We start from the raw sequence: 72,089 nt of genomic DNA, 5'->3' as shown, positions 1-72,089 counted from the left end.
TATGTTTTACTGTTATAAAACATCATCCGTAGCCTGTAAGGAAACATATTTACAGTTTAATCTGCTTTCTAGGTCTATGAACATTCGTTACAAATGACATTGATCTTACTTACAGTACTTTATGCATGATTGTCGTTCACATCAGGAAGTTTCGTATACTTGGACATTTCTGATGTATCCCCTCATTTGCCACTGCTGTTTTTTGCCTGCGTTCCTTGATATGAAACAACACACAATTTAGTACTATTACTGTTTTTCTGTCCATTCCTCTTGCTAAACCTGTCTCCGTGTGTTTTTGTGTGAGTGATGTTAGCAATTTTGCCGCTTGGTTCACTTATCCTTTGATCTAAGAATGTTCTCTAACTCTGCGATTCTTCACGTGTGTATCACGTCATAGTATTACGTCATATACGTATTTATTTAGTGTGTATATTAAATGAAGGAACAGAGATGAAGTTGGAGATATGGATGGTGGATAAAACTGTGGATGAAAAAGAGGGGGGGGGGGGGGGCAGACAAAATGAGTGAACTGCAAATGCAAAGTAGAAGAAAGGAGAGGGAGTTGGTACTGAGACAGAGGAAAAGACGGTAGTATAGCAGAAACGGAGGGGGGAGTGGGAGAGACAGGGAGACGCCGTCGGATGCGAAGCAAATTTTTTGATGTAATATTGTCCATGATTTTGCGTAGGTCCTTATATTTACCTAGCCATAAAGTACTTGCTAAATTGTGTAAATGCCCTTGTATGTGTTAGATTTCCTCAAAAGTGAGAGGATTCCTGTTTTACTGACTTTTATTATCTCCATGTCTTTTTTGATTGACTTGGTTTATGACGGTCCTGTTTGATATGGTGTGACGATGTTGTGAGGTTTGTACTGTATTTCCATGCCACGCTGTACTCCATGTCCTACCTGTAACCTCCATGTATCCGTGTATATTTTATCACAGTCCCCGCAACTGTCCTGGCTGATACAAAAATATTTCCATCTGGATTTGTTTTTCGTTTTGAGATGTGTTTCTGTATTGAAAATTTCGTTTTGCAGTCAACGTTTATGCCCTGTGGCCTTCCATTGAACGCCCGACACGTCTTACATAACATCACACAGTAAAACACAGCTCATAATAACAGAGAAATGCGAGATAACTCTCGGTTACGTGAATCGGCGAAGCAAATGTTTCAGTAACGCTGTATAGCTGTCGACGCAGCCGCCAGGCCAGGTTATTATTTCCGAACGACCACCTGCCACGAGTCACACAAATAAAATCACTGTCACCCTCCGAATAATTCTCTATATAGCTGCAGTGGCGAGATATTAGAGTCGCATTATAGATCACTGTACCATTCGATAAACTAATCACAAACTATTTACAATGTGCGACAGACTGCAATTATTATCGCTATCTGCACAGTGCAGCCAGTATAAATTGCTCACGCCTGTCGTTCAGTTACTTATTTACAGTTAGCTCTCGTTTTATTATGCATTCCGCAGCAACCAATAATCGTAAATTAGCATAGCCCATAGAAAACAATGTAAAATTTTTTTCATTCGTGGATACAGCATGAAAGGAAATCCTGTGACCAGACGTGTGTAGGATTTACAGAAATAAACTCATATGAAATTGCAGATGATTCTAATTCTGTTGGTTTACTACAGAATATATATGTCAACGGAATAAAAAAAATGGTTCAAATGACTCTGAGCACTATGGGACTTAACATCTGAGGTCATCAGTCCCCTAGAACTTAGAACTACTTAAACCTAACTAACCTAAGGGCATCACAAACATCCATGCCCATGACAGGATTCGAACCTGCGACCGTAGCGGTCGCGCGGCTCCAGACTGCATCGCCTAGAACCGCTCGGCCACTCCGGCCGGCTCAACGGAATAGTTTCTATTGTACTGCATTAATGAGTTCCTTCGAAATGAGAATCCAGCTAGGAGATTCTGTACATTCACTCAGACTATTCTCAGAAATCTTAGAGGACATTATCAGATCTTTAGTGTGTGTAAATGAAGAAACACTGCGTTTCAATGGAACATATCTGAATCATTTTATTTTGTTTATGACGTTGTGTGTGACTGCTCATGTACAACTAACGAATACAGATGAAAGTTTCACTGCTCGACAGAAGATGTCGATACCGTATCAACAGGTCACTGTGACACAGGGAAGCAACGGTCATTATTTTGTCAGGAATGGTAGGAGGGAAAACGACGCTTATTGGCTCAGAGGGTGAGGTGCCATCCCAGACCCTACAAAAAAAAATTTCGTGTGGTATCCTTGCATGAAGTACCGTACCCGTCACTCATTGCGACGGTGGCGCGGCCCTCTTCTTGTGAATTCGCTCGTTGCGTTATTAACAAGCGGCTACGGCGTGACGTGAAGTGCTCTGTCCCGGAATCGAACTAGCGGTCCGCAGGTTCGGCGTATTTTGGCGGCGTTCGTCAGCCTCTAGGTTCATAGGTGCTCCATTTTGTGAGGCCCCAGTCCCTTCGTCTTCACCAGGCATCTGGTTAAGTACCGCACGAACTTTTCTCTGGTAACATCTGGAATGGCATCTTCCACGTTGACCTTCTGGCGCGGCATCGACATCTTCTTCTGTTGAGCAGCATAGTGGCTAAGTCATTGTAGCGAAGAACGACGTCCGCTGACTTTCCATCAGTCCGTACTTCGAGGCGACGTTTCTTCGTGTCTTCTTTCCGCCCCTCGAAGGACCTCCTCAAAGGACCCCTTCATGCCCGTTTGTGGCGGTATTTATTCGTTCTTCTAGGGCGGTGACTGACTTTCGGTCGTTGATCTATGCTTCTCGCGTTGGTCAGACACGTGATGAATGGTGACACACGTGCCGGTTTTGCATTGGTTTACCTCTGTGTTGCCATGGCTGGTTCATTGCCTTGTTGCCCTCCTCCGCATCACCAGGTACGTCAAGCATATGAGTTCAGTATGTTAACGGTTCCTGGAGCATTGACCAATGACATGTGGACAGCGCTAGTTGATGTACTCCTTGGAAGCATTACCTGTCTGCTCGGTCGTTGATCTGTCGAAGTGGAGACTGCTGCTGCACAAACTCCGCTGGTCATGTTGCTTCTGACGTTGGGCAGAAACGTGACCAATGTCACACACGTGCTGTCTTTCTTTGTTCGACTGCTGCCACTTCCGAATATTGTAGCTTAACGTGTCAAAGTGTCTAAAATGTTAACTTGACCTATAACAAGTCTTTAGGTATTTTTCTGCTTTGAAAAACCATAAATAAGACATAATTATTATATATAATTGTTATACACACAACCACGCGTCCCGCGTGTGTGCTGTGAGAAATGATTCTGCTACCGGATGCTCCTGCAAATTCAACTTCGCAGTGCGTTGCGTCGAATCATGAATCAGAAGGTCTCGTTTTCCCTGTTTTGATTCAATGCCAACCAGTGTTTCACTCCAGGCGGCGCTTAGCTGAAAATCTACGTCCCTATTGATTAGATTGTTCGCTGTACAGATATGTACAGCCCCATTAACAACACAGTGTCCGAAGGATGACTCTGGAGATAAAATTTCCGTCATTTCGTAAAACATGTGATGCTCCGTGTCGAGACAATGCTCCGCTACAGCTGATTTATGAACTTGCCCTAGACGTATATGACGATGGAGTTCGACGAAACTTTTTTGTATGGTCTGAGGTGTGGGGCTGTTCTGTTATTCTGTTATTCTGCGCAACGGATTAATCTGATATGTACCCTTTACCCTGTGGCTCCTGCAAGATGCAATTTCCACCCCCACACTACTACTGAAGTCAGACAGACGCTCCTAACGTTCTAAAGAGAAATGCTTGAAAAACTTTCAGCAATAAATATCTTCTGGAGTCGTCCGCTGTAAGGAAATGACACAAACATTCACAAAATTTCTTACGTAACTAGTGGGATACTTGGGTACTGGAGTTGTGCTAGTTAGTGTAAGAAAAACATGAATCTAACGGAAGTTATTATTTATTTTGCAAAAATTCTGACAAATCACGCCAGACGTGAAGGGGTATATCTTTCGGTCTCTTCCATTATTCCTTCAGCTCAAGGGGTCAGAAATATTGTCTGCCAATCAGCATTGCTCTTCTAAAATGGGAGAATGACGTTTCGTTTAAGGTGACCAATCCGGAAACCTGTAGCATTGGCGTTTGGCGTTTGTTATCTCCCTGTGAAATTCTCTGAAACTGCGTGCTATGTGTAAAGAATGCGTGGGCTGGCCGCTCCCACGCAATGTAGCGGAATTTGCTTTTAAGCCGAACACGGGGTCGTTCCCCCTTTTCACTCAGGCCCACACTGTCCGCTACACGGGCGGTCACCGGCCGACATGGGCTGGGTCGTCCTCTGAAGGGACCGGCCTCCCGCCGGTGTGTGGTCTACCTCTCTCGAACTAAAAGCTCTTGAGAGTGTCGTGTCTGGAATGTATGTGTGCATGCCAGCCTCGAGTATTTCAACCACGGTGCGCACTTGCGACTTATTAGTTATTTGCATGTCGTTTACATTAATTCATTCAACATTGACTTTATCTTATCGAGTTTGGGTTCGAATGAAGTGTCTTGATGTGCGGAATATGATTGTGAGGGCGGAATATGTAAGCAATGAAGGTCAGGAGACCACGACGTCTTACAACGGATTGGCACTTCTAGCCAGTATAAGGGTTTTCCACATTGGCATGTGATCTTATTCTCGCCACTTTTCCTAAGGCCAAGATTGTCTTTGACTGAGCACAATAAATTAGACAATTTTTCTGGGGGCCAGAAAACCCTTGGTGTCGTGTCATTTGACCATTCTTTCCATTCTTGACACATGCTGCCAAAATAGGTTAAGAACACTGTTGCAATGGATGTTCGGCATCTTGATTTAAATTCCTGCTTAGAATTTCCTCAGAACGGAATCCATGGCATATTTGCCTATCGGAACAGCCATTGTGTTCTAATACCGTTCTTAGGCATTTTACCTCGCAAGATAGAATGTCGGCATCTGGACCTAATTGACTCTCTGCTTCAATGAGCGAAAGATACTACCGCAGTGCGCAGGGTGATTACAATTTGCCTGGAAATGTAGCTCCGCGTGAGTTGGTTTGCAATATGTACTATGTCACTGTGTACCATCGGCTTTTCTTCTGACATCCAGGAATGGTAAAATGCCACATTTCTTCCAATTCCATTGTCAACTGCATATTCGGGTGTGGCAAATTCAGACGCCCGGAAAACAAAGGTAACGTCTTTATTCCATGCGGTCGTACTACAAATATATCGCCTACACTCCGCCAGAAGCAGAAGGTTAGAGACTTGAGGATTACAGTGTTTTTTTCTGGAAGTATTCAATAAAATAGTTAGCCTTCATTTGAGACAGAGAAATTCCCATGTTGACACCGTCCACTTGTTGCAAATAATGGTCACTGAATAGGAAAACAGTTGAGGAAAGTATATGTTTGTACAATGCCTCAAAGACTTTCTCAAACTGCCTGCTCACAAGCTGTAACGGATATTGCATTTGTACTTTCGTAAATAAAGATACAATGTCAAAGCTAACCCAATGATCCGACGATTGTAGATTAAGTGTCTTCTGGCGTCCTATGAAGTCTTCTGAATTCCCGATATGGTGGTCACACTTGCCTATGGGCGGTTACAACAGCGTAGTAAGGTCTTTGACGAGAAAATACGTAGGAGCTCCAATGGTGCTCGCTATTATGTAGGCTATTATATATCTTTGGTAGGCCGTACAGGATTGGGGGGACTGCATCCTGTTGGCGTAGGCTCTTAATGACTTTAGAAGGAATAGAACGAGTTTTGAGAAGGTCTAATGATTTTCTCTTCAAGTGGCTTCCGCTTCTTCGTTTGACGCAACGCTGTACTGAGATTTAATTCATCTTTTAACCAGAGGTGAGTCTGCCAGCGCAGTCATAGCCCAGAGCGCCCGGGCGGAAAGCCCTTTATGGCTTCCACTAGCGGACACTAGGAGCGCCGCTTTCCCCCTATTTTGAGCGTCTTCCTCCGCACGCGTAGTGCCTGCTCCTGGCCTGATAAATTTCGATGCCGCTTCATGGTTATAATCAGTTGCGTCTTTCAGCAATATCAGCTACAACTATCAACACCTGAAGATGTCGGTAGTCCCAGCAATGAAGTATTACGAGATTTACATAACACAATCCAGCGGCAGACCCGAAAATTGTATTTGCGTGATTAAGGTGGTTCATGGCTCCCGTCGTACCACTTTTCCCTACATGGCAGTAGCCAAACAAAACGGGATAAGTCATGCCCCATGACCAGCACACAGCGGTTAACTTGTGTCGCGTGGGGAAGGGTCCCCATTAATCGGTGAATACCTTGTCCATCGGACGCTCCATCCTATCCACGGTAAGCTTCGTCACCCAGACGTTTACGAATATATTCATCCAGTGTAGGCCAAGTAAGACGCTGACTGATCGGCGTAATAGACTTATCCACTTCCAGGATCTCTCCATACAACGTATGATGGAAGTACGTAATTACTGAAGTGATGAGCTCCTTTGGTAGGAAACTTTAATTCATCTCTTCATAATGGGTAGAGAAGCGGATTAATCTGTTGTTAATCGAATACCGTGGCACCTCTTATCCTCCTTTAACCCGCCAATTGATTTCACTTAATCGAGGATCAGAATCCTGTGTTTAAGACAATACCGCGAACAGGCATAGCAGTTCCTTAAGGACTATCTTCATACAAGCAACATCCTCCTCATTTTGTAGGAGGTCCACTACTTCAGATTACATTCTGCTAAGGGCATCAGTGGGGTAATGTAGGAGTAGGTTTAATAATGAATAGGAAAATAGGAATGCGGGTAAGCTACTACAAACAGCATAGTGAACGCATTATTGTGGCCAAGATAGATACGAAGCCCACACCTACTACAGTAGTACAAGTTTATATGGTAACTAGCTCTGCAGATGACGAAGAAATGGAAGAAATATATGATGAAATAAAAGAAATTATTCAGAATGAGATTTTCACTCTGCAGCGAAGTGTGCGCTGATATGAAACTTCCTGGCAGATTAAAACTGTGTGCCCGACCGAGACTCGAACTCGGGACCTTTGCCTCTCGCGGGCAAGTGCTCTACCATCTGAGCTACCGAAGCACGACTCACGCCCGGTACTCACAGCTTTACTTGTTGCAGTATCTCGTCCCCTACCTTCCAAACTTTACAGAAGCTCTCCTGCGAACCTTGCAGAACTAGCACTCCTGAAAGAAAGGATATAGCGGATACATGGCTTAGCCACAGCCTGGGGGATGTTTCCAGAATGAGATTTTCACTCTGCAGCGGAGTGTGCGCTGATATGAAACTTCCTGGCAGATTAAAAATGTGTGCCCGACCGAGACTCGAACTCGGGACCTTTGTCTTTCGCGGGCAAGTGCTCTACCATCTGAGCTACCGAAGCACGACTCACGCCTGGTACTCACAGGTTTACTTCTGGCTGTATCTCGTCTCCTACCTCCCAAACTTTACAGAAGCTCTCCTGCGAACCTTGCAGAACTAGCACTCCTGAAAGAAAGGATATGGCGGATACATGGCTTAGCCACAGCCTGGGGGATGTTTCCAGAATGAGATTTTTACTCTGCAGCAGAGTGTGCGCTGATATGAAACTTCCTGTCTCCGCTATATCCTTTCTTTCAGGAGTGCTAGTTCTGCAAGGTTCGCAGGAGAGCTTCTGTAAAGTTTGGAGGGTAGGAGACGAGATACTGGCAGAAGTAAAGCCGTGAGTACCGGGCGTAAGTCGTGCTTCGGTAGCTCAGATGGTAGAGCACTTGCCCGCGAGAGGCAAAGGTCCCGAGTTCGAGTCTCGGTCGGGGACACAGTTTTAATCTGCCAGGAAGTTTCAGAAATTATTCAGATTGCGAAGGGAGACGAAAATTTAATAGTCATGGGTGACTGGAATTCGAATGTAGGAAAAGGGAGAGAAGGAAACACAGTAGGCGAATATGGATTGGGGCTAAGAAATGAAAGAGGAAGCCGCCTGGTAGAATTTTGCACAGAGCACAACATAATCATAGCTAACACTTGGCTTAAGAATCATGATAGAAGGTTGTATACATGGAAGAACCCTGAAGATACTAAAAGGTATCCGATAGATTATATAATGGTAAGAAAGAGATTTAGGAACCAGGTTTTAAATTGTAAGACACTTCCACGGGCAGATGTGGACTCGGACCACAATCTATTGGTTATGACCTGTAGATTAAAACTGAAGAAGCTGCAAAATGGTGGGAATTTAAGGAGATGGGACCTGGATAAACTGAAAGAACCAGAGGTTGTACAGGGTTTCAGGGAGAGTATAAGGGAACAATTGACAGGAATGAGGGAAAGAAATACAGTAGAAGAAGAATGGGTGGCTTTGAGGGATGAAGTAGCGAAGGCAGCAGAGGATCAATTAGGTAAAGAGACGAGGGCTAATTGAAATCCTTGGGTAACAGAAGAAATATTGAATTTAATTTATGAAAGGAGAAAATATAAAAACGCAGTAAATGAAGCAGGCAAAAAGGAATACAAACGTCTCAAAAATGAGATCAACAGGAAGTGCAAAATGTCTAAGCAGGGATGGCTAGAGGACAAATGTAAGAATGTAGAGGCCTATCTCAATAGGGGTAAGATAGATACTGCTTACAGGAAAATTAAAGACACCTTTGGAGATAAGAGAACGACTTGTATGAATATCAAGAGCTCAGATGGAAACCCAGTTCTAAGCAAAGAAGGGAAAGCAGAAAGGTGGAAGGAGTATATAGTGTGTTTATACAAGGGCGATGTACTTGAGGACAATATAATGGAAATGGAAGAGGATGTAGATGAAGTTGAAATGGGAGATATGATACTGCGTGAAGAGTTTGACAGAGCACTGAAAGACCTGAGTCGAAACAAGGCCCCCAGAGTAGACATCATTCCATTGGAACTACTGACGGCCTTGGGAGAGCCAGTCCTGACAAAACTCTACCATCTGGTGAGCAAGATGTATGAAACAGGCGAAATACCCTCAGACTTCAAGAAGAATATAATAATTCCTATCCCAAAGGAAGCAGGTGTTGACAGATGTGAAAATTACCGAACTATCAGTTTAATAAGTCACAGCTGCAAAATACTAACACGAATTCTTTACAAACGAATGGAAAAACTAGTAGAAGCCAACCTCGAGGAAGATCAGTTTGGATTCCGTAGAAACACTGGAACACGTGAGGCAATACTGACCTTACGACTTATCTTACAGGAAAGATTAAGGAAAGGCAAACCTACGTTTCTAGCATTTGTAGACTTAGAGAAAGCTTTTGACAATGTTGACTGGAATACTCTCTTTCAAATTCTGAAGGTGGCAGGGGTAAAATACAGGGAGCGAAAGGCTATTTACAATTTGTACAGAAACCAGATGGCAGTTATAAGAGTCGAGGGACATGAAAGGGAAGCAGTGGTTGGGAAGGGAGTAAGGCAGGGTTGTAGCCTCTCCCCGATGTTGTTCAATCTGTGTATTGAGCAAGCAGTAAAGGAAACAAAAGAAAATTTCGGAGTAGGTATTAAAATTCATGGAGAAGAAATAAAAACTTTGAGGTTCGCCGATGACATTGTAATTCTGTCAGAGACAGCAAAGGACCTGGAAGAGCAGTTGAATGGAATGGACAGTGTCTTGAAAGGAGGATATAAGATGAACATCAACAAAAGCAAAACAAGGATAATGGAATGTAGTGTAATTAAGTTGGGTGATGGTGAGGGAATTAGATTAGGAAATGAGACACTTAAAGTAGTAAAGGAGTTATGCTATTTGGGGAGCAAAATAACTGATGATGGTCGAAGTAGACAGGATATAAAATGTAGACTGGCAATGGCAAGGAAAGCGTTTCTGAAGAAGAGAAATTTGTTAACACCGAGTATAGATTTAAGTGTCAGGAAGTCATTTCTGAAAGTATTTGTATGGAGTGTAGCCATGTATGGAAGTGAAACATGGACGAAGAATAGTTTGGACAAGAAGAGAATAGAAGCTTTCGAAATGTGGTGCTACAGAAGAATGCTGAAAATTAGGTGGGTAGATCACATAACTAATGAGGAAGTATTGAATACGATTGGGGAGAAGTTTGTGGCACAACTTGACCAGAAGAAGGGACTGTTTGGTAGGACATGTTCTGAGGCATCAAGGGATCACCAATTTAGTATTGGAGGGCAGCGTGGAGGGTAAAAATCGTAGAGGGAGACCAAGAGATGAATACACTAAGCAGATTCAGAAGGATGTAGGTTGCAGTAGGTACTGGGAGATGAAGCAGCTTGCACAGGATAGAGTAGCATGGAGAGCTGCATCAAACCAGTCTCAGGACTGAAGACCACAACAAGGGCATCAGTCACGTGGTTGTACGTGCCCTTTATATGATGAACGTTGAAACAGAATGCAAATATCCACATAGCACATCTGGCTAGCCTCCCGGTCTTTTGTGGCCTAGTTAGTACCCACGTTGTCTGTCTCTAAGCATGACGGCGTATGTTCAAGTTAAAACTTGAACTGTTCAGATCTGTAACGTATCACAGTAGTATAGAGGAATTAAAGACGAACCAGTTCTTATGAAAGCCGGCCGGGTGGCCGAGCGGCTCTAGGCGCTTCAGTCTGGAACCGCGCGACCGCTACGGTCGTAGGTTCGAATCCTGGCTCTGGAATGGATGTGTGTGATGTCCTTAGGTTAGTTAGGTTTAAGTAGATCTAAGTTCTAGGGGACTGATGACCTCCGATGTCTAGTGCCATACTGTTCAGAGCCATTTTTAAGTTGTTATGAGACCCAAGTGACCTATCAAGTGGGAAAGCTGCCTCAAAATCTACTTACAAAATCTGTATAATCTACATCGCATGCTCGTCGCGCGAGATTTTCATTATGATCTTGCTCTCCCCACGCAGACTGTTAACCATAGAGAAAAACTAAGTAGGACTATCATTGTATTTAATCCAACGTAGTCTAGTTTACAGCGATACATTTTCTATAAAGGGCCTCGTCCATTCAAGAAAAATGCACAAAATGCAGATCAAAATTATTATATCTCAGAAACCTTTCGGGAAGGGGCATATGTACAAATGAAGTTTTCACCTCTCAAAGCATGTGCTATTCCTTCTGGCTCCCCTCGATAAGAACCTACCTTTTACAGGTTTGAAATTGGCTACATACATCTTTCCAAATATTCCTCAATGCTATAAATGGAACTGCTCAGGATAAATCACTTCATACACAGCTTGGTATTTTGAATTCAAAGTAACGAAAAGCGTCCGTAACTGCTAATTTGATATACATATTACTGTAAACAGTCATAAGAGGGCTATTCGGAATGTAAGGTCCTGTAGGCCGTGAAATTGAAACCACTGTGAAAATCGGATGACGCTTTGCATTGACGTGCTGGGCAGTGTCCCTAGTACGCCCGTCGACCGCATCACGTCGCTATTTTAAGGTGTGAGCTCAATGTGAGCGAGAAAATTTGCTTCGAATGTCTCGCGCCAAGTACGAGGCCCTGGTGAGAAATTTACCCTGAAACTATGCAGCCCACATAACATAACTGTCATGCGTATCCCCTTTCGAAACAATTCTCAGCCGCATTAAGCAGGGGCATTGAAGATACTCCTGAAGCGTTTTCGATGGGAAATATTTGATCATCCACAATACAGCCCGTAATTGCCACCCTCTGAGTTTCTTCTGGCTGTGAAGACAACATTTTGGCACGGACAGCGCGCTGTAGATCAGAGTAGAGAATAGGCGGGAAACACTGGCGGCTGACTTCTATGACAAGAATATTAGAAAGTTGCTATAACGCTGTTACGAATGTCTACGTCGGAGGTGCAACTATGCATATTAGTTTATAGATGGTGTAGCTAACTGCTGCAAATAAAACGTTTTTGATTTTCACAGTGGTTTCCATTTCGTTGCCGATCGGTACGTACTTTCCGAACATCCCTTGTATTTATTGGGCTCCACGCTTCACCATTAGGAGAATTCTATCTCCATGATCAGCTGGATATTTAAAAAGACATAAGAACTTTGAATATATGAATTTTTGTGGGCAGCCTATCGCATCGTCCTTCAGCACGAAACAAAAATCTATTTTAATGCCAAGTCCATACTTATACCTTGATTACTTATGGAAGAGCAGTTGAATGTAAATATCTTTCAGTAGTCACAGGCACATATCCAGTCGTATTTACATCACATACAATTTCTACAAATCCACGGAATACAAGGCAGCACCAAGAAACAGAAAACACCATATATCAATCGTAACAACACAACTGCAAGAAACAAAAGTACAAATGAACATATTCATCTGAATTGTACATTTAGAAACAAAAGGGGAAAACTAGACATTCTTGAAACAACTCAAATACACCAATACCAATGAAAATGATCTCACTTTATTTTAAACGACAAAAGGAGAACATTTACAATAGCAGCCTGAGACCTTAAGCACACATATGCTCATACACATAAATACCATCAGCAGTACCAGCACTTTTCTCCCCCTAATCCGCGCTCACTTTACATGTGGTTTATGAAAGATAAAACACACGACACTTGTGTAATATTCTCTAACACTTATTATTTTACAAGCTGGTTTTTGACTCCAGAATGAGATTTTCACTCTGCAGCCGAGTGTGCGCTGATACGAAACTTCCTGGCAGATTAAAACTGTGTACCAGATCGAGACTCGTACTCGCGGCCTTTGCCTTTCGCGGGCAAGTGCTCCACCGACTGAGCTACCCAAGCACGACTCACGCCCCGCCCTCACAGCTCTACTTCTGCCAGTACATCGTCTCCTTCCCCCCAAACTTAACAGAAGCTCTCCTGCGAACCTTGCAGAACTGGCACTCCTGAAAGAAAGGATATTGCGGAGACATGGCTTACCCACAGCCTGGGGGATATCTCCTGAATGAGATTTTCACTCTGAAGCGGTAGAGCACTTGCCCGCGAAAGCCAAAGGTCCCGAGTTCGAGTCTCGGTCAGGCACACAGTTTTAATCAGACAGGAAGTTTCGGGTTTTTAACTGTTACGTCATCGACGGGTACGAGGATAAGCACGTGTAGTTGTGAGTTCATTGCTGGATCCGTGATTTTACACTAAGTGCATCTACAGAGTAGTTCAGCTGGTTATCAGAATTGATAACTGTTACGTGTATATAATGGATTAGGGTTCCATGGTCAGAATCAGTTTAAATAAAGGTTTTCTGAGTATCGTACTGCATTATAATGTAAAAAATTGGGCCTGAGAAGCCAATGCTTCACCCACTTGCTACAGTAGTCTTCTTCCGGGTCTACTGATGTGCTTTGGCTGTGCAGAATCGCGTATATTTTGTCACTGCTTCTCACTGAGCGTGGCGGTGCGTCTTAAATTTAAGACGTCGGTGTTTGATTGGTCACTTGAGACGAAAGGATGGGGGTCTTGTTTTAATAGGTTGCTGTGGTGGAGAGAGTGGGCATCTACTGTTGTTGCCGCGCGGGATTAGCCGAGCGGTCTGTGGCGCTGCAGTCATGGACTGTGCGGCTGGTCCCAGCGGAGGTTCGAGTCCACCCTCGGGCTTGGGCGTGTGTGTTTGTCCTTAGGATAATTTAGGTTAAGTATTGTGTAAGCTTAGGGACTGATGACGTTAACAGTTAAGACCCATAAGATTTCACAATCTGAACAGTTTTGAATCTACTGTTGTTTACTGCATCTTGCATTGTTTGCTATGACTGGCGCTCATTGGTGAATGACGTTTGGGCTCCCGATTTCCTCCTGCTGGACGCAGGGAGCGGGGAGCCCGTTTCGCTGCGGTAGAGCTCGAATCACGAATTGTTGGTTAGCCCTGTTGGATACTGTGGCTGGCAACTAAGATGTCGCAGCTCTATATCCATTCTCTCTGTTGATGTTAGAACGTTTTGTTATTTCTATGGCTTTTCTGATCCTGTCTTTCGTCAGACCCGCCTGCTTTGCTAGTACGCAGGTTTCGTTAAATTTGATTCCCTTGCAGCAGTCTTTCCGATGCTCGGCCGCTGCAGACTTGATGTGCTGCTCCGAACACATGTAGCGCTCATGTTTTCGCACACACGTTAATATTGTTCTGCCGGCCTCGCACTGACATTACGTTCTGTACATACCAGGAGTGTGTAAAACATTTATCTTGTCCTTCGTGGAGCCTAGCGCATTCTGACTCTTAGGCTTGCTATGGTAGACTGGCTGGATACCAATACGGGGCAGGGGTCTGCCAATATAGTCAGTGACATTTTTCACTTAAGGTAAGCGCTATTCTGCCTTCATTTTGTCTATTTCGCTTCCTTTTTGTTCGTTGCCATGGTTGTTTGGATCGATTCATGGCTGTAACCATTGACCACGAACGTCGTACGCAGGATCTTATGTTCACGTGTTATTTTTTGAGCATTGCTTAGGCGCTGTACACGGATGTCCAAAGAACGGATAACTGGCTTCTTCTGCACAGGATGGTGGTTATATTGGGTGTATAAATGCATTTCCGTATGTGTAGGCCATTGATATACTCTGTGTTCTAGTGTGCCTTCCATTGTGCTTTATACTTCCACTTCCAGGAAACGGATTGCGCCGTTGTTGTCTATCACGAGAGTGAAATGTATCTTGCTGGTTTTCAAAACAGGAAAGTGAATGAAATGAGGTGGCCCTCATCTACGTGCCCTCCGACTCAGAGTTGCAATATTAAAAGTTTTGGCTGGTTCCGTTGTCTAGGGGCTGGGATACATAGTTGCCACTTTACAGGCAAAATACTGCTGAGTCTACAGTATACGATAAGAATACACACATGAATCGAATGGTCGAAGGTTTCTATCACTCGGCAATTGCTAATTGTAATGTAACACAAAAATTTATAAATGAAGGATAGCAATTAAATAAAATCTGCTGGTACTATCTTAACGACTTTAAATGATGAGTACAAGAGTAGAAGAACTTTTGAGAATGCGGTATACTTCGGCTAAACACTTATTGGTGTCGATAGTTCAGCAATTAAATAAAATATAAGCTGAATAACAGGGAAACAATAAATTGATACACCACGTAATTAGTTATGAACAACACAGCTCGCGAGATATTCACTTCTAAATGCGCAATAAGTCTCTACTGTAGAAGCCACGGAAATCTGACAAGTGCACATGTCGGCACTCCAAAGTACTTATATCGGCCGCGATCGTGCGCAAACCGCTCCACCCTCTCCAAGTCTCTGCCACGACCGAGTGTCCGTCGCGCCGTCACGTCCAGTACTCCACGTGTCCTTTGTGCTACTGTCCAGAACCGCCGCACTGCCAGAATTCCCCCGTGTCCTCTCCGGAAACGATACTCCTCCCAAACATCCATAAGTCTCTCTTAGCAGCGAACGCTGTGATTGGATAGAGCGCTCCCTCCATGTCTCCAAGCCAATGTGCACTCACAAACATATTGAAACGTATACCAAATACTGGATTTGCATTTAAATGACTTTAAATTTAAAAAAAATATTCCTACGCCTGGACCATAATCTCTCTCTAACACACATTATTTAATACCTAAATAAATTAAATAAACAAATATCAAAGGAATAGCAACAAAAGGTAGACCAATAGCCTAATTCTGTGCTTTCTAAGACACAGTAAATATTTAAGCAATTTCTTCATGATTAGTATATATGGGATATCAACAAAGACATAGATGAATAAATATATTTATAAGCATGCTGCTACCGTTTCCTCGGGTAACTGTGGACTACTTATGGCCTGATGTGGCCAATTTGACCTCCAATAATTCATGTACAATTTAAGTAACATGCCTGTAATATATACCTATTTAGGTGTACACTAATAGCTTTCTAAAGACATGGCGCTCGATTAAATGGTATGAAACGTTTAGATTTTGGAAATTCGTTGCTGGGTGTTACTTGTATAATTTGTTGTCAAATACTAAACTTTAAGCTAATAAAGATGTTGGAAATCTGATTACACCATCAGAATCGTCGTGCAAATAATGGTAATGTACATGTCTCTTTTTGAGGTATCATGATTCATCTGGCTACTATTAATTTATATATAGACTGTGAAATGTCTGCCATGATGGTTTCACGAAGTCCGCCATCTTTGGCACTCTCGGCATACAAGTCCCTTTCAGCGATACAGTGTCACCATGGAATTCCAGGCCACGTGGCCGCTGGACCCCTCTTTCTTCGACCGAAGCCCGCCACCACGTGGTCGGTCTGCCAAGCGGCCCGCACCAGCGCCGACTCAAAGGAAGGCCTCGGCGCTTGTTGATGACGTCACGTCAGCTAGGCACGGCGAACGCCAGGTCTGTTGCAGGCAGAAACGCCTGGGCGTGCTTATCACTATTAATCTCTTATTTTAGGACAAAATGTTTGGTATTGTTTTGGATTCTTCAGTTTTATTTAGATGAAAGATTTTCTTACTATTCTAAAGCTAGAAATGAAGATCACAGTTCTGTATTACTGAATCCTGTTGAAACAAACGTAGATCAGTTTGAGACGATGCTTTGCCCCATTGCAAGCTTCGGAAATTTTACATTCAAGTAACTATATTTACTTGATCCATTTTGTTATCGAAACTTACCCCAACCTCTTTATAATTAACTCGTTTCTTTTATTTATTTATTTATTTTAGTTTGACATCGGCACTGGAAATGCGAACTAATTTACATGTCTAAATGTCCAACTGTTACCAGTCATTAGATTACAGTCGTTTTCAACGAAAGGAATTCTAAACAGAAACGAAATAGTTTCATACATCGAAAATACTGCTGAGCTTAAACGTTTTTATACGTGCACATTATAAAAAATAAGTATTCCCCTCTTGCAACTGAAAGGAGAATATAAGATTAAAAAAATTTTATTTGGTAAAACAAGTATCTCTCTCTTGCCTCTTATTCTGTCCCCCACCCACTCCTCCAACGTCTACAATCGCAAGTTATTTCAGTGCTCCTCACCCCATAGTCAACCAAGACACCTAAACAAGAGCACCAATATGTTCAGTTTATTGTAAAAGCAACCCAGTACAAATGTAACTTCCTCAGATTTACAAATAAGGTAAAGAAACACTAATTCTGTTGCTGCTGGGCCATGAAGTTGTTTTTGTATGTCAATCCTTAAAACAGGTGGAAATTTAAGTTCAGGAGTACACTATTTGTTAAGAAGTGTAATGAATTGCACAATTAATTGATTCCATAAATCTCTCAGAACACTGTGTGTTGGTCAACTACCGCCAATAGTTTCATATTTCCCTGTGTCAGAGAGGGAGACACCACCATTATGAGTATGCATGCAACAGACCTGGCGTTCGCCATGCCTAGCTGACGTGACGTCACGAACAAGAGCCGAGGCCTTCCTTTGAGTCGGTGTTGCCCGCGCGTGCCGAGAGGTCCGTGCGCCCATCCAACTCCGAACATAGAATATTTTGAGGGCGCCACAATTCGCCCGTTACCTCACAATCTTCCCGCACATTTTATTCAGATATTCTTGAAAACTATGTATTTCCGTTTCAACCTGATGTAATTTACAGAGCGTGTATGACGCATCATCATGGGCGTAAAGGAGCGGAATAAAGTTGACGTTGTTTCAAAGGCTTTCGTTAATATATCTGTTGCTAACGGGGAAATGGGAGACCCTATCCCTAGTCCGTTTATCTGCTCATAGTAGGTTCCTAGGCATTTTAAGTATGTTGAAGACTAACATAGCTCAACGACGTCGCATAGATCTGGCGGGATATGCTCTAGGTGCCACGAAGGATAATAATTTAACTAAGCCCTTGTACTGGCCAAGCAGGCGAGTTTGACAAAACGCAAGATCAGGAACGCCATACAAATAATAGAACACCCTAACAACATTAACAGGGTGGATGGATACTGGATTGCCCAATCCTGGCTGCCAGACCTGTCGGTCCAACAGCACAAACACCAGGTGCCGCAGGCATTACCAGTGAGTAAGTGCTCCAGCAAGGCCTGCGTCCAGCCGGAGGGAAGCAGGAGCCGGCGTCTCATTCACCGATGAGCGCCAGTCATACCGAGCAATGAAAGAAGCAATAGTTAACAGGAGATCCCCTCTCCTTCCACCTTAATTACCAGTTATAGTGAAGTTACCGATCTTTCAGCCTCAAGTGACCAGTCATAACGACCTTTCAGAATTATTACGCAACGTGATGCTCAGTGTGCTGTAACGACAAAATATAAGTGACTCCACACAGCTAGAGCACACCGCATGCGGTTCTACAGTGCATCATAGTCATATTCATCATCACACCACCGTGACAATTTTTTAGTGTGACACCTACCAACACCATTGCACCATGGCATGTGTGGCTGACTATGAGTGAATGTATTTTAACTGTAATGTAAAATCATCAGACGAGTTTTAAAAACGATCAGTATTTTCCATCTACATGTGTTTCACAAATCCTCGTATTTGTCACTTGTGTTTATGTAAAAATCGTCACTGTCGTCCGCCTACGTATTTTCTACAAAATAAATTGCTATTGTCATTGTTTACATGCCTTAACCATTTTTAAATATGTTGTTGTTGTCTTCAGTCCTGAGACTGGTTTGATGCAGCACTCCATGCTACTCTATCCTGTGCAAGCTTCTTCATCTCTCAGTACTTACTGCAACCTACATACTTCTCAATCTGCTTAGTGTATTCATCTCTTGGTCTCCCTCTACGATTTTTACCCTCCACGCGGCCCCCTAATGCTAAATTTGTGATCCCTTGATGCCTCAGAACATGTCCTACCAACCGGTCTCTTCTTCTTGTCAAGTTGTGCCACAAACTCCTCTTCTCCCCAATTCTATTCAGTACCTCCTCATTAGTTATGTGATCTAACCATCTAATCTCCAGCATTCTTCTGTATCACCACATTTCGAAAGCTTCTATTCTCTTCTTGTCCAAACTATTCATCGACCACGTTTCACTTCCATACATGGCTACACTCCGTACAATTACTTTCAGAAACGTCTTTCTGACACTTAAATCTATACTAGATGTTAACAAATTTCTCTTCTTCAGAAACGCTTTCCTTGCCATAGCCTGTCTACATTTTATATCCTCTCTACTTCGACCACCATCAGTTATTTTGCTCCCCAAATAGCAAAACTCCTTTACTACTTTCAGTGTCTCATTTCCTAATCTAATTCCCTCAGCATCTCATGACTTAATTGACTACATTCCATTATCCTAGTTTTGCTTTTGTTGATGTTTATCTTATACCCTCCTTTCAAGACATTGTCCATTCCGTTGAACTGCTCTAACAAGTCCTTTTCTGTGTCTGATAGAATTACAATGTCATCGGCGAACCTCAACGTTTTTATATCTTCTCCATGGACTTTAATACCTACTCCGAATTTTTCTTTTGTTTCCTTTAATGCTTGCTCAATATACAGATTGAATAACATCGGGGACAGGCTACAACCATGTCTCACTCCCTTCCCAACCGCTGCTTCCCTTTCATGTCCCTCGACTCTTATAACTGCCATCTGGTTTCTGTACAAATTGTAAATAGCTTTTTGCTCCCTGTATTTTACCCCTGCCACCTTTAGAATTTGAAATAGTGTATTCCAGTCAACATTGTCAAAAGCTTTCTTTAAGTCTACAAATGCCTTTCCTTAATCTACTTTCTAAGATAAGTCGTAGGGTCAGTATTGCCTCAAATGTTGCAGCTTTTCTGCGGAATCCAAAATGATCTCCTCCGAGGTCGGCTTCTACCAGATTTTCCCTTCGTCTGTAAAGAATTAGCGTTAGTATTTTGCAGCTGTGACTTATTAAACTGATAGTTCAGTAATTTTCACATCTGTTAACACCTGGTTTCTTTGGGATTGGAATTATTATTTTCTTCTGGAAGTCTGAGGGAATTTCGCCTGTCTCATACATCTTGCTCACCAGATGGTAGAGTTTTGTCAGGACTGCTCTCCCAAGGCTGTCAGTAGTCGCAATGGAATGTTGTCTACTACCGGGGCCTTGTTTCGACTCAGGTCTTTCAGTGGTCTGTCAAACTCTTCACGCAGTATCGTAACTTCCATTTCATCTTCATCTACATCCTCTTCCATTTCCATAACATTGTCCTCAAGTACATCGCCCTTGTATAGACCCTCTAAATACTCTTTCCGTCTTTCTGCTTTCCCTTCTTTGATTAGAACTTTTTGCTTTCAAATATAGTTGTTGTAAATTTCAGCTGAAGTGCGGCCTTTGTCCGCTACCAGCACGCCGCCAGTGTGAGGAATTGAAATAACAATTAAAAAAGCTAAAGAACATCAGTAGAACCAGAAGAAGGCCACTGCAGACGTGGCTGACCGTGGCCGATACGTTTTTTTCTCCACTTTATGAGGCGGAGCGATACTCAGAAACCTTTTATGTCAATTGTTACGTTTGTTTTAAGCCTAGAAGGAGAGAAATTAAGTTAGTAAAATGCGAGGTAAGATTGTTATGCTTCGATAAAATATGTGACGCATAAAATAGTTAACTACATAACAAATTACAACGGTTACTCAGAGAGTAAAAATGAGAATAACACATATAAGTTATTTAACTTATTTTTCGTCTCAGAGTAATTGTTTCAATTTGTAATGTAGGTTATTCTTCAACGTGTCGCACTTTTTATGTAAGCCAAACGGTTTCACAACGCTTTTTACTGACATAATTTCTCTACTTTTAGTTCTAAATCAAACATTAACAGCTGTGAATTTTGAAAACCAACTAAGATACTTTGTGGATGCACTTCATTTAAAGCCTTTGATTCTATAAAAAAATGAAAATAAAAAAACCACAACTACACTTGGGCGGTAACAGCTGCAAACATGTATGTAAAAAAATAGCTATTGTAGGTTATAACAGTAGTGTCCTCTGTTGTTTCACCCATAATGTATAAAATAGTTTAATAATAACCAACGAAACAGTAAACTAATATTTGTAGTTTTACTAACTAAGCTTTACTGTCGTCCGACTTATAAAACACAACGCCCCTTCTCACACCAACATCTCACACCTCCCCATGAGATTAAGCTGATATCTATAAATTTATTTCTCTTTTTTTTTCTTTTAGGACCATCATGAAACACATAATGCAAATATAGAGTCTTTCGGGAAGCTTCTTTTGTATTTTTGTTTGCAGCTCAAAAGTGATTCATTTTTTTTCTGGCCCCCTGCCTTCTCTGTCCTATCGCTGTTCTAATTCTGCTCATCGAGCAGGCTCTTAAAGGTGTTCATCAGTGCTCTCTACTTTTGAGCTGTTAGAAATTTCTTCGAGATTTTGTCCGATGCTCCTGCGGTCATTCCTTCCTTCCTTGAACAGTTTATCGTGTACTCAACTGCGACATTCAGCAAATGACGAATATACTTCGTTTTCGTTAATCTGTTTGTATTCATTCTCTAGAAATATCCCGTCTATTCTTTAAACGGCTCTATCCCTATCAGTATCCAAGTACTGCTTTTCACAGTTCATTATGTCCACTGATTATCCCAGAATCCATAATTTTGTCAGGAATCTTGCACTCAAGCTTATCAACCTCTCTCATTCAAGCCTCTGTGGCATTCTAACGCAGTCACTCCCATATCGTCTGTCTCTTTCAATCCTTTCTGTTATTCTGGGGTATTCATTAGCGTATAAACATTCGTTTTTGATCTCTGTGTTTTAATGCTGAGTTTAGCTTTCGTTGAGTTTGTGTTTGTCTTGTATACAAGCGCATCCCACTAAAATTAACGGCAGTCTTCTCTCTCCTTCAGTCATCGGCTACTTACTCATTCCCGGCAACTGTATTTTTTCGTTTTCGGATGACCTTCTCTAACACGATTTTGAAGAGAACTGACAACATTCCACAACCATGTCGGACACCAATTTTAACTAAAAGCTCTCTTACGAAATTTACTTTTGAATACGTCTGCGTCAGAGTTTGCTTGATGCAATCTCCATTCAATAAATAATTAGAAAAATATATAACAATTACAGAACTTCGAAAAAATTTGTGCTAGTTCCTTATTTTTTGGTAGTGTCCTAGAACTACACTCCAGGAAATGGAAAAAAGAACACATTGACACCGGTGTGTCAGACCCACCATACTTTCTCCGGACACTGCGAGAGGGCTGTACAAGCAATGATCACACGCACGGCACAGCGGACACACCAGGAACCGCGGTGTTGGCCGTCGAATGGCACTAGCTGCGCAGCATTTGTGCACCGCCGCCGTCAGTGTCAGCCAGTTTGCCGTGGCATACGGAGCTCCATCGCAGTCTTTAACACTGGTAGCATGTCGCGACAGCGTGGACGTGAACCGTATGTGCAGTTGACGGACTTTGAGCGAGGGCGTATAGTGGGCATGTGGGAGGCCGGGTGGACGTACCGCCGAATTGCTCAACACGTGGGGCGTGAGGTCTCCACAGTACATCGATGTTGTCGCCAGTGGTAGGCGGAAGGTGCACGTGCCCGTCGACCTGGGACCGGACCGCAGCGACTCGTGGATGCACGCCAAGACCGTAGGATCCTACCCAGTGCCATAGGGGACCGCACCGCCACTTCCCAGCAAATTAGGGACACTGTTGCTCCTGGGGTATCGGCGAGGACCATTCGCAACCGTCTCCACGAAGCTGGGCTACGGTCCCGCACACCGTTAGGCCGTCTTCCGCTCACGCCCCAACATCGTGCAGCCCGCCTCCAGTGGTTTCGCGACAGGCGTGAATGGAGGGACGAATGGAGACGTGTCGTCTTCAGCGATGAGAGTCGCTTCTGCCTTGGTGCCAATGATGGTCGTATGCGTGTTTGGCGCCGTGCAGGTGAGCGCCACAATCAGGACTGTATATGACCGAGGCACACAGGGCCAACACCCGGCATCATGGTGTGGGGAGCGATCTCCTACACTGGCCGTACACCACTGGTGATCGTCGAGGGGACACTGAATAGTGCACGGTACATCCAAACCGTCATCGAACCCATCGTTCTACGATTCCTAGACCGGCAAGGGAACTTGCTGTTCCAACAGGACAATGCACGTCCGCATGTATCTCGTGCCACCCAACGTGCTCTAGAAGGTGTAAGTCAACTACCCTGCCAGCAAGATCTCCGGATCTGTCCCCCATTGAGCATGTTTGGGACTGGATGAAGCGTCGTCTCACGCGGTCTGCACGTCCAGCACGAACGCTGGTCCAACTGAGGCGCTAGGTGGAAATGGCATGGCAAGCCATTCCACAGGACTACATCCAGCATCTCTACGATCGTCTCCATGGGAGAATAGCAGCCTGCATTGCTGCAAAAGGTGGATATACACTGTACTAGTGCCGACATTGTGCATGCTCTGTTCCCTGTGTCTATGTGCCTGTGGTTCTGTCAGTGTGATCATGTGATGTATCTGACTCCAGGAATGTGTCAATAAAGTTTCCTTTTCCTGGGACAATGAATTCACGGTGTTCTTATTTCAATTTCCAGGAGTGTATTATCAAACGGGACTTGCACGCTTGCCTGGCGAACAGGACGCTGGGAATCAGTGAAACAAGCTGGTGGGTTCCTTGCAGGTTTTCAGCAATGTGGAGCAGCGGAGTGTCCATAGATACCTGTTAGCTGAAAGGTTGAATCAAATCGAAATTCAGCGTCAGAGGGAAATTCAATATGGTGACAGTTGTCTGAGTCTGACTTTTTTAAGCTGGGTGTAACAAGTGTTAAACATTTTCCGCACCCAGACGCTATGTCTGTCCACTCACGCAGAGCAACATTGCGAGAGTGGTTGAGTTGATACGGCAAATGAGGCAACAACGATGAACATTGGTGTCGGATCAGCCCAAAATATTGTTCATGACATACTGATTTTGAAGAAAGTGTGTGCGAGGTGGATTTGAAAATATTTCACAACAGAAATGAAAGAAAGGTACATGGGTGTGTGTAGGGAGACCTAACGTTTGCATGCTTGTTCCACCCCCGTATAACCCGATCTGGCAACTTGTGATTATTATACTTTTACCCGTGGAAAGGACGTTATAGTCGCACAATGTTTGTGATGATGAGGACTTCCACTCGGCAGTATATAGCTGGTTACATACACACCACCAAGAATTCTTCACCGATGTAAATGAACAGAACTTAACGAGGATTATGTTGATAAATAAAGAGGTGTTGTATTCCGCTCACGTAACAGATTCATTAAAAACAAAATGTTCTGCTTCTTTGTTGAATGGTCCTTGTATTTTCTGCTGTTTTTGGGTCCACTTCAAATTGTATAAAGATGTCATGTGATACTTCCTGGTTGATCGAATCATAGCCTTGTGATACAATCGAGAAAGACCACTCACAGACTGATATAAGAGTTTTCTGGGTATGGTACCGCGTCATAATGTAAAAAACTACTGCCGCTGGAGAGAAAACCAGCGTTTCAGCCACTGTTGCAGCGGCCTTCTTCTGTGTCTAATGGTCAACTTTTATGTCGACTGTCTCTGGCCGCGGAAGCCTACGCAATTACACTCTCACATTGTTAGAGACGTCGTTTTTCAATAATTTTTCAGCGCCCCCTGTCAACGCTGACTTAACCAGCCGCTCATCGCTGGTCGGCGTAGCTCGGTAGCAGATTTCTAGAACATCAGTACTGAGTTAATAGGAAGACGATACTTAGCCTGCGTTCATTCTGCAGGTAGCACTACTGTGTACACTTACTTGCAAATAGTAGACACAGGAAGAAAGTCGGGTTTCTTTTCTTTTTATACATAATGTTTCCTGTTGATTTCAAAGTGTATGTAGAGATCGTTTTGGATTCCTGCCACCGGGTATCGCAACGTGTCTGCTTCTTTATTTGTGTTGGTGCTGACTCCCACAATAGCAGAGACAACAATATCAACTCCATGTTAAAATAATAATAAACATTCCATTGAAAGTGGCTACTTTCACCTTCATCTTTCTTTTAGAGCCTCTTCACGTTTTTCATGCAATATTTTCTTCACAAAAATCAAATGGTTCAAATGGCTCTGAGCATTATGGGACTTAACATCTGAGGTCATCAGCCCCTAGAAATTAAAACTACTTAAACCTAACTAACCTAAGGACGTCACACACATCCATGCCCGAGACAGGATTCGAACCTGCGAACGTAGCGGTCGCGCGGTTCCAGACACAAGGGCCTAGAACCGCTCGGCCACAACGGCCGGCATTTTCTTTAGATCGTTTTGTATAAAGTACTTGTGAGATTACGCTTATGGAAAACGAACCTGTGACCACTGAAAGGGACTGAAATTTACATTACCGTTCACTTATGCAGTCAAACTACACACTTTAGTTTTGTGCGTTCCAGTAATGTTATTTTCTTTTTTTTGCCTCCTGATGCAAGACAGTGCGACAAGTCGTCCATAACAATCAGTACGTAAAAAGCCTTTTTATGCCATTTTAATTGTAACAAGCCTACCTCATGGTAGAGGTATAATCCTACCTCATGGTATATGTATAATCCTCCCAAACTTATGGTGGAAGAACTAGAAACGTGAGTGGTCAGAGTAATTTTTATATTTCAAAACATATCCCTAAGCTATTTAAATTCGAAATAGTGAGATTTTTGGGATTAGTAGTAAAGAAAAACGAAATCTCGTATATACCCTGTTTTAACGTTGTCAATGTTTCTGTCTTAGTAATTGCCAGTTTGGTATTGAGTTGACTGGACAAGCAATTTACGAACTTTTTTCCAGCACTTCAGTTGATAGGTACTATTAAAATTGTTCAGAACGTTAAGTACAATGATACACGTTGTTTTAGGTGCTTAAGTTACTGAAGGGAAGCGTTAACGTACAGTAGCCGAGTTCAAATTTCTTGTGCCCATCTGTTGATGTTAACGACACATACGTACGCCAGAAAACGTCGAATCCGGCATGGTGAGCCGGCGAAGAAACTAAAGTTGTGCACAACGTTAAGATTATTTAAGCCGAGTTGAAAAGTAGACGAATTTAGATTAGGGAAATGTAAAATGTAGTGACTCAAAATTTTCATAGAAAGGGATATTGAAATTGGGAGACATAATAGAATTACAAGAACTAGATGAAACATTGAGAATAACTATTCTAATACAGTATTCCGAGGAGGAATGTTTTTAAAGACTTTTTGCGTTTTGTCGTAGGTTATTTAAGGTGCCAAGTTCCAGCCATACTACTCCTTCGGTGGACATAATGAGTTAAAAATAGTTCTCGAAAATTAATGAAACAGTTCCGGGCGAAAAGTGGAAAGCATCCAGAATGGGACGAGGAAACTAAATGATGAGTTGGCAATAGTTTGCTAAAATTGTTGATACACAGCCGGACAACATGGGAAGCACCCGGAACTGGACGAGAGAACAGAGTGAAACTTCATGGTTTGAGAGGGTATGTGATGCTGTTATAGTGATTATATAAACGTGGCCCTTGTCAGAAACTTAGTATTATGAGCCCATTAATAAATTTCAAATTCTGAAGGTGGCAGGGGTAAAATACTGGGAGCGAAAGGCTATTTACAATTTGTATAGGAACCAGATGGCAGTTATAAGAGTCGAGGGGTATGAAAGGGAAGCAGTGGTTGGGAAGGGAGTGAGACAGGGTTGTAGCCTGTCCCTAAAGTTATTCAATCTGTATATTGAGCATGCAATAAAGGAAACAAAAGGAAAGTTCGGAGTAAGTATTAAAATCCATGGGGAAGAAATAAAAACTTTGACGTTCGCCGATGACATTGTAATTCTGTCAGAGACAGCAAAGGACTTGGAAGAGCAGGTGAATGGAATTGACAGTGTCTTGAAAAGGGGGGGGGGGTATAAGATGAACATCAACAAAAGCCAAACGAGGATAATGGAATGTAGTCGAATTAAGTCGGGTGATGCTGAGGGAATTAGATTAGGAAATGGGACACTTAAAGTAGTAAAGGAGTTTTGCTAGTTGGGGAGCAAAATAACTGATGATGGTCGAAGTAGAGAGGATATAAAATGTAGACAGGCTATGGCAAGGAAAGCGTTTCTGAAGAAGAAAAATTTGTTAACAACGAGTATAGATTTAAGTGTCAGGAAGTCGTTTCTGAAATTATTTGTATGGAGTGTAGCCATGTACGGAAGTGAAACGTGGACGATATATAGTTCAGACAAGAAGAGAATAGAAGCTTTCGAAATGTGGTGCTAGAGAAGAATGCTGAAGATTAGATGGGTAGATCGCATAACTAACGAGCAGGTATTGAACAGAATTGGGGAGAAGAGGAGTTTGTGGCACAACTTGACTAGAAGTTGGGATTGGTTGGTAGGACATTTTGTGAGACATCGACAGAACACCAATTTAGTATTGAAGGGCAGCGTGGAGGGTAAACATCGTAGAGGGAGACCAATAGATGAATACACTAAGCAGATTCAGAAGGATGTAGACTGCAGTAGGTACTGGGAGATTAAGAAGTTTGCACAGGATAGAGTAGCATGGAGAGCTGCATCAAACCAGTCTCAGGACTGAGGACCAGAACAACATAAGTATGATGTTGCAGCCCCTTCGGCCAGGATGAAAGCAGATTCATTTGTGAATGATGCTATTAAGCTGCTGAGCCCTCTCCTGTGGCTAACAAATGATGCGAATGGTCGTTTATATTTGATACTGGCACTGGGATTGGTGTGACGTCTAAGCTAATCCCACGTGTCTTCCATAGGGGACAGTTTTGGGGATATTGCTTTCCATGTCAGTATCTCCACATCACGCAGAAAGTTCGAAGAGATACTGACATGTGTGCGTGAGCATTGTCCGTTTGGAAAATGGCTCCGCGATTCTGTCGCGTAAGAGATAACACATGAAGATTCAAAATGCCTGTGACGTATCGTTGTCCCGTCAGGGTACCCCCAATCATTAACAGCCGTAGTTTGAGGTCACACCCACCTCATCCTCACTCTATGAGCTCAGGAGTAACACCTTTTTTACTCTTCCAGAGATAAGAAGATAGGGCTTCTCCCCAGATAGAAGCTATATGCGACAACGATTGTCATCCAGGCAACTGCAGTACCGCGCTTCATCGTGAACATCCTGCGACGCCATCAGCAGCCTATCCTCGCAAGTCTCGGCACGACTCCAAAGGCTGCCGTTTCTTTGGTGTGGGACGATAACTCCCTAGTCTGACAGCTGCTAGTCGTCAACTGGTTTCGGTGAGAAGACGGGCTGTAGCCGGGAGACCACAATTGTTCTACGATAGCAGGCGCAGATGTGATGAGGGTTGCGTGGTCGACTAGAAACTTCGAAAAGAGAATGCCTGCGGTAACTTTGACATGCAGTCCGACGTGTGGCCGCTGTCACATCCGAATGCCCCAGAAGTATGGATATTGCATGGTTCACCGAGTGGGCCAAATGAAGACCCAAAATGAGGGCCATTTCAGATGTTGGTAATGTTTTTTCACGCGAGTGCGCTGCACCTTTCTTCCCTTCATAGTGATCACTCAACAACTACGGCTGTTCACGCCCATTATCTAACTTACCATACCTGGTAGCAACAATAAACACGAAAAACACAGCCGGCCGCAGTGGCCGAGTGGTTCCAGGCGCCACAGACCGAAACTGCGCGACTGCTATGGTCGCAGGTTCAAATCCTGCCTCGGACATGGATGTGTGTGATGTCCTTAGGTTAGTTAGGTTTAAGTAGTTCTAAGTTGTAGTGGACTGATGACCCCAGAAGTTAAGTCCCATAGTGTTCAGAGCCATTTTTTGAACGAAAAACACTTACGCACTAATGTGGCTATTCTACGTGTCACATAGAATTGCAACTCTAATCATTTACGTCTGCGTCTAGAGCTACGTGATTACTCTGCTATTCTCAATAAAGTGCCTGGCAGAGCGATCAATAAACCACCTTCAAGCTGTCTCTCTACCGGGAAAAACGAGCACTTAAATTTTTTTGTGCGAGCCCTGATTTCTCTTATTTTATCGTTATAATCCTTTCTCCCAATGTAGATGGGTGCCAACATTATGTTTTCGCAATCGGAGGAGAAAACTGGTGAATGTAATTTCATGAGGAGATCCCGTCGCAACGAAAACGCCTTTGTTCTAATGATTGCCACTCCAATTCACATATCTTGTCTGTGACACTATCTCCCCTATTTTGCGATAACACAAAACGAGCTGCCCTTATTTGTACTTTTTCGATGTCATCGGTCAGTCCCACCTGATGCGGATACTTCACTGCGCAGCAATACTCCAGAACAGGGTGGAGAAGTGTAGTGTAAGCAGTATCTTAGATAGACCTGTGGCACCTTCTAAGTGTTCTGTCAATGAATGGTCTACCGACAATATCATCTGTGTGATCGTTCCAATTTAGATTATTTGTAATTGTAATCCCTAAGTATTTAGTAGAATTTACAGCCCTCAGATTTGTGTGACTTACCGCGCAATCGAAATTTAACTAATTTCTTTTAGTACTCACGTGAATAACTTCACACTTTTCCTTATTCAGGGTCACTTGCCACTTTTCGCACCAAACAGATATCAAAATAATTTTGCAAGTCGTTTTGATCATCTGATGAAATTTCAAGACGGTAAATGACAGCATCATCTGCAAACAATCTAAGACGGCTACTTGGATTATCTCATAGGTAGTTAATATAGATGGGGAACAATAGATGGCCTATAACACTTCCTTGGGGAACGCTGGATATTGTTTCTGTTTGACTCGATGACCTTCAGTCTATTACTATGAACTCTGACCACTCTGACAGGAAATCACGAATCCAGTCGCACGGCTGAGGCTATACTTCATAGGCACGCAGTTTGGTTAGAAGGCGCTTGTGAGGAACGGTGTCGAAAGTCTTCTGGAAATCTAAAAATATGAAATCAATTTGACATTTATATACCCGTCCATGAGTTTGAGTGTGTGTGTGTGTGTGTGTATTGACATCTACCTATATATTGCGGTTGCTTGCCAACGCAATTAACATTTGTGACATTTGGGTGCTGAGACGAATGTGAACTACAGTAAGATCATTACATCTTCTCTGTCACTTCTAGATAATGTGAACTACAGTAAGATCATTACATCTTCTCTGTCACTTCTAGATTGCCTGTTTTCCTAGGTTATTATACTGTCTGCTATTTAGCTGGGAATATCAGAGCATAAACTATTTTATATTGCACAAAGGCGTGCTGAAAAGTAATGCATTCAAAGTGTTAAATGAAAATTCTTTACCTTTTACAATAAAACAAAGTTTATCATCGTTCCTTAGCTTTGTTCTTCATGTGTAAACATTTTCATCCCTCTGCCGCTAGAAGGATCCGAATTGTAGCATGTAGCTTGACGGTGGGCAACGTTATTGTGTATCTGCGTGTGGATCAGCGTATTGTAATCAAGTTTCGAAATCGAAGAGTTGGTCCACATAAGGAGCACCCTCACCTTCAGCCTGACGTCACCAGACCACACACGAGCACGGCGACATCTGCAACAATCCGACGCCTTGTGCGCACTGTCATCGATCACCCTCCTATCAGTTCCGACTTGACCCCACCCGATTTTCATCTGCTTCCAAAACTTAAAAGAGGTTGTGACGATGATGGATGGTTTGCGGGGCGCTCAACTGCGAGACTATGAGCGCCCGTACAAATTCCCAACCTTTCCTCAGTCCAATCTCGCCACTTTCATGAATGATAATGAAATGATGAGGACAACACAAACACCCATGTCGAGGCAGGTGAAAATCCCTGACCCCGACGGGAATCGAACCCGGGACCCCATGCTTGGGAAGCGAGAACGTGACTGCGAACCACGAGCTGAGGGCAGACGAGGTTGTGGCTCCGTCAACAAAGCTATGCTCTTCACAGTGACAATATTAACAAACTGGTCTCGCTTGGGGGGAAATGTGTTCGTCGCCAAGATGACAGTGTTTAGTAATAAATATGTGGACATGAAGAATAGAGATGTAGAATATTAATAACGTTTATTGTATTTAAAAGGCTTTAAGAGTTTTCACATATAAATACGGAAGCGTTCCTTTTCAGCAAGCTTTCTTAGTTAAATTGGACACTCAGCAATGGAGTTCAACCTAAGCTTCTGCAATAAATGCTTATCGAGAAATTTCCGAGACTAAAAGAGGCAATGTAATAAAGTCGCTGAACTTGGCTGTTCACATCCTTCTCAACTGGAAAGCATTTTCGCGAAAATCATTTCTCGAGAGCGTCTTGGGGAGACTCTCAAAAGGCGCAGTGAAGCAGAGTTCTGCGAACATCTTTTCCCAGATGCGAAACTCGATTTTCGTTGATTGAAGAACCGAAGTAAGTGGAGAATCGATACGCGATATAATCGTGTGATCTCTTTTCTTATACAAAAGAAGAAGTACTTTCTCGGAGGTGAGACAGAGATAACGAAAATGCTTCTATCCCGGAAGGACAGGTCTGAAACTTTTTTAACTTTATCGCTGAGATCAAAGCTGTCGAGCTGGAGTTCCATGTTATCGATTTCCTCTCAGTAAAATGACGTGATGGAAGGTACAGAACCCTTTCCCATGAAATCCTGTTGTTATTCCTTGCGTAAGTATTTGATGCTACACGATTTTATCGAAATCGTTGGACATACAAGAGCTCTATGACATAAGATCCGTCTGTTTCATTTACAGTCAAGAAATATATATTTTTTTACGGGGTAGTTTTCAAATAACTTGTACACATTAGTTAACCAGTATTTTCGTTCTCTCGTAAACACATGGTTTACTTTCATAATCGTCTACATGACAGAATGAGATTCCCACCTAACCAGCTGTACACGATCTTTTGAAAATACTCACTGTCCGACAAAATAAGTAACGCACCCTCGAGTGGAGGAGGAACCAAAATGAAACTAAACAGTCTGAGAGGGTTGCTGTTGTTGTGGTCTTCTGTCCAGAGAATGGTTTGACGCATCCCTCCATGCTACTCTATCTGAAACTTCTTATTTAAATGTGTGTGTCTGTACTTAAATTGCTGAATGACTGAGATGATGAAACTTCTACCTTATTTGATTCTGAAACAACTGAGTAGAACTAAAAGTACTGAGCCTACTTTCTCTTTTCTTTTTCTTATCAATTCAACACTGACCAACAATATTCTAGCGTAACGCAAAATTACTGCTCAAAAAAAATTACAACCTGACTTCAAGTAATTAATTAAAACGAATGGCCCTCATTAAAATGAAATCTTAACAGTAACCTATACATTTCATTAAGCACTTACCTCACAAAAATCTTCATTACCCGAACTACTGCAATACAACGAGCGTCAGTACTGCCTGCTAAATAAAAGATTCAAACTACAAAAGCCACTAACTAATAATTGGTATGTGGTTAGCAAATTAAAAATTTTGTACCAAAATAAATAATGCATTTTTTACTTTAATAATATGACATCCAGTACAAAGATATATAATCATGAATAATTCTCAATCTCCAAGGCGGATACTTACGCATCGTTAGCCTTCACTAACTCTTCAGACCTCTGCCCGCCATCAGTGCTAACGTCTCACATTTAACATCCATCACTTCTGGCTGTTCATCTAAAACTGCCCAACAGTACTTCGATCACAGCTGGCGCCTAACTTCCAACTGCCCAACACTACTGGCGATTAACTTCCAACAAGGAGTCCAACAATCCGCAGAGTCTCCTACAAAGAAAACGCAGTCAGAGATCGAATGCAAAGCGCTACACAGGGCTGCCAACACAGAAGCAGCCCACTTACGTATCCCACCTGGTCCAAAAAAAAAAAAAAAAAAAAAAAAAAGAGGTAATTATTTTGGACAGTGGCCAGGGTCAATTTGTTAATTTTTTTATATTTACAATATCAAATAGATCAGATGCACACAATTATTAATGCAGTGTTGGTCAAAAGCAAATATTGTCATCACAGCCCTTAAAGACAGCCCTAATCATATATCAGAGTAGTAGTCTATGACAGTTTTATGCGCAATGTCTTATCAGTAGAAGAAAATGCACACGGAAGTAGTGGATCTCCATGCAGTCTTGAAGAAGTGTTGTCCTCCCAAACGAAACATAGTGCTGACTCTTGACATGAATATGAATGGGCCACGAGGGAGCAAACCCACAGCAGTGTCAGTCGAAATTTTGAAGAACGTTGGTAGGATTAGTAGGTCACTACAGAGCAGACACACGGTATTACTTGTAGAAATTGTGGTCATAGTGGACCACCAAGGGTGTAGACCCGCTGCAGTCCTTGTAAATATGTCCAGCAGTCATCATTTGCGACTTTGCGGGTGGACAATCAAAATTGAAGAGTCTTGCGGATAATCCAACTGCCCAACACTACTGGTGATTAACTTCCAACAACGAGTCCAACCAGACAGAGAGTCTCTTACAAAGAAAGCGCAGCCAGAGATCCAATGCAAAGCGCTACACAGAATTGCCAACACAGAAGCAGCCCAATTACATATCCTGTGCAAGCTTCTTCATCTCCAAGTGCCTACTGCAACCTACATCCTTCTGAATCAGCTTAGTGTATTCATCTCTTGTTCTCCCTCTATAATTTTTACCATCCACACTGTCCTCCAATACTAAGTTGATGATCCGTTGATGCCTCAGAATATGCCCTACCAACCGATACCTAATTCTGCCTAATTGTGCCACAAATTCCTCTTCTCCCCAATTAAATTCTGTATCTCCTCATTAGTTACGTGAAGGTATGCTGACATTATTTCAGTAGCGGAGTTGTACGTTGAAATACTTTTCAGCTTCTTGCCTCTAGCCCGCCCTGTTAAAAAAATTAGTACGTTTATTTATTCCATTTAGAAACAATGACTGTCACTTTCCATGTGCTGCAGTATTTTTCGGAAACTACTAAAATTGAGATCGTAAATTGAGGCTTTTCCAAGGTATAACATGGTCATGTACTAAAGAAAAAAAATTCAGCTGAAATTTACTGTAGTTGCAATCTAAGAAAGAGTCTTGTCAGTGCTGTAATTACTTTATTAATCTACCACTCACATATAATCAGTAAGTGAAATAAAAGTAGAAAGAATTTTTAGCAAAGGTCAGTTACAAGTAACAAAATTTGAAATATTAGATATTTTGACAACTAACACCGAAGTAACCGAGACATTAAAGAAACATGGTTCACTTGCAAGTACACGATTTAGAGTACAATATGGTGCATGACTAGCGAAGTATAGCTTACCTGCCCACATGTTATGTGACTAGTTTTAAAAATATGCAGAATATTGCTTACAATGAAACTCTGTAACTGAAGAATTAACAAAATCCTCCCAACAGCATTAGTATATAACAGAGTAACTGAATATTTAGAACTGGAAATATTTACAAACCTTGAACAAAACGCAAGTTCATGTCTTAAAACAACAAAAACATAGGTATGCATTATAGCTAAAATGATTCATTCTATTAAAATATCTCGTAAAACTAAGAAGCCAGCACTGGTATATATATATATATATATATATATATATATATATATATATATATATATATATATATATATTTGGTGACATAAACTGAAAGGGAATATATAGCTGAAACGTAAACAAACCCGTTGCTGAAGTGAGGCAGAAGATCAAGTCACTTGGTGTTACTGCTGGCACATTTGGTAACCTGAGAACAAATGCCGAAGTTCCTCGAGATAATGATGTTCTAAAACCCATCCTTGATTCTAAATATCAGGAGTCAAGGCGCCCTCATACCCTTGCTGGTATCTAAACAAAACAAAGACAATCGCTCAGCGGACCGTCTGTAGCTGCGTTAACAAATACTGGGAAAATGCGAATATGTACGGGAGTCTGTCAACGGTGTGAACAACGATGGAGTTTACTCACGTATCAAAAGGGCCGTTGGACAAATCCCTACTTAAGGTCATCGACGGAACTGTCGTTAGGGTCTGTAATCGACAATTGCAATAATCGTTAGGACTCTTTTCCAACCTATGTTCACACCTGTCAACATCATCGCAAAAAGCGATAGCGGAAATATGTCGACTTTCTGCTTGCGAGGGGCTGGACGCTGTGCCTATTATGTAGGAGCTTCAATGCGGGTATACCCTAGCAGAGACGGCATTGTCAAAGAAATATTCAATGTAGCACTGCTTCTGCCAGTAATCTGCTAACATTTATTCAAAAATTGTGCTTAGGATACTGTAGCTCAGAACAAGCGCGATGCTCACATTGTCACTCCAAACAGAGGTAAGAGCGATTGCCTTGATTGCAATTAAAAGTGTGAAACTTCTCTGCTGAGTATCGTCGAAAAAGCATTTACCACGTGGTGCTGAGCGAACTGGAGAAGATTGATGTGGGTGTGTACCCTGTGTTTCTATGTAGGTTTTTAGCTCATTGAAGTACTGTTCCAATGAGAAGATAGTCGAGGTATGCAATGTAGGACCGTTCTATTAAAAATTTATGTTAACCAATTACTCCTCCGTTGGAGAAAAGTTACTCACTTTCCACACAGGTATGAATTAGGGGTGAAGTCTTTAACGATGACGTGGTCGTGCGGTAGCGTTCTCGCTTCCCACGCCCGGGTTCCCGGGTTCGATTCCCGGCGGGGTCAGGGATTTTCTCTGCCTCGTGATGGCTGGGTGTTGTGTGCTGTCCTTAGGTTAGTTAGGTTTAATTAGTTCTAAGTTCTAGGCGACTGATGACCTCAGCAGTTGAGTCGCATAGTGCTCAGAGCCATTTGAACCATTTTAACGATGAAACAGTCGAAGTCTATATTCAACTGGTCGTCTAGGGTATACTTGTTAGAAGAATGATGAACGAAGATAAAGTCGATATCTGATACTCAAGCCCAAGTTACTCCTGATAGAGAGGCAAAGTCTTGGTGTGGGGAGTTTTGACACTTGTGGCTTCCTTGGTAGGCAGTATCTAGCAAATGACATGACATTAGGTGCAGCCACGATTCCGAACGAGACTCTGATCGAAAAACTGCTGGTGCAGTAGGTACATGGCCCAGATCTGGGCGAGCACTGGCTTGAAGACAAAATACCTGGGTCATGTGGAGATAGCCGATCATATGTCCTGCTGAAGAAAATTGGTTTATGGGGCTGGTGACCTGTAGCGGCACTCACACTGCCACCTTCTGGTCTAATCAGAGTGCGTTTTAGAAGTCTATCGCTTGCTGATGTAAGCCCTTCTTGATTAGGCTGCTCATATACCACAGATGTTGGGGGGGGGGGGGGGTTTGTAGGTCCTTTAGGCAAACAGCCCATGCACCATATCCCCCTCCCCACGCCCACCATGAAAGGAGGGAGAATGGCACATACGTATGTGAGCTGGGAATGGGACAGGTTTAGGTTATTGGAAGTTGAGAAGGTGGTGACTGGTTGGCATCATTCGTAGCACCAGGAGGGAGGCAGACCAACTCTCTTCCAGTGAGGAGGTGTCGGGTGTTTCTTGGAATTACATCACATTGATCTGTTTGGAGGCATGTGGCTCTGGTGTACAGTCTGACTTCTTCCAAGGTCAGGGTGATCACTACTGCCGTCCATTATTGGTAGTGTCAAGGATTCAAGATGTCCGATATGTCCTGTGGCTGTATCCTAAGTTAGAGAACTTGGGCCCACTGTGACACTGGCATCGGCTGGCAAGGCAGACAGTAGATGTGAAGTGAGCTACCTGGAGCGTGTCTGTAAAAAGGCCAAACACAGGAATAGACATACAGGATGTAGATAGCTGAAATTGGAGGAAAAAAGCTCTGGAAAGGAGACTTGTGGAATCCATAGGGAGGAAGTGAGTGTGGCACACGTGAAATGATGACCTGTTGGGGGATATATGACACAAATAATTGCAGAAGCACTGGAGATGGAAAAAGACGGTATTGGGAGGATAGAGGAGGATACAAAAGCACTTGGGATGTAAAGTGTTAAAGCTTAGAAAAGCGTGTTAGGAGGGAGAAGTACGAGGTGCATTCAAGTTCTAAGGCCTCCGATTTTTTTTCTCCGGACTGGAAAGAGATAGAAACATGTGCATTGTTTTAAAATGAGGCCGCGTTCATTGTCAACATGTCCCAGAGATGGCAGCACCGTACGGCAGATGGAATTTTACCGCCAGCGGCGAGAATGAGAACTGCTTTAAATACTTAAAATGGCGACTTTTCCTTACTTGAACAGCGTGCAATCATTCGTTTTCTGAATTTTCGTGGTGTGAAACCAATTGAAATTCATCAACAGTTGAAGGAGACATGTGGTGATGGTGTTATGGATGTGTCGAAAGTGCGTTCGTGGGCGCGACAGTTCAATGAAGGCAGAACATCGTGTGACAACAAACTGAAACAACCTTGGACTCGCACAAGCCGGTCCGACGACATGATCGAGAAAGTGGGGAGATTTGTTTTGGGGGATCGCCGAATGACTGTTGAACAGATCGCCTCCGTAGTACGCATTTCTTCGGGTTCTGTGCACACAGTCCTGCATGACGACCTGAAAATGCGAAAAGTGTCATCCAGGTGGGTGCCACGAATGCTGACGGACGACCACATGGCTGCCCATGTGGCATGTTGACAAGCAATGTTGACGCGCAACGACAGCATGAATGGGACTTTCTTTTCGTCGGTTGTGACAATGGATGAGACGTGGATGCCATATTTCAATCCAGAAACAAAGCGCCAGTCAGCTCAATGGAAGCACACAGATTCACCGCCACCAAGGAATTTAGGGTAACTGCCAGTGCTGAAAAAATTATGGTGTCCATGTTCTGGGACAGCGAGGGCGTAATCCTTACCCATTGCGTTCCAAAGGTGCATCCTACAAATATATTTTGAAGAACAAATTCCTTCCTGCACTGCAACAAATACGTCCGGGAAGGGCTGCGCATGTGCTGTTTCACCTAGACAACGCACCCGCACATCGAGCTAACGTTACGCAACAGTTTCTTCGTGATAACAACTTTGAAGTGATTCCTCATGCTCCCGACTCACCTGACCTGGCTCCTAGTGACTTTTGGCTTTTTCCAACAATGAAAGACACTCTCCGTGGCCGCACATTCACCAGCCGTGCTGCTATTGCCTCAGCGATTTTCCAGTGGTCAAAACAGACTCCTAAGAAAGCCTTCGCCGCTGCCATGGAATCATGGCGTCAGCGTAGTGAAAAATGTGTACGTCTGCAGGGCGATTACGTCGAGAAGTAACGCCAGTTTCATCGATTTCGGGTGAGTAGTTAATTAGAAAAAAAAATCGGAGGCCTTAGAACTTGAATGCACCTCGTAGATACAAGATCATTTGAAATTCATATTTATGGTCCCCAGAGGGCGTAGATGGATTGGATACAGGAATCCTGGTGGCAGGGGGGGGAGGAGGGGAGCACAGTGGACTGCACAAGCACTGCAAAGTATGAAAACTAATGCTCTGACCGTGTATAGAAAGGAAAGTGGATAACGTGTGGTGAGATCAGTTAGACACAGAGGACTTGATCTAAAATTTCAGGCACGGATGAGACACGGGCCGCGCCAGACAGGAGAGAACTTTTGCAGCCATGGAGACATGTTGGTAGGAAATGTTGGAGTGACTAAGCTTGACGGATGCTTGAAGGCAGGTGTGTGTGCACGTGCCTGAAAAGGAAGAGACGGCTGCGGTATTGTATGGAGGGGCATTGGGGATGGCCGCTGGGGTCGCTCCGATCTGTGATGACGCTTTCCAAAGCTTTTGGTGATATACCAGATCCAGGAAGCTTCAGTGAACGTCTTCGGAGATGTATCACTCTGTAGAAGCGTCTATGACTGTAGATGGGTACCTATGGTGCCGTGGAGATGCTGTGCAGCTATTCCGTAAGGCGGCTCTATATCTGCTGTTTGCTGAAGAGCCATCATAGGAATTGAGGACTAATATCTGGTGACTCGACATGTTGAAACAGAAAGCAGATATCAAAATCCTCGCGACGTGGGTGTCACACTTGTACAGATACTTACAAATACTGTGTAACTAGGATGTAAAATAACCGTGTAAATTTTTCACAGAAAATTATCTCGTCGCCACTTGCTACGCGACGAAGCTTTCCACTGGAGACGATGAAGGCGCTGGAGCCCGAAAACTACACCTTGCCAACGGGTATGTCTAGAACCGATTGTGGCATAATGAGATGAGTTTTATTAAAAAATACATAACCGAAATACTGATTAGTGGGAAAAAAGTTAATCATTTACAGTAGTTTGTGGAGGTTCGTGATTAGCCGTGAATTTGAGTCCGAACTTACGCTGAAGGCCGTTATGCAGAAATAGCCAAAGACTGATATTCACATGGTGATAAAAGAAGATACACTATGATTCACTTGTCTGAAGAAAGATGTACGTTGGTAAGATTGACGGCTGATTTCCAAGTTCTGGCTGTTCCCTTTGCAGATGCCAAGTACTGATGATGGTTGTGAAAGACACTCGCGCAGTGGTCCTCCTCCTGAAGGTAATTACCATCTGAGGGGTAAAACGAAACTTTCCGGCGGGTAAAGACTGAACGATTCGATTCTGTTTGAGACACGAAACTAAATTTTAGCAAAATATCATTACTACTATCACAATTTCGTAAGACTCTAGTATTGATTACATAAGTTACCAATTACAAGCATAAGTGCGGTCGAGGTTACATGTTCCTTACATGGGCCACCCACTACATACATATGTTTTGCTTTGCCCCGACCGTCAGTCATGATAAAACTGAGACAAGTACGTAACAAATGCTAAATATCTTAAGAAAATATATTCTCCAAGTTGTAGATAGTACTTGCAGTAGTCCATGAATTGTTTCGTTACTCTCTTCGAAAGAGATAAATGAATAAATTGACAGCATGACACACCAGTATCTTCATGAGGACTACTGTGGTACTGTAACAGTTTTATTATTATTACTATTGTTAGACTGATTAGACCCAAAGCATTAACAGCCTGAAGTCGTGAAATTTCTGCAAGTTCAGAAGTAAGTAAGGAAGGCAGCAATGAAGGTGATTTGCGAACAGTTAGTATCGTGTACACTAGTGAACTTGTTTGATTTTAAATGGGTTGCAGGGTGCAGATCAAGCAAGTGTCGCAAAGGAGAAGAGTAACGCAGCAGAAGCATGTTTTCTCACAAGTGTGTACCCTCACTATGGATGGTTAGCTTTCTTTTCTAAGAAGGAGTTGTGTGTAGCACTAGCGATGCACCACGTATCCCGTCGTTATTCATTCTAACGCACACACACACACACACACACACACACACACACAAACTAAATCTCATTCATCTTTCACCATTTTAAAAATATAAGTGTTGCAAGAATAGTCTTTCGTTCTACATTTAAGAGTTATGTCCTAGAGTTGTGATAATGTGGCGGGTGGTAGGTGGGGAGGGGGGAGGGGGCGATAGATGGCATGCAGTGGGAGGAGGGCAGGGGAGCTAGTTAACCTCTGATTGCTCTCAGGGGTAATGGTCTAAGAAAGGTTAGCGGTGGCTGGCGAACGCACGGCGTCGGTGGTGGTGAAGATTCCGAGATTCCGAACGAGACTCAGACTGAAGAACTGAAGATGCAGTCGGCTCCTCGCCTAGGACTGGACGGACGAGATGCTTGGGGCGCCGTTTCAGCACCCTAAATACCCAGGTCACGTAGAAGAACTAGGGAAACTATTTGCAATCACATTAACAGAAGCAAACAGGTCCGGGGCCCCCCCAGCAACGCTCGCGCCGTCTCTACACTTTAGCTCGTCAGTAATTTGCCGTGTTCGGCTGTACGATACTTATTAATCGTAATTCGTTATGTAAGGGTCAGAGACTGTGTTGAAGTAATGGTTAATAAGTCACACTTTCCCCGCATTAAATAGTCGCTGTTTGATTAGCTTCATACTAAACCAACGCAATATGTTGTCTCTGCGCTTCTTTGTCCTCTTTCTAGTAAAGACGTAACAGCATGGTCCTAAGACAGCCATTTTGTAACCAATAAATTGTAATTATTCTGTATCAAAGAACCATTGGAAATATATATATATATATATATATATATATATATATATATATATATATATATGGTCATTATGGTGTGAACTTCTGAGTTTTCCACGAATTAACTATTTAATTAGAAATTCCCTGATAAATCGCCTCTTATGCTTATGCCTGCGTACATTTTTGAATAAATGCAGAATGGAATCGTCGTCAGTTCATAGTCTGACTCAACGTGGCCTGTAACTTGAATGAAATTTTGAATTCTAGTGCTTGCATTAAGAAAGATTCAGCGGACTGATAGTGAAAACAATCGATATGCATAGCACTACCGTAGACATTCCACCAGCATTTTCCATTATGTGTCAGATCTTTATGATCAATAATGAATCACCAATTGCATCTTAATACTCAACTTCATTGAAACAGCAACCAAAAATTATATGCGAGAAGAACATTCCAATAAACAAATGTACTTTTTGAAGAAGTATTGATAATAATAAGAATACCAGTTTTTAAAATCTCACACATTCCTATCGACAAGTCCATCAGAATGATGACCGTGACCGAACCAAGTAGATAGTATACTGTAGGAGATAATCAGGTGACAAAGACTTGTATAATGATTGAAAGTATGTATTATTATTATTATGTGCGATTGGACCCATACGGATCACGCAAAGCTTTTCCGATTCAATATTTTAATTCTCCAAACTTCTCTAATTCTTTCCCCATGAATTCTCTTTCTTTCCTCTGTCCATTTTGTCCCCTGTCTCTTGCAAACTTCATTCTCGGGCTGTACTTTCCAACTATTGATTTTTTGCCTGTATACATTTCTGTTTATAACTTCAGAAGAATTTATTTGTGCATTTGGTAGATCTGTTTTGGTTTCTTTTATCCAGGGTATGGTTTTCAATTTTTCAATGTATATTAAAATTTTGTGGGAGAGTCTGGGTGTTGGGAGTCTGTGGATATGACCGTAAAATTTTAGTCTTCTTTTCCGGATGTCTGCGGCGAGGTTAGATAATTTTTCTGTAGTTTTCCGAGACTGTAACCTGTATCCATCTTCAGTTCTTTTTGGGCAAAGGATCTTTCTGATAATTTGGCGTTCCTCTTTCAGGATGCCTTCCAAGTCGCCTTTTCTATGGAGTGTGAGTGTTTCGCTGGCATATAGTGCTTCGGGCTTGATTACTGTATTGTAGTGTCGTATTTTTGAGTGAATGGAGAGACACTTTTTATTGTAGATGTTGTGGGATTTCCAGTATGCTCTTTTCAGTTTCTGCAGTCGAACTTTTTGTGCAGTTTTCTCTCCCCCTGTGGGTTCTAGGACCTCGCCTAAGTATTTAAGGAATGGAACTCTCTCAGTTTGTCCATATTTTGTAGTCAGTTTTTGAGTTTCAAATTTTGAGCAGATGAATTTGGTTTTTTGGAAGGAAATTTGTAGCCCAACTTTTTCGGCGCATTCTTTGAGAATGTCTATCTGTTTAATTGCTGTGGTCTCGTTTTCTGCTAGAATGGCCACGTCATCTGCAAATGCCAAGCATGAAATTTTAATACCACCTTTCGATCTTCCTAGTTGTATAGGCTTCCAGTAATTTTGATTCTTCAGTTCTTTTTCCCATTCTCGGATGACTTTGTCTAAGACAAAGTTGAAGAGGAGTGGAGACAAGCCGTCACCTTGTCTGACGCCGGTTTTGATCAGGAAGGGCTCTGATATTTCACCCAGGAATTTTATCTTAGAAGTTGTGTTTGTGAGCGTTTCTTTGATAAGGTTTAGGGTTTTCGGATCGAGTCCTAGCTCCTCAAGGATAATAAAGAGAGATTGCCTATCGATTGAATCATAAGCCTTTGCGAAATCAACAAAGGAACAAATGATCGGACTGTTTCTGACTGCTTTGTATTTTAGTGTTGTCTTCAAATTGAAAATGTGTTCTGCACAGGATCGGTGAGGGCGAAAGCCAGCTTGGTATTCACCAATACTGTGTTCGAGTTATTGTTGTGTTCGTTGAAGAAGACAAGCTGAGAGGATTTTATAAGTGACTTGGAGAAGGGAGATTCCTCGATAGTTGTTTATATCTGCCATGTCTCCCTTTTTATGCAGTGGATGAATTAGGGCGCATTTCCAATCTTCTGGTAGTTTTTCTGTCTGCCAAATGTCTGTGATGATTTGAGTGAGTTCTTTGAGGGAATTTGGTCCAAGATTTTTAAGTAGTTCTGCAGTGATATTATCTTCTCCGGATGCCTTGTTGTTTTTCAGTCTATGAATATGTCTTTGGATCTCCTCTAGTGTAGGTGGTGGGGATTCTGGATTTGTGTAGACAGCAGTTTCTTGAGGGAATCTTGAAGAAGGTTCAGGGCAATTGAGGAGTCCGGAAAGGTATCTCGCCAGCTCCTCACAATTTTCCCGATTTGTGAGCGCTAGTTTTCCATCTGGTTTTCTGAAACATAGATTTCGTGAGCCGTATCCATTGATTCTCCCAGCAAAGGTCTTATAGAAGTCTCGTACATTATAGTTACGGAAATTTTCTTCAATAGACTCACACTGTTCCTTGAGGTACTTCCTCTTGACTTGTGTGATTGTTTTTGCCACTTGTCTTCTGGTGTTGTGGAAGTGATCTAGATTTTCTGGGGATTTTTTACTGTTATACTTCAGAAAGGCTTTCTTTCTTTCTTCCAACGCTTTTTCACATCCAGAGTCCCACCAGGGGTGTTTTGTGCTCTTTTTCAATAGGATCAGTTCTTTTGCCTTCTTTGTAATGTTTGTTCGAAATTTTTCCCAAGAGTCAGCTGGTTCCTTTTCCCACTCCTCCTTCAGATTGGTTTCTTTGATTGTTCGTGTGTCAAATTTCTTCATGTGTGTTTTCTTCGGATAGAATTTTTTTGGGGTGAATTTCACTTTAATGCGTGTTAAGTAGTGGTCTGAGTCAATGTTCGCCCCTCTGCGGACTTGGACATCATGGATCTCTTTCTGTACGAAATAGGAGATGGCAATGTGGTCAATCTGATAATCGCCGATCTCTTGTATGGGGGACCTCCAAGTCTTTTGTTTTCTAAGTTTTTTTCTCAAAGATGTAGACATTATTTTTAGATTATTTTGTTGGCATAGTTCAATAAATCTCAGTCCGTTTCTGTCGGTGAATCTGTGTGCTGGATATTTTCCTACAGTTTTTTGGTGTTCTTTCTCTCTGCCAATTTGTGCATTGAAATCTCCCATTAAGATTTTGATATCATCTCGGGGAATTTTGGCCATGACATCTTCAAGTTTAGTCCAGAATTTTTCTGTTTGTAGTTGGCGTTTTTTGTTGTGTATGTTTGTGGGTGCATGAACATTTATCAATGTGTATTTCTTGTTGGCGCACTGGATACGCATGGTCATGAGGCGATTATTTATGGAAGAGACCTCTCTAATTGAGCCTAATATATTTCTGTGCACCGCAAATGCCATGCCCAGGAGTGGCGTACCATTGGCAATTCGTTTGTCAGTCTTGCTCTTGAAGATGCGATAGTTTCCATAGTCTATTGTATTTTCATCCGTGAATCTAGTTTCTTGTAACGCTAAGATCTTAATTTTTTTGTTGAACGTATGTATATTATCTGATTTGTAATTTTTTGTTACGTGCACTTGTATGAGCGCTAGACCCTAATAGCACTTCTGGATTCCAGTAAATATACAAAAAGACTGAGTTTTCTCACACCCCAGTTCTTCTGTGGAGGCACCAACAAGTTGGCATAATTTCGTCATACATAATACTCGGATCTGTTGGACTTGCCTCAAATAAAATTTCATCAGTCACAATTCAATCTAATGTGTAGATATTTTGTAGTACAGGAGAAATAGATTTTTTACCTCAAAACCTAAGGCAGTTCGTATATAGAAATTATTCTTATTCTAGTAGTTCTAGTATGAAGAAGCAGAGCAGTGTTACCCTCTGAGAGGAATTTTGTTGTATTGACCGCGTTGTACGTAACGGTAGTGGCTTATTGGAAGTGAAAGTCAGAATTCCGTAATTATTCAAACAGTAACAAATAAAGTTTTACCTAGCTACACAGTTTAGAGAACAAGGAAAACGGTCGCCAGCCAAATTAGGCAAGAGAATGATTAACATTCTTGTTCAAGAAAATATTTATTAGTAACTTTAACGGACAAACACAACCTATACTTTACCACAAGCGAGTGCAATGAACTCGCATATGTTCACGGTTAAACTTGGAGTCTGACAGAGCAGAACAGACCATTTGCATTAAATTTAACAGATAACGAAACACACTATTACTTTCAGGGCTTATTCAAACTGAATGGTCTTTATAACGTTATTATTACTATTCACTGCAGAATAATTAATTGGACATAGGTTCAGTATTATTGTTCAAATATTTTCCTAGTTGACATAAAATAATAAATGCAGTTCACTGCATTTTTATGAACTGGTCACAGGTTAAATATCTCTCAACTAAATACTATTCTATTTAGAATGAAATTTAAATGGAATTCACTAACAGGTTACTTCTCATTGTCTTTTGAATAAAGAAATTATGGTTTTCATAAGAAGTGGTCTTCCCGTTACTTGTTACCAATCATTAGCACAATAGACAAACTGTGCATCCTGTTATAGCATTAATATGCACTTCCAATACACAAGAGAGGCAAACACTTAACAATCATGAACATATAATTTTCTACTATTGCAGTTTTTCACTTTTACTACAGTGAAACACAATGTTGACAAAATTGCAAGAAACTGACTCGCCTTTTAAAGTTTACTACAGCCAGCAATGTGATCATTTACTAAGCAAAACTTTATAAGCCTCAGTTTTATGAAGTTTTAATTTTTAAAAGAAACAGCAAATTGTCTTTATACCACAGTCTTCTACTTGCAAGTAAATGATTAAATAGGTGACTTTGTAATTCCACAAAACTTTAAATTGGACTGTTTCCATCACTGGGAGGCTTTCACAAAACTATATTTACTACCTCCCACAATTTCACTAAATCCACAGTAAATCTGCGTACTCTCTTCTTACCAAAGATCAAACAACATCATCTAATGTTTTGAGGCTTTAATTTTTTCCACAAACCAGGACACTCGGTAATCATAGTTCAAATGGAGAGGAATTTGAGAAGTGTTGTAATAGGGAAAAAATCAAGGTAGGTACATTAATTCAGTTATAAAGTTACTTTATATTTGTACACACTAACACATCCAATAAGCTGGTCTGTCACCGTACATTATTATAGTATTCCGTTACAGTGATTGGGCAATGTGGTGGCAACTGCATATTGGTAGGTGAATATGCAGGCAGAATTGCTGGACTCTGTCCCTTCTTGGTGGCAATGATGGATACCAATTTCAGAATCGTTCCAACTATTTATCCATCCATCCGAGGCATTGGAAAGTGGCAGAAAAAGCCTCTCTCGTAACCAGCACAATATACAACTTTTACATGGCAGTGCACAGTTTGACAGTTTGGTAGCTCGTCCCCGACTGACTCTTGTTCCACCTTTTCTACCTAGGCCAACCACAATTTGCGCGCGCTACTAAGATCCGTTCCCGAGGGGAACCACACTGCCTCTTACACACAAAGGGTGAAGGTCAGCAGTTTACATAACAGCATACAAACACTTTAAATAAAACAGAACATTTGCACATATTAGTATTAGTGCAAAAAAATTATTCACACAGAAATTACAATTATGTACAGTAAGTTTTGCTCCCTCCGAATGGTACAAAGAATTTAATTGACAGATATACTATATTGCATAGAATCAAACCATGACATTAAAGTTTTACAAAGAATGGAGTATAGAATTTTATGTTATCGATTCGATCAAACAACATTTACAGAAGCTCAACGATGTAACATTAAATAAAACAAAAGCCAAAATAAATCAGTAGAGTATTTGAGCTATGGTGTTACAGTACTTTGTCGGCTTTTCTCAATAAAGTTAAAGTAATATCGGCAAAGCATAAAACTGTGCCCACGAAAGGTGACTCTTCTAAAATGGGAGCGTCGTCAATAACAGAGATTAACGGCTTGAAACGTGTGCAACGGAGCATACCCCAAGTCATAAATAAGCTTGTAGACGGTGTTAGAGAAATTCGCATGCCTCAAGAGAGTTTATCTGAAATTGTTAGTAATGTCTCTGAGTGAGCTGAAAATTTAGCAGGGGACCATTTGCCTCACAGTGCTGTATGTTCGTGACCAACTTTACGAACTGGCTGTAATCTAACGGCGAAGTGTTCGTGAATGGTATCTCTCAGCTGGTAACACAAGTATGAATTGTGAAAATACCGCCTACTGCCCGTCATGCTCTGTCAGCAATAGTATAGTGTTTGTTTACAATCGTGCGTTCCAACAAGCTGATCGAGTGGTTCTGCGGTGCATTGGTGACCACCTGTGTTTTCGAACTATCATCATGTATCACGTCATGGGGAACTGGTTTTGCATCGCTTGTGTATGATTTCCCAAGGACATTAATTAGTAATTCGCGACACTTACGTTGTGTTAGTTTTCTAGCATGCAGACCAAGTGGAGGATCAGGTACTAATGGTTTGGTATTCTGTATTAATCATTGATTTGAGATATTTGTTTACTCGAGTTGAATCTCGAATTGATTCCTTGTACCCGTGGCTGTATGATACCAGCAGTGAGTTTATTGATGGGGGTATGAATTTTGCGCGTTAAATGACCAGTAAGCCTCATTTGTACCTCGTGGTATTCTGAACAGCTAACGTTAAGACCGGCTGCACAACTGTGGGTAAAATTGTCTCTCCGTAGGGTATCTCAAAGGACATGGGGTTATCAAAAGCTGTGTCCAAGTGAGCATCAAATTTGGTTGGTTGTCTTTAACAATTTATTTAACCTTGCTGGTTGTCTTTATGTTGAACGAGCGTGTGTGCGTCTAATTATTTCGTTGCCTTGTGCTGCTCTGTGCTTGCACTGAGTATTCTCGTTGTGTTGCGTTTTTGCTATTGCTTGTGCACTGAATACTCGTTTGGGTATTTATTTCAAGTCGCCGCTTCGTCACGAGGATTTTTTAACTTCCGTTTTGTTAGTGTGTGTATGTTTGTTCTAAGGAACATCACCATTGTTGGCTGTGTAATGTGAACCTTTCGATTACTTACTGGTTCGTTTCACTGTACATACGTGCCCGTATTTATTAAGTTATTCACATGCATTGTTTGTAAGAAACTCCGGGCTTGCGTTTCTTGTCAGAGTTGTCAGCTTTCTCAGTGGCTGCCTTGATCTTTCGTCAGCAAAAACCCCCAGCGAGTGTTGTAATTCTTTGAGTGATACCGTACTGTTAGTTTTCATCAGGCTAGTGCCTTTTTAGCTACAAGGGTGTTAAAGCGCCACGGTAACTGAAAAACTAGATGAATCTACGGCTACATCCAATTAGCAGAAAAGCGTTATGACTTTATAGTTGTGTTTTCTCTTACGATAAGGTTACCCGCATATTTGGTAGTGGCTTTAAGGTTGTTTGAGTTAATAAATGGGAAGTCGTTTCTCTAACCTCAGTAGCTTGATTGTAGGTTAGAGAGTGGCCTCTGCGGTGATTACTAGCCAGCTACATGTTTATATGATACATATGTTACTCCTTCGTAGTGAGTATTGTGTTGCATTCCCATTTAATATTTATTGAGGCTTCTGAGTAAGTTATATTGTTAGTCAGGTCAAGATAACGTTACTTATTCAGATCCTTATTTCGGTGGACACATCTACCGCTTTCCATTGGTCTTACTACTCCAAAAGTTGAGTGGAGTGTAGCCTGTCATTGCTACCCTCGTCGCGCTGGTCGAGCTGCTTAAAATTCTCACATCTAGCAGTTCATTCACTCCAAGGATGTCAGGGTTTCAAAATTGGCATCGGAAACAAGAGCTTGATAATAATATTTAAGCTGGGGAAAAGAAATTTGAACCCTTAGACACAAACAACCAATCGTTCCACTCCACATTCACGTTCCCTGGCTCGCACGAAACTAGATGTTCTTTCAAATTCGTTATCCTAAACTGTATTGCGTGCTCCCATATACTTATGAGTTCTGCACTAATCGTATAGAGATATTCCTTGTTGACCCCATATGTGCCACGTACCTTAGTACCTTTACGATAGTTAGTGAAATCGGTGTAGTATATTCTTCTTATTATTATTATTATTCCTCGGTTCCGTCTACATCTGCCTTATCATGTGTGTGCCAGAGCCGTTTAATACTTTTAGGTACAGGCTAAACATTTCTGAGAAAGAACCATCTCGTTCCAACTGTTTATTGTGTTTCATTTTTAACAATCGTAATTTTACCGAACAGCCTTCCACGCCTCTCCAATATTTCATTTATTCGACATGCTGTTGTATAGCAAACAGGCTTTCAAGTAGTATAACATTTTTATACTCTCAGACTAGTAGTGAACATGGGATGCTCTTTTCTTTAACTGTTCTACCTCATCTCAATGTTGGTGAAATCTTCCACTCAGGTGTTCCATTTGGTATTCATGAAGGTCAGCTTTTGTAGCTATTGCCTTCATAAAACTGTCCAGTTCATTTAATTTTGTACTCAAACTATCGTTGATTCCTTCAATTCTTCCATCAACACACTCAAGAATATTTGACGTGTCCATCGTCCCCTCGGAATGAATGTATGACGTAAAATCGGCTTTGGACACATTTGTGTATTCGTACACTATCTTTTAAAACGGAACTCGTGGAAACTACGTATATAACGCCTGTCACGCAGTTTTTGTGTTTTATCAATAACCAGAAACCCATATTCCTGTGGTCTCCTTAAATGGTCATATATTCATTGAATGTCTTGGCAATTCCTGCATGTGCTTGATAAATGTGTTTCAAAATCATACTCGTTTACTTGGAAGCTGCGATAAGGTGTCTGTTATCTCTTACCAAATGATTCAGAATCGTGGAGTATGTTTCACTAAAACAAAAGACGCCAGCCTCCATATAACGGCCGAAACAACGTATTTGATCTTGTGTTTCCACAGCAACATAGTCGAAGTTAAACACAGTGATCGGCTTCACTCTTTCCTGTGGCGGGATTAGCTGTTTTCGCTGACTATGATGTATGTTACGTCATCAACCTCCAGAAAATACCTCCTGAGCCGTGCCCACTTTCGATATATAATCGATTGTGTCACTCAGCATCTTAGCCTGCATCTTAATAATGCCCTTCTTGGCTTACCACCAGGACGCACACGCATGGCCCGCTGTGTCAATTTAATGCCGCCCCGTATCAGCTCGGTCTCAGTTTCTGCTGAATGATAACCGGAGGATGCCCATCCAACAACAACATTTGGTGGTTACGTATGACATAGACTCTGGTAGCCACTGCTGGAATAGAACACCAACTTGAGCGGAAGTCTGCACTGCCAATATGTTACTTTACGTGCCTGAGAAACGTGACACTCAAATTTGGCGGAAGACGGCCTGCTGTTTGTTATCTACAGAAACTGTAGGCAAAGTGGAATTGCTGAACCTTATGGACTTCCATGGTGAGCGTCGTATGGTGTAATCTGTATGAGAAAGTAGCTGCAGTTACCCAGTGTGCTGTGGGGTTCTTATGCAATGCAAGCTCCAATTCTGAAGATATTAGCGTATGACAGCGAATGCAGGAATCCTGAATTGCCTCCCATGTCAAGTTCTCAGTGAAGATGGTTTTCCGTTACCTTCCTTCGACATGATATGATGTGTTAAGTGTGTTTCTGTTTTTGTGCATGACTGTGATGATTGCTTAGCATAGTGTAGGGTTTGCGATTTGTACGTCTTCTGTCGTTGCCCAGTTGTTTTAATGTATTCCTTCAACGTTGCTCATTGTCTGTCTGAGCTGATACTAAAATGTAAGCATCAAATGTCCGCCGAGTTTATCGTCGCTATCAAACGGACGGATCACCCTCGACAGTGTAACAAGCCCTTACTTCGTCAAACACTGTGGAAGGATTTGGAACTGAACCCAGGACTTCCGCGAAAAGACTGGCGGTCAGGAACTTTTCACCACCACCCGGCCATTCCTTCCTGGTCAAATACTGGCAGCGAAAATCTCATCCATCACCAGGACTCACACCGGCTTATCTCAGAATCGAGCTCCCACCTCAATAGCGCTCGTTAGCGTCCTGGACTACGGAGGCGGAAGGAGTTCTCATACTGTACGTTTTATGCGTTAGTGAACCGCAGTGTTGCTGAGTGGCGTTTATCTGTAGTTGCACTCGTAAATTATGGCTGTCTATTGCCTTAGTACGCTTTGGCTGTCATAAATGTAATGGTTTGTGCTGGCAATGTATACTCATGATATCGACAAGGCCGTTTTCACAGTCGCAACTTACTCTCTTTTGTATTAATTTTAAGAGGGTGAGCTATTTACAATGCTGAGGTTGTCTGTCTGCTTATGAGAGAAGTTTTGTATCGGATTAGGTCCTGATTTGTAATTCAGGAGTATTATTTGTCCTTTTTAAGGTACGCAGGGCTCAATATATTGCCGATAGCTGAAGTCAGCTGGGCGTTGTTAAAAAAAAAATTGTGTATGAAATCTTATGGGACATAACTGGTACGGTCATCAGTCCCTAAGCTTTAAGGACAAACACACTCACCCATGCCCGAGGGAGGACTCGAACCTCCGCCGGGACCACTGGGCGTTGTTTCCTCGATTTATTTGTACGTCTTCTGTCGTTGCCCAGTTGTTTTAATGTATTCCTTCAACGTTGCTCATTGTCTGTCTGAGCTGATACTAAAATGTAAGTTCATTTTAGTATATTGGAATGCAACATCTGTTAATGGAAATGTTTTTCTCTCTGTTCTACTAAATACTTTGTTCGTCAATCGGTCCTGAAAGATAATCACTGGAGTCAGTTTAAGCTTAATAGTTTGCTGAGTTCATGTAAATTAGTCAGTTTATTATTCAGTTTCTAATTCTAAAATAGTAGTCTACATGTGTTTACATTTGCTGAATCTTAGTGGTTTGCTATCTCCTATAAAATTGTTCACTTTCTAATTATAAAATTCAACTGCTGAATCTTAGTGGTTTGCTACATCCAATAAAATTGTTCACTTTCTAATCATAAAATTCAACTGTTCATATCACTGCATTTAATGAAGTGCTCAAGAAATACATAAATATTTGAGGAAACATTTTTATAAACAAATTGTCTTTTCTGGTTCAAAAGCTATTTTTCAAACTTGCCATTGCACCACTTCCAGCAGCACTCTAGCAACAGCATTTCAAAGGCAGCAGAGCATTGTTACAAGAGTGTATGGGTTGTTCCAGCAGAAAATGCATACGACATGAAATTTATTACTTTTGCTGCCGTATACTGTTTTCTGTTCCCAGGTGATTCTGTTTTCAATCACGCATACAAGGGATGTGTTGGGATTGTGCTTCTTAAGAAGACACAACTACTCTGTGAGTTGAAAATCTGCAGCCACCTGCTCGAAGACTGCGTTCATGTGTTAGTGCAGTGTCTCCACGGCGCGAGTGGATTGCGCGCTGCAGCTAAGAGAGGTAGGTCAAGCTGTTCTGGATTTTCCTGAGTCGCTTCCCAGTGTCCAGCGCACAATTGACTTATTTCAGGACGGTTGACCCTCACGATCTTAGTTCTTTAGCATGCAAGCTCATCTTAATTACTCATGTAATCGGGTACTGGATTTGCGTAAAATTAACACCCACGTTAAGTATGGAGAAAAAAATTAAAGAGTTGGAAGAAAAAGTCAGGGAACTTAAACACTGCGGTAACCTTTTGCATTGGAAAGAAAATTCTGACACGTAGACATATGTAAGTGTATTGTATAGAGACATGGAAAAATATTAGTTTATTACATTGTGTTACAGCTGCTACGCAACGGGTTACTAAGATGTCAGTGGAGACTAGTGACCAATCTGTAGAAATTTTGTATTTGTCAGTTAAGTTGCAGCAGCAGGCGACTGCCCTACAAGTTCCTGACACTGTAGTCCTTCAGAATATTTACGCATTAAGTAGTGCTAGATTGGCTAGTACTATTTATCAGGTCATTCATAAATGTGGTGCCTTGAGCGGCTTTCGTTGCAGGATCGTTACCCAAGGTTCGTCAAACATACTGTTCAATGAATGAATTAATATGCATTATACCCTGGTAAACGGTCATCAAGAGCCCTTTGTGAGTTTCGCACGCAATTATTAACGCCGTGTACTGAGATCAGCAAAACTCAGATGGTTGGAAAGATAATTGAAGGAATGCTGCCGAAATACTATTTGCGAGTGATTTTTCCTATTAAACCCAATATTTTACTTGACTTGGATCAAGCTGCGTGAGATACAGTGCCTTAGTTTCACTGCGCAGAACAGTACGGTCTCTGAGCAAAAGACTATCTTCCCAAGAATATCTTCCCCGCAGTATCTTGGGAGTAGCCAACATGGACTACTCCGTGGGAATTGTTTTAGATGTAGCTATACGTGACATTTGGCTTGTCAGTGTCTTGTAGGACGCGAGAAAAGTAAACATAGATAAAGTTTCCGGAAATGGGTTTTGGGAAGGTGAATAGATTGCAACTGGTTAAGTAGAGTTAGTAAGTCATTCCTGCACGTCAACTATCTCATACTCTGTCCGTAGACTGCCAGATTCTGGCACCAATATTCCCTCGCTTAGTTACGTTTGGTACTTCAAGAACAGGATGTTTGTAAAGTTCATCTTGAAAGGTAACTATTCGCGCTGTTAATGACCAGTCATTCCCGTTCCTGGAGATATATGAATTAATTTGCGAGTTCAGTAATTTTCATAGTCTGCTAAAGATTTTGATGCTAAGGAACTGTTTGTTGACTTTCTACTAGACTGTAATTACTTGAACAAAGCAGACTGTGTTATAGACCACTCTAGAGATGCGGGTGGTGATTATCATTCATACAGTCATGACCAGCTTTCTTCAGATAATAGTGTTGACTCCAATAAACTCGTTTTTGATGTCTGCATTTGAAGATAGATGAAGTTCAACATACAGGGCTATTACAAATGATTGAAGAGATTTCATGAATTCACTGTATCTCCATTCATTGACATATGGTCACGACACACTACAGATACGTAGAAAAACTCATAAAGTTTTGTTCGGCTGAAGCCGCACTTCAGGTTTCTGCCCCCAGAGCGCTCGAGAGCGCAGTGAGACAAAATGGCGACAGGAGCCGAGAAAGCGTATGTCGTGCTTGAAATGCACTCACGTCAGTCAGTCATAACAGTTCAACGACACCTCAGGACGAAGTTCAACAAAGATCCACCAACTGCGGTGGTATGCGCAGTTTAAAGCTTCTGGATGCCTCTGTAAGGGGAAATCAACGGGTCGGCCTGCAGTGAGCGAAGAAACGGTTGAACGCGTGCGGGCAAGTTTCACGCGTAGCCCGCGGAAGTCGACGAATGAAGCAAGCAGGGAGCTAAACGTACCACAGCCGACGGTTTGGAAAATCATACGGAAAAGGCTAAAGCAGAAGCCTTACCGTTTACAATTGCTACAAGCCCTGACACCCGATGACAAAGTCAAACGCTTTGAAATTTCGGCGCGGTTGCAACAGCTCATGGAAGAGGATGCGTTCAGTGCGAAACTTGTTTTCAGTGATGAAGCTACATTTTTTCTTAATGGTGAAGTGAACAGACACAATGTGCGAATCTGGGCGGTAGAGAATCCTCACGCATTCGTGCAACAAATTCGCAATTCACCGAAAGATAACGTGTTTTGTGCAATCTCACGGTTTAAAGTTTACGGCCGCTTTTTCTTCTACGAAAAAAAAAACGTTACAGGACACGTGTATCTGGACATGCTGGAAAATTGGCTCACGCCACAACTGGAAACCGACAGCGCCGACTTCGTCTTTCAACAGGATGGTGTTCCACCGCACTTCCATCATGATATTCGGCATTTCTTAAACACGAGATCATGATCAGCAATTCATGTCATGGCCTCCACGCTCTCCCGACTTAACCACATGTGATTTATTTCTGTGGGGTTATGTGAAAGATTCAGTGTTTTAACCACCTCTACCAAGAAACGTGCCAGAACTGCGAGCTCGCATCAACGATGCTTTCGAGCTCATTGATGGGGACATGCTACGCCGAGTGTGGGAGGAACTTGATTTTCGGTTTGATGTCTGCCGAATCACTAAAGGGGCACATATCGAACATTTGTGAATGCCTAAAAAAACTTTTAGAGTTTTTGTATGAGTGTGCAAAGCATTGTGAAAATATCTCAAATAATAAAGTTATTGTAGAGCTGTGAAATCGCTTCAATCATTTGTAATAACCCTGTATATTAAGTTTATTAGGTTAGTATGTGATTGTTGGTAGCGAAGAGTTGTGTATAGCAGGTAAACTCGAGTATCAGACCCATCTAAATGACCAGATTTCGACGCTCCATTATAGTTATCGCCACCCAAAATGTCAGAGTTTAAGTTTATAGAGAACTTGCTGTAAGAGGGGTGATTAGGCCGTCTATCTCTCCATTTGTCCTTCCGGTGTTTTTGGATTCCAAAGACAATGGCGAAGGCTAGAGACCCGATATGGATTATCAAGACCTTAACCAAAAGGTAGTTTTGCAGCTGGTGCCCTCACTGGATATTCAAAAGAGCTATTCAACGGTTTTCATTCAGAATCAGGCTTATCATGAAATGCCTCTATCTGAAGAGTCGAACCCTCTTACTGTTTTCTCCATTCATGTTAGTTTATTAGACTGCAACATCTGAAAAGGAAAATTTTTATCTCTCTGTTTAATTTAACAGTGCGCTAGTTAATCTGTGTAGAAACAGAACCACCAAAGTGAGATGAAACCTAATGGTTTGTTATATTTAGTTAAATTATTCAATCTCTGAATGTAATTTCCGCTTTGCAGTGGAGCGTGTGCAGAAATGAAACTTGTAGATTAAAACTGTGTGCTGGTCCGAGGCTGGAACTCGGGAGCATTGCCTTTCACGCGGACAAACGCTCTAGCCGACTGAAGTACACAAGAACGGCTCACGATCCGTCCTCACAGCTTTATTAGAGCACTTTGGCGAGATAGACAGAGGTCTCGAGTTCGTGTCTTGGGCAGGCACACAATTTCAATCTGCGAGGAAGTTTAGTGATCGGTTCCTAATTGTAAAATTGTGCTGTTCACATGTTTGCATTTAGTGAATCATAATAGTTTGTTGTCTGTAATAAAATTGTTATGTTTCTTATTCAAAAATTGTTCTGTTAATTTTTTGCATTTATTGAAGTATCTTAGAATTTCAATTAAAATATGTAAATCTCGTCATTACGATTTCTGTAAATAAGTTGTATTTGTGGTTCAAAAGTTATTTTTTGGAACCAAGCACCATACCACTCCCAGCTCCTCGTTAGCTTCATTATTTCATATTCTGTAATAGCTGGGATTTAGGTTGAAATAATGTTTTTGAAAATATAGACTCATGCTTGTAGCGTATCTCATCAGCGTGTGTCAGCAGTGACGAAATACCTTACTTTTTGCCACACTCTGGTGCGCCGAAAATTGTTTCTGTTATACTATCGGGAAAGGTTGTTTCAGTCTTCTTATTCTCTTGCTGGTTTTCAGTAGCATTGCAGAACCAGTAAGTTACTATGAATTCTTTGTGATGAGGATGTTTGGTCCAATCATCCATGGTGATGATGTACACACGAGTCGGTACACAAGGGATTTTATAGAGAGATGTCATTCGTGTAGCTCACACAGTTTTTTCCTTATGAACTCTTGTATATTTGGATATATATACACGTTTTTCAGGACCTTAGTAACCAGAATTGGAGAAGACGCCTCGAATACTATATCTCTAGACAAAATGGTATTGGAAGAAATTCAGTCATTCCAGTATCTGGAAAGCTTCATAACTTCACTTCGAATTTGTGAAGGGGAAGTGAGATGCAGAATCTCCGTGGCAAACAGAGCTTTTGGGAGACTTAATTAATGTTGACCGCCAGAGGCGTCCCTATTAAACATAGGAAGAAGTTTCCAAAATGTATTTGTAGATCGTGGTGCCTTATGGTTCTGAGACGGGAACGGTCAAAACAAAAAGAGCAAAACTACTTAGAAAGTTTTGAAATGTGGTTATGGAGGAGACTGGAGAATGTGAAACGGATCGACATCATGAGAACTGAGGACGCGGTAGGAACTATATGAGGATGATACAGAGGGGGAAAACATCTTGGGTGCTACATGTACTTCTTAGAAACTCTTTGCTATGGAGAATCACGGAGGGAGAAGTATGAGGAAAAAGAGTGAGAGGAAGAAGAAGGTTCGGAATGCTAGCAGATGAGAAGACAGCAAGAAGATATAGGTAAAATTGGTCCAAATTTTTTGTAGAATCCGTATACGTATGACTGTCAACTTAGTCACTTACCTAGAGGATACTGAATCCTGTAACTGGCGTAAGTTACATTTTTGAACGTTTAACTTTGTAGATGCATGACCCTCTGTCGTTAAAAACTTAAAATGTTTGTGGGAAGTCAACTCCAGAAATTGCTTAACCACTTAACATGACTGAAGGAGACGAGGTACTGGCAGTAGTAACGCTGTGAGGACGGGGTGCGAGTCGTGCTTCGGTAGCTCAGATGGTAGAGCACTTGCCCGCGAAAGATAAAGGTCCCGAGTTCGAGTCTCGGTCCGGCACACAGTTTTAATCTGCCAAGAAGTTTCATAACTGAAGGAGTCTGAGCTCTTCCGGTGTACATGGCACCAAATGGGCATTGTAGTATTACCACAGAAAACTACACCCATCTACTGGCAATATGACTTTCGTATCTTTTTATCGAATGTTTTCGGAAGCCTCCTATGGGTAATATTCACAATCCGACATCATCCCCACGCTAACGCCTTAACACTCGCTGTTCATTGAACTATAAGTTGAATTATGAAGCATTATTTTCGCATCAGATAATTGTGATGGCTTTGCTTCGCCGGGACGAAAGTATGACACTGATAATGAGTCATGACAGCTTCCACTCTCGCAGGCATACATTCAGTCAGGTGCTAGGAGGTTTATTGGGAAATGGCAACCCATTCTTCACGGAGTTCTTCGCTGAGGAGAGGTATCGATGACGGTCGATGAGGCCTGGCACGAAGTCGGCATTCCAAAACATCCCAAAGATGTTCAGGTCAGGATTATGTGCAGGCCAGTCCATTAAAGGGATGTTATTGCCATGTAACCACTGCGCCAGAGGCCGTGCATTATGAACAGCGGCTCGATCGTGTTGAGAGATGCAATCGACATCCCAGAATTAGCCTAGAACAGTGAGAAGCAAGAAGGTGCTTAAAACATCAATGTAGGCCTGTGCGTTTATAGTGCTACGCGTAACAACAAGGGATGCAAGCCCCCTCCATGAAAAACACGATCACACCATAAAACCACCACCTCCGAATTTTACTTTTGGCATTACACGAGCTAACAGACGGCGTTCACCGGGCATTCGCCATACCCACACCCTGCCATCGGATCGCCACTTTGTGACTCCACACAACGTTTTTCCACTGTTCTACCGTCCAACTTTTACGCTCCTTATACCAAGCGAGGCGTCGTTTGGCATTTACCGGGGTGATGTGTGGCTTATGAGCAGCCGCTCGACCATGAAATTCAAGTTTTCTCACCTCCCGCCTAACTGCCATAGTACTTGAGTGGATCCCGATGCAGTTTTGAATGCTCGTGTGATGGTCTGGATAGATGTCTGCCTATTGCACATTACAACCCTCTTCAAATGTCGGCGGTCTCTGTCAGTCAACAGACGTGGCCGGCCTGTATGCTTTTGTGCTGTACGTGTCCCTTCATGTTTCCACTTCACTGCCACATCGGAAACAGTGGCCGTAGGGATGTTTAGGGATCTAGAAATCACGCGTACAGGCGTATGACACAATTTACACCCAACCACCTGACCACATTCGGAGTCCGTGAGTTCCGCGAAGCGCCCGATTCTGCTCTCTCACGATGTCTAATGACTACTGAGTTCGCTGTTATGGAGTACCTGACAGTAGATGACACCGCAATGCACTTAAAATGAGAAACATGTTTTTTTGGTGGTGTCCGAATATTTTTGATCAGAAAGTGTATATAGACATGTAGAAGGAAAAATATTTACCATCTGGGTACCCAGCATTGTAAGAATGATTTTGAGACTGCACTATAGGATTTGAATCATGAATTGCCTTTACGCGCCGGTACTAGTACGGCGACTAGGGTTGAAACACAAACATGAGTGTATATTGCAGTTACAGACAGTTACCAAGTATGTATACAAAGTCAGCAGGGTCTATTCGTAAAGCTATTTTATCAAAACAACAGAGATAGGGCTGCTGCTGTTCGCGATTGTCAACGTGTTAAAAGGAATATGGAAAGATCTTCTTTCCTGATTGGTAGATTCGAAAACACGAATTAACTGACAGTATGGGAGGTGCTCCTGGGAGAGTCCTAAGGCCAACTGCTGCGCACATTCTGAAGTTACTGCTGACTTGGCTGAGAATTCTGGATGGATTGTGCGGTATTCAAGCAGTGTACGAGCTGTGTCAAGACAGCTTAAGATTTCGCAGTACGCCGTTGTTTCCGCCAGAAGTAGAGCACTTAACAAATTTACACTCCTAGATGGATAAAAATGTGTTTCTCTAAATGGTTTATTCGTTATTTTGTTTCAGAATGAGCTTACAAATGTTTCCATGAAGACTGATTGTCCTACGATCACTTGTCTGTGATGGGACCCCTCAGGGACGGGAAGTTTAATTATAATCTCCACTTATGTACGACTGAATTCTACTGGCGTCGTCATCACCGTAATGAGAGTGCACTGAGGTCGGGATTATCGTTGCTACTGCTTCTGCTACACGCTTTGTCATGTTCTTCTTTCGAAAGTTCTTGCGTGAGAGGGAGAACGCCACTTTAGCTGTTTTTTTTTTTTTTTTTTTTTTTTTTTTTTTTTAAAGTTATGAATTTGGCCAGCTATGGACCGCATACAACTTAAGACTTATGGTGTTTCTTTTTCTTCCGTTCTTCCCAGTACTTCTTCATTATCTCGCCAACTGCTCGACTCTGCTCATCTGTCTTGGGTCGAGGTTTTGGCGCATCTTCTTCATAGTTTGCGTTTTCTATAACTAGCCTAAAGTTATTCCTGTCACGTATTATTTCTTCTGTAGCACCTATTTTGTTGGCGTCTTTCTTTACTGCTTCTATCCATCCTACGGTGTTTTTCAGCTTACTAACGTAATTAAAAATTTTCTTTGTAATAACTTTAGCTGTTGTAAGTATAGAGTGTGTTTAAAAACTACTCGAAAAGCATTTAGGGGTGTCGCAGAGTAGGCTGTGCTGAGAAATAATGGTCAAGAAATAACTCGATACATTGCGCCATTTCCGAGTTAATTCGCATTGAAGTTAGTCAATCAGGCCGTTACGTGCAAATTCATGCGGCCCACCAGAAGCTAAATGCGTTCATCGTGTAGTTTCTTAAAACAGAACAAGAAAGCAATAAAAAAAATAGGACATGGTAGTAAGGATCGAGCCTGAGCCAGAACAACGTGGCGAGCCGCTTGAATTTGTGCATGCAATGTCCTGATTGGACAAATTCAATCCTAATTAAGGCAGAAGCGGCACAACGTATCGAAAATTTCCTTAACAATTATTTCTCAGCGTTACCTATCCTGCATCACCATTACAAGCTTTTGAGACTGCTTCTGATTACCGTGTGTAACATTTGCAGCAATGTATCCAGTATTAGAGGTGAAAAAATGTACTAGCATACCATCTCCGTTTTGACTATCAATGAGGCAGACAACGGATGCTACAGCAACTTCATTACTATAGGTACTGTTGAGGAATGGAATAAGTTTATGATACTCGATGCCAAAGGTCCCGCCAGGACAGCCGAGAGTGCTAACACGCTGCTTCTTGGATTCGGGTAGGCGCGCCGGCCCCAGATCGAATCCACTGGCGGATTAACGTCGAGGGCCGGTGTGCCGGCCAGCCTGGATGTTTTTTTAGGCGGTTTTCCACATCCCGCTAGGTGAATACCAGGCTGGTCGCCACGTTCCGCCTCAGTTACACAGCTCGCAGACATCTGAACACATTCCCACTATTCCATGTATTACATTAGACACAGTTGGGGTACACTGATTCTATCCCAGAGGGGAGGACGGGGGGATGGGGTGGCGGCAGGAAGGGCATCTGGCCACCCCTTAAATTAACATGCCAAATCTGATTAACCATGGCTGACCCTGCACAACTGTGGGATAAGGCACAAGCGATAGGATATAATGAAACTCTATGTCAAAGGTAGTAAGAGGAGAGCAGTAGTACAAATCATTACTTATCACAGCAATGTATACTACAAATTCTGAACACATATGCGTCTTTCAGTACTTTGAACTAAAAATTAAGTAGCAGCTGAAAGGGAATTATGAGAGCCAGACGTTGATGTTTTCAAGAAATCTACTAAACACAGTCGTACTCTGAAACAAATCACCTCTGAATCTCACGATGTTGCAAATTGAAGACTATGATTCGATGAGGAGGAGGACCGTTTTAATGCTTAGTACTTGTTTGAATGGCTTGAGTCTTGAAGTGTGTGTTAGTTATTGCTTGCCTTAATTAGAACACAATTGACTTATTTGTCTTATTTTTTTAATAAACAACTGATGCCCCTTGATGAAATATTTCACGTAGGTTTTGCAAGGTACCTCTAATGTTTCGGAGTGTAGCACTTACTTTCAAAATACGATTGCTGTGATAAGCATTTTGATTTAAATGGATAATGACGAACAGATGGATCTCTTACCATCAATCATAGTTTTTAGGGTTGAAAAAGGAACAAATAAAATAATTTTTTTTCAATATGTCGGTTCTGACAATCTTTCTTAAAACATCCTTATAGAAAATGCAGAGTCGTTACAGTTTAGCCAGTTGAGAGTATGGTAGCAACAGGAGTAGTCCATTTATTGTAGAGATCTCCCCTGTTACTTAACTAAATGGTCTTTATAAACTCTTACATCACATTAGAAGTAAGACAATTACTGACAGTGTAGGGCAAGTAAAGCTAACTCGTAAGCTGCTTTTTTTCCTGCGAATGGGCAACCTGACGACCGCGTTGCAATGCCACATTCTTTGTTCTTTTCTTTTCTTCCAGTAAAGTTTCATCTCTTCACTGCGTTCTTTCTTCCTGTCTTCGTGAATCAGTCATTTTATCTACCCTGACTTGGAATCCTTCCATGTTCAATACCTTTTCCTGTTGTTTATATCTTCTATTTCTATTATGTTTCTTTCTAAATCCCTTTTTACTTCGTTGTCCCAGTTTTTTGGGCGCTTATCACCCCACAAATATTTTAAAATCTTATTAGTAAAGCCGGCCGAAGTGGCCGTGCGGTTAAAGGCGCTGCAGTCTGGAACCGCAAGACCGCTACGGTCGCAGGTTCGAATCCTGCCTCGGGCATGGATGTTTGTGATGTCCTTAGGTTAGTTAGGTTTAACTAGTTCTAAGTTCTTGGGGACTAATGACCTCAGCAGTTGAGTCCCATAGTGCTCAGAGCCTTTTGAACCATTTTTTATTAGTAAATAAACCGTCTTGCATTCGAAATAAATCCCAAAAATATATTTTGTTCATTTACATTTTCTACATTTTAGTATGTTTCTGCATCACTTCGTAATTTCCTACCTTTTGCTGTGTTTGAGCTCCTAATATTTTCCTTATAATTCGCCATTCTATTAATTATAATTTATCTTAATTATAGTTTACCGCCAGGCATTCGCTTGCATATAGGCGTTCTGGCTTACTGCTCTGTTATAATGCCTTATTTTTGCATTTTTGGATAGACAATTCTTATTGTGAAAGTCTCTGGTAATACCATATGCTCTCCCCAATTATTGCAATCTTTCCTCTATTGCTGATTGTTCCAAAGCGTTTTTTTGCATTACCTCTGCTACATATTTGAATTAGTTTACCCACTCTATTTGGCCACTATGTGTTTTCAGTAATTTTGGAGTAACCTCAAAGTATGTCAAAAATTTTGTTTTTCTCTGCAGAAATTCTTAAGCCTATTCTGCTGGCTATTTCTTCCAGGAGATTTACTTGTGCTATAGCAGAGGTCGTATTTCGAAAGATATAGAAAAATCATCTGCAAATGTAAGACAGTTGATTTCGATGATTTTGCTTTCTTTCCATAATCTTATTAGCGAAATGTTTAGTTCAATAAATTTATCGTTCCAAACTATCGCTGTTTATCTCTCTAACACATTATTAAAAAGAACTGGGGATAGGCCGTCACCTTGCCGTGTATCTGTTTTTATTTTCAAGGCGTGGAATTCCTCCCACAAATTTTTTTTTTATTTTATTATATTCTTTTATGTCATTTACCCTCCACAGTTTTCATCTACAGCAATATTTTGTGAATGATTGTTTTTATATGCCATATATTTATCCTGCATTGCGTTCATACCGATATGAGCCAAAAAATACTTAGGTATTCTCCGTAACATACATTAACAGACTTGGCTACTGTATAAATACATGATTTTATACACTGATCAATGTCATCCTCATGCACTCTATGCTCGTACACATAGCTTACGAAAGCATTGAATAGTGATTTGATATACATTTGCCACTCACTCAACCTGGCTGCTGTTGTCCATGATGCATTGGTACTGAGCAAACAAATTTACAGCACTCGAATGATATATATTAGTGCACTGCTAAGTGTCTCCAGATAATAGCTTCGATGTTGTTGCTCTGTACATGTTGATGATGGGCGCCCTATTGGTAAAGATGTATATGACTGGAGGAGGAGGCGACAGATTATACTTGTATGTTATCAGTCTCTCGTCGTATTTTGTCACGTTATGTAGATGGTCCTGCTCTATTCACTGTAGCCCACACTTAAGCACCACAATGAGCATTTGGAATATCAATTATTACTTAGCTGCAATCCACTGCTATCCCTACATTTACATGTTTCGGTCTACTGGCAGTTTATAAGTAAGGCAGACAGCAGCATACTTAATACAGTTAGCTGTAGCTCGACAGGCAAACTCAAAGTCTGCAAGCCATTGGGTATTCCACTCTGATATATGAGGTAGTCTATCTGCATGCTGACCACTTACCTGTTGCTAGACAAGTAGTGGTGAAAACAATGGAAACTCAACACCTGCATGTGGGTCCCGTTCCGAGAATCAAGATGTTATTCAGATGAGGGAGAAATAATAATAAATAAACACACACACACAACCGAAAGCGATAATAGTATTTACATTCAACTGTGTGACTTAGTTCTCATTTCTTATTCTGTCTTAAAATGGCTGCTCTCTGGTGATGTTTCATGTTGAAGAGAGCTAACGTACCACTTTGGCGAGCCGTGCATGAGTAACAAGATCATCTGATGGACATTATTCTCAGATGCTGTAGGTGAGTCGTGAGTGTAGTCTACTGCAGCACCACAGACATAGCGACAGATACATTTCAGAGTCGTGGTGGTGGTGGGAGAAAAATCTTGAGTGGCCATCTCAATTTATAATACGAGTATATAGCGCTATAAATGAAAGTGAAATAGTTACAGACTTGGTCATCTTGGTAGCAATAAGAATAAATAATCAGTTATTTAATTTAATCCTAGGTAAATTCCAACACCGACTAGAACAAAACCCAGCAACATAAATTAGATCTTAAATAAACATAAAATAACATCCCAGGTGGACTAAGGAGGGAGGGCGGGGGTTATACTGGGCGAGGAAGCAGGGGTTATAAATGAGGTTTGTTTGCATTAGGCACGTAGATCTTTGTGCTAGGAGTGCTACTGTTGCACAAGTACTGTAACTGTGTGAAATCTAGAGAAATTTGTGGGCAATCATTGCCTACAGTGTAGAAGGAAATATTGTGAGTATAGGAAACCTCATGCAAGAATAACTGTTGGTATCGAGGTGGAGGTGGAGAGAGGGCGACTACAATTGTTGCAAGAAAGTGAATGTTAAGTAAGAAAAAACTACAGATTTTAGCACCGGTTCCCAAGTCTCCGCTGTTCCTAGAGACATTGGATAAGGCCCAATTACGTTCCACCCTTCGAGTGCGATTAATGGAACATAATTGACTTTATAGTCAAATCCAGAATGTTCTTCAGTCGGTAGACTGACTAGTGACAGCTGCGATGTAGCTTTAACCATAAGTGAGTAGTGGGGGTGTATTTCGGAAACACTTGAAGTAAAAGTAAAAGAGAATGACAAATGTTATTATCGAACCATTTTCATTATAGATTGTTGGACTGACTGATGGCAGTCTTGATGCCAGAGCACCGATAGATAATGACAGTTGTGGTTGGTTAAATTAATAAATGCAATAAATAAAAAATGGCATAAATAAACAAAAAAATTCCTCAGAACCTAGGGCCTTACAGATGTTTTTTCAGTTCCTCGTGGACGGCGAGGATAAAGTTAAAATGGAAAACGCTTGTTAGTGCTACATATTGGGTCAGATTCTGGTGGGGTGAAATGTTGTGACAGAGTGAAGCAAATGGCATTCACACATATCAGATGTGGACCTCTCTACAGCAAAACCAATTGTTAATTAATTTAGAGAGATCCATTTAAGTTGTACTAATATCTATTCGAACCGCGATGGGTTTTGAGATTTTGAAACCCCTTCATCAGCTGTAACAAACTGTAACGTACGAAGGAGAATAGGGAAGAAATATAAATCAACATACGTCTAAAACTCGAAGGACCAGACTGACATACAAAGCGACTTACATTTTATACTTGGTAACTTAAAACATGTGGTTGTGTAAGTAGGCTGTTTATGTTTTCTTATTGGCGGCGTTACGTGGCGCTCTGTATGAGAGTCGCTGGCTGTGCTGTGTGCAGTCTATGGCTGGTTTGCATTGTTGTCTGCCATTGTAGTGTTGGGTAGCTGAATGTGAGCGGCGTGTGGCGTTGCGCAGTTGGAGGTGAGCCGCCAGCAGTAGTGGATGTGGGGAGTGAGATGGCGGAGTTTTGTTAGCGGATGATCTGGACACAGACAGTAAATTTGTAAGACTGGATATCATGAACTGATATATATATATTATGACTTTTGAACACTATTAAGGTATATACATTGTTTGTTCTCTATCAAAATCTTTCATTTGCTAACTATGCCTATCGGTAATTAGTGCCTTCAGTAGTTTGAAACTTTTATTTAGCTGGCAATAGTGGCGCTCGCTATATTGCAGTAGTTCGAGTAACGAAGATTTTTGTGAGGTAAGTGATTAGTGAAAGGTATAGGTTAATGTTAGTGAGGGCCATTCTTTTGTAGGGATTATTGAAAGTCAGATTGCGTTGCGCTAAAAATATTGTGTGTCAGTTTAAGCACAGTCCTGCATAATTTTTCAAAGGGGCCGTTTCATATGGCGACCCTGCCAAAGAATTTGCTGCTGTTGATCTCTTGGTACCCCTTCTCAGAACATCGAATGCATTTTCGTACGTTCTAGTCGCTGTTGAACTTACTTCAAAATTTGTTTCTTTCACTCCGTTACGTAAAGCCACTGGATGGTCTGTATCTGACGCCTTTGTTAAAAATTTCTTACGTGAAGTTGGCCACATTGCTAAAGTCATTTCTGATAACGGACCGCAATTCAGATCTGCTGTTTGGTCACGCATGCCTCCGAATCATAAAATCAAACCTGTTTTTATTTCATTGTACTCACCACATTGTAACCCGTCTGAACGGATTATGAAAGAAATCAATAAGCTTTGCAGACTTTATTGTCACAGAAAGCATCAGCATTGGGACAGAAATTTACACTTATTTCAAAATGTGCTGAATGAAATGCCTCATGATTCCACTGCTTTACCACCTACTCTTGTACTGAAGAATGAAGAACCACCGAACAGAATCAGAGAGCTTGTAGCTTTCCCGAATACACGTAAACTTCGACACAAAGGCATAATTGATTTGGCTCCTAAAAATATAAAATCTGCAGAAAACAAAAGGAGAAAAATACACGGTAAAGCAAATGCAAAGAAATTATATATTGGTCAGAAAGTTCTCATTAAAGCTCATTCATTGTCACGTAGGAAGAAACACTTGAGTCACAAATTCTTTCTAGTTTACAATGGACCTTTGAGAATCCGACGTATACACATGATAATTGCGTTGAATTTGAAACTCTGCGTACTAGGAAGAGTAAAGGTTTACACCACATTTCACATGTAAAACCGTTTATTGAAAGATAATCTGCGTTTTACTTTGTCTTTGCCATATAACTTTTCACTCTACATTACCAGAATGCTTTGTCAGACTTGGAATCTGTTAACATGCAACAATGTTTGAAGTTAAATATCCAGACAAGAACCAAGAGAACTTATTTAAACAGAAATTTCGAATGCATTGTTATAGTGAAAAGACGACACAGTGTTGTTATTTGTACATTCTTGCTTGTTAGTTGCACGATCACGTAACGACTATAAGGCTCACATACTTAGAAAATATACCGGCACTGCTAATGAGATTTTCATGCAACATTTTGGTTTACTTGAAAAGACATTCTTTATTTGAAGTACTTTCTGTGGGATTAAAGATGACTTAGAATTTGGTTTCTTTGACAGCTACACAATTATATCACGACGCTACTAATGTGTGACACAATTTACATTGTTGCTTTTGTGCTGTATCTGCTTTATATCTGCACAGGTTTCCTGAATTCTTCTGGATAGTAAAACATGTTTAATAGTAACTTTGTGGTATAGCTACAATAAGACAGCCTTTGTTTTTGTAGCACAACAATACGTTATAGCGTAGTAGTTTCTTGATCACGGTACTGTACATAATAACTACGATATCTATATGCAAAGCATTTCACTTTTGCTTATCATGAGTTAAGTACATTGGCTTCTGCAGAACTTAGCTTTCGGAGGACAATAACTACGACACTTCCACAGAGACTGTCTTACAGCAAGACGCACATTTAACACTACAGGACACGTATTTGAGTGATTAATTTGTACTTAAATCATTTATTTTTAAAGATATTTGAAGTACAATGATACCAAGGTTTTCTGTGATACATTTCATTCCATTGCTGTAATCTGTAACACCTGAGGGTATAATTACATTAATCCTCACGGGGTACACGCCTACTTTGTGTACCATGTGTTTGGCAAGCACAAGGAGCCCTAGCTAATATGGTATTTGCTTATACCACTTTACACATCGGTACCATACTTCTCTATCACATAAATTACACAGCTATCTGATCATTTAACTGAGAGAGACAAATATTTATTTTACTACATCAGTGACAGGTGTTTACGTAATTACACAGTTGGATAACTTCACACTTATGAAATTATATTTTGTCTGTGCTTTGTGAACTGTTCATATTTTTCGGAACCATTGTGATAATATGAGAGCTTTGAATGATGTATTTGGTAAGGGAGCATGATTTTAAAGTACGTTCGAGGTAGATGACACTATTGAAATGAGCAGAGAATTTTTGTTAGGTTTTGACATTATTGCGGAAAGCTACGTCGTTTTTGAGATTTGACTGAGGTGTTATGATGTTATTTTTACGACGACGATGTGTATTATGCTGTTGAGGTATGTTTATGATCAATAAGCTGATGCTATATGAGGAATCTGATTATGCTACGTATTAATTATGATGAAATATTGAAGTGTCGACGCAAGATTGACTTGTCGACGAATATGTATAAGTGTAATAAGGTAAGGAATAAGGAGTTTTGGTTAGGGACTCTGGTTTGTGAAAAAGGATGTTGGAAACCGAGAATCGTACTTTAAGAGTTATGAAATGTGTGTATATGCATGAATGTATCACTATGCTGGGGAAAATTTTTTGGACACTGTTATATTTACAGGATTTTGTTTATACAGATTTGAAGCGCAAATTCTCGACCTGGGAAGTTTTTATACGAGACTGTCACTGTAAGCAAACTGGTGTCGTAAATATTTCGGTAAGAAAGTTAAATGACCACCTGCACGTAATGCGTCGTGGGCACGCAGCTGTGCAACAGTCGCCTGGAAAAAAGCATTAGTGTGTGCCTTTCAGAGGCACAGGTGGAGAAAAAGAAAGGGGCCATTATCCTCACTATTGACATACCTTTGTAGAAAGCATTGGAAATACGACACGCTCAAACTTGAAAACATATGATAACACTGTGGAGCTCTTAATTTATGATATTTACTGAAATGCCTAATGAAATGACGAGAAATGTCTATTCACCTGATTATGACTACTGTGTTTCTAGTTGAGAGATTTTTTTATTACTTTATGAAATGCCATATGGCTAATGAATGATGTTTCATGCCTTCATTAGTACATATTTGCTCATTTTCTTTAATATCTAGTTTCTAGCTGCACTGCAGCATTGTTTATTATAAGATTTAATAGATGTACCAATATCACTATTTTCTGTCTACAGACCCAGTAAAGAATACGTTTATGATGTACTTTCTTAGAAAAGAGAGCACAAATAGACATTTCCCTTCACTGGAATTGCATAAATAATTTTTTTTTATTGACTTGGTAACTTTCTTGCAGAGTACGTTTTTGTGATGCATCACTCTAGTGTTAAGATGTGACTTAGGTATTAAAAATGGCCATTTTTGCTGTAATATTTTTTCTGCTTGAGCTATGTCTTGTTTAGATATAAGTTATTGCATTTGCTGCTGCTGTTTGCCAGGCATAGTGCTACTAAATTTCACTTTACATTACTCTGTTAAGCCAGTTTTACTACTGATTTATTTTTCTTGTTTGCTGCTCATTGCCTTATATTAGTTGTAGTAATGCTGTTTGCTTTGCCAATTTGCATTTTTTTGTCACTGCTGTTTGTGTTAATTGTTTTGTGCTGCTGCATTGCCTCGTCCCTTAGTTCAGCATCTGTGCTCAGTAGATTTAAGTTAGCTTAAGATGGGGTAGGCCATATAAGAGAACAAGTTGTGATGAATTGGAAGAAATGCATTGAGAAGCTATAAGAAAATGGTTTGCCCAAAATAGTATTTTGGAAGAGGATATGAACAAAAAAAGTAGGGTTTACTGACAACAGGTTTAGGTAGGATTTTCTTGGAAATAAATGAGGTAAGGTAATGGAAAATAAATAATGAGGTAATAAATGTGTGAACATATAAATACAGAAAGCATGCTTGGATAGAATTTTTCTGGTGGAAACAGATGTTGAAATAAGAGGAAAGACATATGGACTGAAGTTTTGGGGTGGGCTGCAGTACCAAATGTCACACTGAAAACAAACCCTGTTCTGTATTTTTGTGTTATTACACTATGTGAATTTGTGTTTTGCCTGTCTTCATGTGTTTAGCTAATAAGAGTTATGTTGTAGAATTTTTCTGATAATATGTTATTTTCTTTGTAAAGATGTTTAGACATTATTTATTCTGTTCTGTTTTAAAGCTCATGTGTGAAGTTGATGTTTCGAAAGTTATTCTGATCTTTTATGTGTGTACTAACCATAATTCCTGTAACACTGATGTACATGTTATTTCGAATCTTTTGTATAGGCTGTACTACAAATGTTATCTGTATTGTTATGTTCTTTAATGATGTATTTTGTACCTTTGTAATTGTATTCCTATGTTATAAAATTCAAATTCACACCAGTTCACCATATTATTAACTTGTAAGTTCCATTTCACTGCACATGTTTCTGTTGGTCATAGTATATGGACAATATGTGAGAAGTGTGGACTGTTAGTGTTTGCACGTGTGTTAATAATTCAGCAAGGGACTGGTTAACAGCATTGCTGGTTCGAAGGACAATTCCAAAAACTTTGTGAGTGCACAAGTGGTGGTTATGGACTTGCTATATTATCCGCAAAACTCTTCAATGGTGATTGTGCACCTGCACAGTCGCAACAGATGGCTGCTGGCCATCTCTACAAGCACTGATGTGGGTATGCATCTTTGATGACCCACCAATACCATTATTTCTACAAGGAGTACAGTGGGTCTACACCTTTGCTGACTCACCAGTACCATTATTTCTACAAGGACTGCAGTGGGTCTGCACCTCTGGTGGCCCACCAATACCACAATCTCTACCAGGACTACAGTGGGTTTACTCTGTGATGACCTGCCTACCAATATTCTTCAAAACTTCGAATGACTCTGCTGTGGGTTTGCTCTGTTGTGACCCATTACTTGTCTGCATGTCGAGAGTCAGCACTGTTTTTCCGTTGGAAGGACAACACTACTTATTCAAGACTGCATGGAAATCCACTACTTCCGCGTGCATTTTCTTATACTACTCAGACACTTAGAAAAACTGTAATTTTACTGTGATGAATGATCAGGACTGTCTTTATGGACTGTGAGAAAATTTAAGCTTTTGATCAACATTGTATCAATAAGTGTGTGCATTTGATATCTTTGTTATTGTAATTATGAAAAGTTTTATCAAATCATTATTGGCCACTGCCCAAAACAATTTGTAAACTTTTTTGTGGGGAGCATGGGGGCAATGTAAGTTGGGTGTTTATGTTTTCTTATTGGCGGCGTTACGTGGCGCTCTGTATGAGAGTCGCTGGCTGTGCTGTGTGCAGTCCGTGGCTGGTTCGCATTGTTGTCTGCCATTGTAGTGTTGGGCAGCTGGATGTGAGCGGCGCGTGGCGTTGCGCAGTTGGAGGTGAGCCGCCAGCAGTGGTGGATGTGGGGAGTGAGATGGCAGAGTTTTGTTAGCGGATGATCTTATCAGAGACAGTAAATTTGTATGACTGGATACCATGAACTGATATATATATATATATATATATATATATATATATATATATATATATATATAATTAATGACTTTTGAACACTATTAAGGTAAACACATTGTTTGTTCTCTATTAAAATCTTTCATTTGCCATCTATGCCTATCAGTAGTTAGTGCCTTCAGTAGTTTGAATCTTTAATTTAGCTGGCGGCAGTGGCGGTCGCTCTATTGCAGTAGTTCGAGTAACGAAGCTTTTTGTGAGGTAAGTGATTTGTGAAAGGTATAGGTTAATGTTAGTCAGGGCCATTCTTTTGTAGGGATTATTTAAAGTCAGATAAAAAGGGGAGGGCCCAATAATCGAACTGACCGGAAAATGTAGCGTCCAAGCGGGTGGGATAAAGTAAATAGAAGCCGGTAACAAGTACCATAGTCACACTGTCCATCGCCATGCAGCGGCACGAGAGAAATGCCGACCAATACATTGTGAAGGGCCTTGACGGAGGTCTGCGAGCGTGTTGCGGCATAGACGCCAGAGTTGTACAGGCAACTGGACTGACATTTTCAACGATGGTATGGAGAATCTGAACTGAGTGGTCCAAGCGCTTGCAGTACTTCAAT

The sequence above is a fragment of the Schistocerca piceifrons genome, chromosome 5 (assembly GCF_021461385.2).
Source record: "Schistocerca piceifrons isolate TAMUIC-IGC-003096 chromosome 5, iqSchPice1.1, whole genome shotgun sequence".
Classification (NCBI taxonomy): Eukaryota; Metazoa; Arthropoda; class Insecta; order Orthoptera; family Acrididae; genus Schistocerca; species Schistocerca piceifrons.
The sequence above is the reverse complement of the archived record's forward strand: the minus strand, read 5'-3'. Positions refer to the sequence as shown.